Below are 71,532 nucleotides of genomic sequence, written 5' to 3' on the forward strand. Positions count from 1 at the left end.
AGTATAAAGTGGGGCTATAGGTGAGGCTTAGCAAAGTGTGAATGCTTTGCCAACCTTTCTAGCATCTCGTCGATGAATGGTAGTGGAAAATAATCTTTCCTCGTTGCCTTATTCAATTTTCTATAATCGATGCACATCCTCCATCCCGTGATGGTTCTTTGCGGTATCAATTGCTCCTTCTCATTTTTCACAACCGTGAGTCCTCCTTTCTTTGGAACGCAATGAACGGGGCTTACCCATTCACTATGTGGCCCGGGGTATATTATTCCGACATTCAACAATTTGATAACCTCCTTCTTCACCACATCACGCATATCATGGCTCAACCTTCTTTGATGCTCTATGACCGGCTTGTATTGCTCCTCGAGTTGTATACGATGTGTGCAAAAAGCGGGGCTAATACCTTTCAAGTCGTTAACCGAGTAGCCGATTACCTTTTTGTGCTTCTTTAATAAATTCAGCAACTTCTCCATCTCTTCCGGGCTCAATTCGTCGCTAACAATCACCGGAAAAGTCTTGCCATCTCCCAAAAATTCATATTTCAATCCCTTGGGTAGTGGCTTCATCTCAACATCTGGCGCACCATCCTCTTCTTGATCTAACTCTCCAATGTCTTCAAATTTTTCTTCCTCCAAATTCCCGTGTTGCGGCTTCAACTCTTCCATTGTTTCCACTAGTTCCACGTCTTGATCATCTTGAGCGTCTCCATTCTCCTCTAAAGGGGTTTGCCGCTGCCATCTTGATGATTTGAGGCTTGATCTCATACTCGGTGGCTCGCAACACCGAATCTGATTTTTGCATGTCGAAGTCCTCCGATCGCGGGCTTGCATAATCTCTTAGTGATTTTTCTCCTTCCTCCACGTGTTGAATGAGATGGGCCATCTAGACAATCAAAACAAAAACAAGAAAATAAAAATTTTCTAGAGAAAAAGGTTAGGTGTTAGTAATCAACAAAATTAATACAAAGTTAAACGTAGCAAAATCGCTTGTTCCCCGGCAACGGCGCCAGAAAAGCTTGTTGACGCCCCTTAGAGCGCCAATTTACGTACCGCAAGCGCACGGATCGTGTAGCTTTTCCCTTAGAGTATTCCCCAAGGTTTATCAATCCACGGAACAAGTGTATTACTATGCTTAAATAAGCACTAATGATGTTGGTAAAAGATCTATATTGAGTGATTGAGTGTGAAATAGATCTAATCTAACCAATGTAATCTAATCTAGACTAGTGAGCAATGATAGGTGTGTGCACAAGATATGAAGAGCATTTGTCCATAGGGTCTAGGATCATTAGAGATGTGTGTACAAGATATGAAGAGCAATGAAGAACGGATCTAATCTACCAAAGGTGTGTTCCAAGATAAAAACCTTTCCCTCCCGCATACTGTCACTACACGAGGATAATCGGTAACGAATCAACAAGAACACGATAGTTGATGTAATCTAAGTAAACCATGCAAGAGCAAAGCAAACCCAAAGCCAAGTCGCGAACTATTTGGCATCAAAGCATCATCAACAAGAATCGCGATAGATCAATCTCATAAAGGATTCGGCAATTACAACTCAAGATCTCCTTACAACCCCATGAACAAACGAGGACTTTACCCCATGAAGCTAAGCGAAGCGTAGTCGATCATGGTGACTGAAATCTCCGGCAAGGGATGGATCCCTTGCTATCCTCCAACTTGCAGCGACGCCGAGGGACGATGAGGCCTCCGGTGTCGCCTTTCTCTTGTGTCTAACTCGAATGGATCTCTGAAACTCGTCTATGGATGCTCTCTCTTTCCAATCTCTGCTCTTTGATCTCTGCTCTCTGCTCTCTCCCTTTGACGGCGGCTTCGGGGTATATATAGGCGGTTCTGGTCGGTGGTTTTGGTAAAACACAGATTAGGGTTGACACATACTTCGCGCTGAAGAAAATTGAGGCCGATTGGGCCCCGGAATGGGCTAGGCCGGCCGGCTCAGAGGGCCCAGGCCGGCCGGCCTGGTCCCTTTCTGGCCCTTTTCGGTCCCATCTTTCGCGTGCGCCCTCTTCTCCTTATTTCTTATCTTAGCCCAGTTGTGACCATGCGTCAAAACATCTCCGAAAATGCCCAATTTCCTGCCAAAACATAACATGCTCCAAAATCCAGGACAAAATCGAAAACGGTCAAGTTTGGGTGCCAAGTGGCGGGTTAGTACATGAATCATCCCGAAGAAATTACCAAAACCTCTCCTAATTGTATAATAAAATGGGTACTTAAGGAGTGCCAACACAGAGCGTGTTGATCTTGTTAGCGGTCGTATTCGTCGTTTGATTAAGAAAGCTTTTCATATATTCTCCCTTGGCAAAGAAAGTCGTAAATTTTATCGTGAATTTAACGTCGAGTTGCATGGTACTGATGATGATCGTGAGTTGATGGCTCGATATAATGCATGACGTGAAGAGTCGGGGCTGGCGGAATATGACCGTTCAATGTCAAGACTTTGCGAGACAGTTCACGAGGCATCGGTCAAAAGATCTCATGATGAGTAGTTTGTATTAGGTAGCTAGCATGTAGTGTAATCTATATTTATTAATTTGGAATTTTATTTATCATGTTGTTTAATTTAAGCATGTTATGTGATGGATATTCAGACCATTTGTATTTCAATGTTAAATTCGCGGAAATGGCAATTGTATTTCATTATGTTATGTGCCAAATGATATGAATACAAGTAAAATAATGTTGTTACTTAATACAAAATTGTAGATCGATGGACCGACAATGGATGTACGGCGACCGGTGCACCATGGCATGGATTAATGGTCTAAAGTCTTTTCTCGATGCGGCGGAGGCCCACAAGTCATCGAAAGGTTTCATGTGTTGTCCATGCCGTCTTTGCCAAAATAAAAAGAAATACTCTAAGAGAAGCACTCTACACACCCACATTTACGAAAAGGGTTTCATGGATAACTATACTCTTTGGACCAAGCACGGTGAACCTAGAGTTGTGATGCAAGATGGTGAAGGAGATGATGATGATAATATTGCAGACTGGGCTCACTTATATGAAGCGGGAGCCTTTGAAGATGAACCCATGGACGATACTGAAGAAATGGACGAGACTGGAGAAAATGCAGCAGAATACCAACCACCTGACGAATTAGGTCAGGTTCTAGTGGATTCACAAAGAGACAGTGAAATTTTGAAGGAGTCAAAGAAGTTTGAGAAGATGTTGGAGGATCACAAAAAATTGTTGTATCCATATTGCAAGCAAGGACTGAAAAAGTTGGGTACGACACTTGAAATGCTGCAGTGGAAGGTAGCTAATGGTGTCACCGATAAGGGATTTCAGGAGCTATTAGGAATCATAAAGAACATGTTTCCAGAGGGAAATGAACTGCCCTCTACAACATACGAAGCAAAGAAGGTTATTTGCCCGCTTGGATTGGAGGTTCAGAAAATTCACGCGTTTCCTAACGATTGTATTCTCTATCGTGATGAATATGAGAAACTGGATGCTTGTCCTGTCTGTGACGCGAAATGGTACAAGATAAGGCAAAATGATCCTGGTGATATCGACGGGGAGCCCATTAAAAAAAAGTTCCCGCAAAGGTGATGTGGTATATCCCAATAATACCACGTTTGAAGTGCCTTTTCAGGAACAAGGACCATGCTAAGTCGATGCGGTGGCACAAAGAAGAGCGTAAGTAAGATCAGATGCTGAGACACCCCACTGATGGGTCCCAGTGGAGAAATGTGGATAGAGAATTTCCAGATTTTGATATGGACCCATGGAACATAAGGTTTGGTTTAAGTACGGATGGAATGAATCCTTTCGGCAAGTGGGGCAGCAGTCATAGTACATGGCCTGTGACCCTATGTATGTTTAACCTTCCTTCTTGGCTATGCATAAAGCGGAAGTACATGATTATGCCGGTGCTTATTCAAGACCCGAAACAACTTGGCAATGACATTAACGTGTACCTAAGGCCGCTGGTTGATGAACTTTTATTGTTGTGGAAGAATGAAGGTGTACGTGTGTGGGATGAGTACAAACAGGAGAATTTTGACCTCCGAGCATTGCTTTTCGTAACCATCAATGATTGGCCTGCACTTAGTAATCTCTCCGGTCAGTCAAATAAGGGGTACCAGGCGTGCACCCATTGCCTTGATGAAACTGATAGCTTTTATTTGAAAAATTGTCGGAAGGTCGTATATATGGGTCATCGTCGATTCCTGCCCCTAAACCACCCCTTGAGAAAGAAAGGGAAGCATTTCAAAGGGAACCAGAAGCTTGTGCTGAGCCTATGTTCCATGACAGAAAACGTGTTTACTCGATGATAAAGGATGTTTGTGTAGTGTTTGGAAAGGGCCGTGGCAGCCAACAAATTCCGAATGATGAAAGCGGACGTGCTTCAATGTGGAAGAAGAAGTCAATATTGTGGGAGCTACCTTACTGGGAAGTCCTGGAGGTACGCAATACAATTGATGTGATGCACTTGACAAAAAATCTTTGCGTGAACCTGCTAGGTTTCCCGGGTACGTATGGGCAGACAAAAGATACCTTAGAAGCAAGATGTGATCTAAAAGAAATGAAACAACGAGAAGACTTGCATCCTAAAAAGAGAGAGAAAGGACAGCACTACTTGCGCCCTGCTAGTTACACTCTCAGCAAAGAGGAGAAGGAAAGTTTGTTTGATTGCTTGAACAGTATGAAGGTACCGTCTGGGTACTCCTCCAATATGCAAGGAAGAATAAATATGAAAGAGAAAAAGTTCACAAACTTAAGTTTGAGGCCTGGATTGCACGTCATCACATAGATAGCTTTGCTGTTTGGCTCAGACGAAAACTCATGGGTGATAGAACAATTGATGAACAACTTCAATAGCTGGCTAGGGGACCATCGATCACAGTAATGCAATACCAAGAGTACGAGATAAATGGATATACATTTTACACAAGAGGCCATGACAAAAAGAGCACGAACCAAAATAGCGGTGTGCGTAATGATGCAATTGGCAATGATGTGAATAAAGACAGCTACTTTGGTGTCATTGAGGAGATATGGGAGCTTGACTATGGGCCTTTGAAGATTCCATTGTTTCGGTGCCAATGGGTGAAACAAGCAGGAGGCGGCGTAACAACAGACCAGTACGGGATGATGATAGTGGACTTAAAAAAAGTTGGATATAAAGACGAACCATTCGTCCTCGCCAAGGATGTCGCGCATGTGTTCTATGTGAAGGACATGTCTAGCAAACCTAAGAAAAATCATGGCAAATCCGACGATGAGCCAAAATGCCACATAGTTTTTCCAGGAAAAAGAAAAATCATTGGAGTTGAAGACATTTCGGATAAGTCAGAAGACTTTGATCAGTTTGATGGTCGTCCTCCATTCTCTGTCGACATTGACACCATCATCCTGTTATCCAAAGAGGACGCTCCTTACTTACGTTGCGATCACGATCAAGGCACTTTTGTAAAAAGAAAGGTTATCAATATTCCATTAAATAATGATGTGTAATCATTATGTTGTACTTTGATGTTCATGTGATCAAATGATTTATGTAATATATTTGCAAGGGCAAACTCACAAATGTTAGTATTTTTAATGAATTCATTTTATTTACACTAGGTATATGTAATCATTTTCAACTAAAGATGACGAAATTAAGTACGTAAATGTATATTCAAATTAACAAAATGATACAAATTATAAAATTTTAATTAAATTATTTAAGTTACTACGTACGGAACACATTTCAAATTATTTTTTTGACTCAATACGATGATTTCGGAGCGTAAACCTATATTCAATTTGATGTAGTGATACAAAATACAAAACTATTAACCTTTTTATGGTCAAAACAATAAATATTTGTAATTTAATTTATGTATAAAATAATTAACACACAAAACAAATTTGAAATGCAAAAAAATAAAAATTGAAAATAGTAAGACAAATTGAGCACATTACATATACTAAAATTAAAAAGTGGCTACGAAACAATAATTTTGCATGGACAAAATAATGTATATATATAATTTTTAATAATTTATTTTAGTTACTAAATATTAATAGCATATAGGACATGAAAAGTAAAATATAAAAATTTTGCAGTTTTGTTCCGGTCCAAGTATATGCCCGGTACTAAACAGCCTCAAGGAAAATTTCCAGCCAGTTGAGGCTGTTTAGTACCGGTCGCAGCCATCGCCCGGTATTAAACTCGCCAGTTTAGTACCGGGTAATGGCTGCGACCAGTACTAAATGGCGCAGACGCTAGTTTAGTACCGGGCGCACCGCCTGGTACTAAACTGGCGAACCTATATAACCCCCAGAACTTAGCCCCAATCGATCTCCATCGATTCCTCATCGTTGTCGCCGTTGAAACTTGCTGCCTCCACGCCGTCGCCTCGCTGCCTCCGCGCCGTCGCATGGCCGTCCCTGCTGGGCCCCTCGCTGTTGCCTCCTCGTCTCGGCGGCATTCTCCCCGCACTGCGCCTGGCCCCTCCGCCGCCGCGACTCGCCACCGCCGAAACCGCGGCTCGTCTCGCCTCCATGTCGACCCCGGACGCCGGCCTCCGCGCGCCACTGCCGCCGCCGATTGAAGCTCCGGCCAGCCCCCTCGCCCTCATCGCCGCCGACTCCGTCCGCGCCGCCGCCCCGAGCCCGCCGCCTCTCCTCCGCGCCACCGAGCCTTGCTCCGCCTCCCCCGGGCCATCGCCGCCGCACCGGTACGCCGCGGCGGCCGCCTCCGCCACCCCGGCCGGCGGCGGCCCCCCCGCCCGGCCGACCGCGCGAAATTGGGCTGACGTCATTTTTTTTGTTTTTTTATTCTTTCTTATATTTTATTAGAAAAATGGTAGAATAAAATTGAAAAATGGTAGAATAAATACAAAAATTGACAGAATAATTTAGAAAAATAGTAAAAAATGGTAGAAATGATACAAATTAGAACATTTTGTAAGAAGTACTATAAATTGGTTAATAGTTGTTTAAATTGGTTATGTATTTAAAATAAATTAGAAAATTGTAGAAATGGTACATAAATTAGAAAAATGGTAGAAAAAAATATAAAAATGGAAGAAAATTGTAGAAATGCCAGAGTAAATTAGAAAAATGGTAAACTAAATTAAAAAGGTGGTAGAATAAATTAGAAAAATGGTAGAATATATTAGAAAAATTGGTAGAAAAATGGTACAATAATTTAGTTGTTTTATTGTAATAAATTATGTGTTGTTTTATTGTATTATTGGTTAATACTCTTTGTAAATTATTATATTATCGTCTTATTTTTTAATTCTTTTTTATATTATTAGATAGTTATATATAGGAGTTGTACAAAATTGTAGAAATGCTAGAGTAAATTTAGTTTTTTTATTGTAATAAAATTATGTGTTGTTTTATTGTATTATTGGTTAATACTCTTTGTAAAAATTATGTGTTGTTTTATTGTATTATCGACTTGTTTTTTAATTCTTTTTTATATTATTAGATAGTTATGTATAGGAGTTGTACAAAATTGTAGAAAAATTGTGGAAAAATGAAAGATATTGTAAACTTTATGCATGTATCATATGTATCTTGATATTTATTGTAAAAAATATGTGTTGTAGATCTACATTTATTTAACTTGTAATTTGTTATATACGATGTTAACTTGTATAAAATTGCATACCGAACAAATGTTATTTCACGTAGACATCAAAATGGAACCTTTTAGGCGTGAGGACGATGACTCATTCCTTGAAGACATAAATTGTCAAAATGGAGAAGATGCCGAGTATGATGGCAGCCAGTATTTGAACGATACTAGTGAAGGCGATGCTGACCAGTCAGAGCAAATGACTGCGCAAGACGATACAGCCGAAGTTAGTATTGAAATTCGTACATACATATATATGTTCAACTTCATGATGAATTCTGTTCCTAAAAAAAACTTCAACGTGTATGAAATATCTATTTCTCCAGTCATCCGGATCGAGGAAGCCGAAACGGAAACGAGGCTCAAAGAAAAGGATGGAGGGGCATACCACCATCACCTCATTGTACCTGGATGGTGAACCAAAGTCTCCCAAGGGTGCTAAGACAACAGTCGTCAATCAATGCGGGTATTATGTGCATGAGAATATCCCCATCAGCTTCAAGTTATGGAAGAAAAGCAAAGCCACCGACAATGACAATGACATCGTTCTAGACACAGAAAAGAAAATATTATGGGCAGATATGAAATGGCACTTTAGTGTTTCGGAGGAGCACAAACAACTATTTAAGGATTGTGTTATGAAGAAGATGGCTATTGCATTTTAGTCGTTCAAGAAAAACTTGAACAAAGACTACGTTAAAAAGGGCCTCACCCCAGACTTTGAGAAGGACTTCAAAAAACAACGTCCTTACTGGGATGCATTTGTGCAATACATATCGTTCGAGGACAGCGAACAGCGAACAGCACAAGCCAAAGAGAATGCGAGCAAGAAAAAACACTTCCATCATCTTGGCCAGGGAGGTTACAAGGCGGCTATTCCGAAGTGGCAGAAGATGGAAGAGGACCTCATTGCAAGAGGAATCCTACCGGCAACCTCCAACTGGCCGCTGCGAGCAAAGTATTACTTTTATCCTCACAAAGGCACATTGAATATGGAAGATGGCTCGTTTGTCACTAGCGACGCCATAAGAGAAGCGGCCAACAAGCTCGATGACACACTCAAGGCTGTGTCAGAAGGCAGCTTCAAACCTGATAGAGAGAAAGATGAGCTGACGTACGCTCTCGGGACACCCGAACACACGGGACGTGTCCGAGGCATGGGCGTAGTTCCATGAAAGCATGGGCGTAGTTCCATGAAAGCATGGCTTCAGTGGCGACATAGATACATATCGAAGCCGACAAAGAAAAAAAGCTGAAGCCGCAGAGAAGTTGCGTGTCCTAGAAGAACGGGTTGCTTCGATCGAAGGTACAATTGCAGCTAACTAGCAGCAACAACCAGAAGCCAAATCAATGGCTCAATTGAAGACTAGCCCCGTCGGCTCGCAGCGTCGTAGCAGTGTCACTTCAACGGAACACCCAACAGCAGATCGAGAGAAAACGGTTGCGGAACATTACCCCGTGGACGACATCGCCGTGAGGACCCCCTGTGAGCTTCTATATCAGCTCAGGAAAAAACTAAAAGTAGTCGCTCACGGGGTTGCTGAAGTCCCTGTTCAAGGTGTGACAATCCATGGCATGGCGATCCCAGAAGGATATGCTAGAGTCATGGTTGACCATGTCGAGAAAGGATGGGAAGACTGTTGGCGCCAATCTAGGGCCAACACACGAATGCGTTTGATCGCGCGGTGAGCAACGGCACAATTGCAGCGCCGATGCTCAGACTGGTCGGGGTAACCGGTCAGACTGGTTCGCCGGTGCAGAACGGCGAAATCCGACGAACGCTCGCCCGGGAGGGACCCCGTCAGGGCAAGTGCGCGTAGGGTTGTTCTAGGATCGGCAGGCCACCTAGAACGCCTTCAAACATCGCGGAGATGAAGCAAGAACAACAAGTATGGGGGTTGGAAGAGCTAGGGTTTGAGGAAGACAAAAATAATGCAAAATAACGAAAAGTAGTATATTGATATGTTTTTGATCGATTGGATGTGCTCAATCGGCCGTGACCCTTTATATTTATAAGGTGGGGTGGACTTATCCCGCAAGAAATTTTGTTTATAAATCTAAATCTATGAAAACCCTAGTTGTACTCGGACTCCTCTTGGACCGGTCAGACCCACCGGTCAGACCGGTCGGTCTCCTGCCGGGCAGGCTACAGTGCCCTACCGGTCAGTCCGCTCGGACAGACCGGTCAGACCGGCCGATGCCAATTTTGGCTATCAACATATGCCTCCCTGTTTTTGGTAAAACTTGCTTGCCAAAAAATATTCTTCTGAGCCAAAATTGTCTAAGGATGATGATTAACATCACATCGACCATTTTTTGTGCTAAGGGCGATAAACAATCATCGGCCATATCTTGCTTAAGTTGATGTTGAAGCAACTTGTTTCGGCCGCCATACCTTCTTCATGATTGTTGATGTCTTTGGCTCGACCTCTACTTGTTGCTCCATTGTCTCCTTCTTGCGCATACGCTGCAACTTTCTTTTCTGGGTACGAGACAAGCCTGAAGGACACCACTTCGGCTGTAAATATTTTGAGTCTCGCTTTGAGCCTTTCTCATCCACTTTGCTGCAATCAATATCCTGTTTGACCAGATCATTGCTAGAAACAACCGGTCTTTGTGGTGAAGCATAATTTGGATACATAGGATGATATTGAATATAATATGATTGCATATAAATCCTACTATAATCCATAGGCAAATAAGAGTATGGAAACCAGCCATACCACGGAGTAACCGGTTCATTGGATGGCGTATCAACTTGTCTTGGATAAGAATCCGATTGCTCCTGATGTTTCATTGAGGATTTCATATCTTTGACTTTACTTGATCGCCTCTTCTGAGCAGTTCCCTCCTTCTCATATTTGGCCAAGAGTTCCTTGAAACTCGGCCTTATCTTGCTTTTGGAGGAATTCCCAGACTTACTGGGCATATCGGTCAGACCGGTTCTAGAACCGGTCAGACCGGTCGGACTGGTCAGACCGCCTGTTGAACTGGTCAGACCGGTCGACTCGCTATCGGCCCCTTTTTCCTTGTCCAGCCCCCAGAGCGTTGAAGCCTCTGTTGCAACTCGAGGAGTCTTGCTCTGGAGAACCTTTTTCTCATGCCTTCTCTCACCAACCACCACATTTTTCCCTTTAGTCGATTCGGCTTGATGTGGCCGAATCAATACTTTTGGATTTGACAACTCAAGTGTATGAACGGGAAAAGGATTTTGATCAATTTGCATCGCAGGAACAACCAATCGTCCTTCATTTATAGCCAATTGTATTTGTCTACGAAGAACATTACAATCATTAGTGGCATGAGAAAAAGTATTGTGTAACTTACAATATGCACGCCGCTTCAATTCCTCCGTTGATGGAATAGTGTGAGAGAACTTAATCCTTCCGAGAGGGGCGCTCAGCACGCACGGACGGAGCCCCGGACCTCCCCCCTTGAGGAGCCCGGCACCGCCACGTGTCCCCCGGGCCTCCTAGTGTGCACGCTCGCACTCCGACCAGGGGGTCCGGGCCCGCCATGCGCCCTGCTACCGCTGGTGCATCCAGGACCCTAATCCGTAGGGCCCACCGAATGCCACCGCACCGTATACAGAGGACCATGCACCAACAACGACCACGCCGACTGCAGAAGCTGCCAGGACGACCGGCACGCTCTTCGCAGGACCAAGGACGATATCCAGGACAACTGTGACGCATGTCACCTTCCTACAGTGTACTTCCTACAGTGTCCGACCACTGTACCCCCGCGATTCAGGGGAAAGCGACAACTTCCATGCCCCCAATCATGTACGCCGCCCCTCCTTGTGACTATAAAAGGAGGAGGCGGGCTCCCTTATGAAACGGGGTCTCTCTGGCTTCTCTCTTCCAAGAGGACGTTCAGGGACTACTGAGCACTCATCTCAACTGACTCCACTCCTAGCAGAGACTTGGGAGCCTTCCTCCCTCTCTCGCCTCGCTTGTATCCCCTACTACAAGCGCTCCGGGTGCAAGATAATATAGTGCCCTCGCATACCCCGTTTGCTGGACGTACGGCCCCGCGGCCGGAACCAGAATAAACCGTGCGTTACTGTGTTGCCTCTTGCATCATCATCTGGGACGAGGAAACACGCAGCATTTACTCGTTGGGATCCGGGCCCCCGGGTCGGGATACCGACAGTTGGCGCGCCAGGTAGGGGAAGCTGCGTGACATTTTCTCTCTTTTTCCCATTTGATCTCCAGGGATGGCGAGTAGATCCAACCCGTACCCTATGGGTGTTTCGGATCCGCTCCCGGCAGGACATAGGATCCGGTTCGGGAGTATCGAGTTTAGGGCAACCGGCAACGATTTCCTCATGCAGCTCCTCTCGCCCGGACGCAACCCCATCACCCCGACTTCACCAGCCTGGCGCCACAGGCGCTCGGGCCAACGCTCGCGACAAGCACGCACGGAGTGACGTTGCACGGCACGCCACTGCTCCCCCATGTGGGTTGAGGCTAGCATGTCGCAACTCAGCATCACGGCCAACGGGGCCACCATTTCGTCATCACGTGCCTCGGCGTCATCTGCGCCGGCACCATCACCTGCAGCAGCACTAGCGCCTCCCAGGGGGGCTCGCCTTCGGCGTTGCCCTTCCCCTTCGGGATGCGCAACGCTGCCGCCCGCGCCTCGTCAACCAGCGCTAACTTCATCAAGCGTGAGGATCTGTCCGGTCATCATCTTCTGTCGACCTGCAGCCTCATCACGTCGTCTCCTGACGAATCCTACCCCGAGACAGCGAGCTCGATCGCTGACGACGTCAATTTCTTCATGAACAACTTCACGGACGAGGAGGCCGAGGACTACTCCGGGGTTCGCGACCCCGACACTCTTCGCTCGTTCCAGCTGGCGACGACTTACTACCTCACCTACTCCGAAGACTCCAGCGAGGGGGATTTCGATCCTTCCTGGGAGTGCTTCATGGCGGTCCTTGCGGATGAGCAAAACGACAACGCCCCGAGAAACGACGGGGACGGCGGGGCGGACGCGCAGGCAAAACAACCGGTGGTCCCGCCTGCAGCCCCTTCCTTGTCAAGCTCGGCGGCGTGACAAGCTCAGCTGGCGCAGCTCAATGAGCTTCAAGACAAGCTCGATGAGCAGCGTCAGCAAACCCAGGAGCTGCGCACCGCACTCGAGCAGCAGCGTACCGCGCGTGGTGCACATGCCCAGGCGGCGGGACGCGTCGCTCGGGAGCGGATCCTAGCTGATGGCAACGTCGACAAACCTCCGGAACTGCAAACGGCCGGCGAAAAACTCATCGCTGCGGCCAATCTACTTCAAGTTATGCCCGAGCCATCGACACCTTCGGGCCGCAACCTGCGCCGCGAGGCACAGGAGCTCATCGAGCAAGCTGCCGTGCAGCAGGCCGAGAGTTCTGCGTCTCGTATGCGCTCGAAAGCCCCGAAGCAGCCTGGTGGGACTGCGCACCAAGACCGCAAGGTTTCTGTGCACACACCACCAGTAGGGAAGGGCAAGGTAGCTGTAGCACCCGGTGCGAAGGCACCCTCGGTGCACTAGCGCATCGGGAGAGTTCCCGCAAGGGAGCGAATCCGTGACATGCGCGGGCATGCCGGCGACGGCGATGCCCCCTGCATCATCGATGGCAGGAGGTACACCCCTCGACGGGGTGGACGCTTCGACCCCGAGCACGATAGGGGTGAGTCACCGGAGCCTCCAGGCACCCGGGTGTTCAGCCGGGAGATCCGAACTGCATCTTTGCCCCCGCGCTTTCGACAACCCAACACCCTCGTCAAATACTCGGGCGAGACCGATCCTGCAGTCTGGCTCAACGACTACCGTATAGCGTGCCAGCTAGGCGGCGCGACGGAGGACGCGGTCATCATCCGCAACCTTCCTCTTCATCTTGCTGACGCCACACGAATGTGGCTCGATCACCTGCCTGCGGATCAGATCCACAACTGGGCCGACTTGGTCCATATCTTCGTGGGAAATTTCCAGGGCACGTACGTGCGCCCTGGGAACTCCTGGGACCTCAAAGGGTGTCGCCAGAAGCCCCGCGAGTCCCTGCGTGACTACGTGTGACGTTTCTCCAAGCAGTGCACCGAGCTCCCCAGCGTCACCCACGTCGAAGTCATCAACGCTTTTCTCAAGGGTACGACGTGCAGGAACCTGGTGCATGAGCTCGCGAGAAGGCAACCCGTCAACACCAATGAGTTGTTCAACGCTGCCACCAAATACGCTGCCGGCGAGGAGGCTGTTGGTGCCATCTTCGACGACAAATCGAGCAAGCGCAAGGATGATGCGCCCGCGGAGGGCAGCAACGTCAAGCCCAACGCCCCCGCCAAGAAACTGAAGCGGGGGAGGAAGGGAAAGAAACCGGTCCCACTGAACCAGCGCGGGTCGGGGCAGGCAGAGGACTCCGAGGAGGCCTTCGCTGCCGCCCCAGACCGCAAAGGACCTCGAGGCCCCCTCGAGACGGTGGTGGCCAATTCGACGACATGCTTAAAAAGCCGTGCCCATACCACAAGGGCCCGGTCAATCATACCCTCGAGCAGTGCGAAATGCTCAAGAAATACTACAACCGCATCACGCATCGTGACGAAGACAAGAAGAAGGATGCTGGTGACAAAGGTGGAGATGACGAGTTCCCCCCAGTGGAGAACGAATTCTTCATCTTTGGAGGAGCAACAACGAACATGACTTCTCGGCAGCTCAAGAGTGAGCGCTGGGAAGTTTTTTCCGTTGCCAAAGCCATGCCATCCTACCTCGATTGGTCGAAGGATACCATCACCTTTGGCCGCGAGGACCACCCTGACTACGTCCTGCATCCGGGACGGTATCCGCTCGTTGTCGACCCCATCATCGGCAACACTCGCTTCTCCAAGGTGCTCATGGATGGGGGCAGCAGCCTCAACATCATGTACGCCCACACCCTGGAGCTCATGGGGATCGGACTGGACAAGCTTCGCCCCAGCAAGTCGCCATTCCATGGCGTTGCGCCGGTGAAGCGAGTCCAACCCCTCGGCCAGATCGATCTGCCTGTCTGTTTTGGCACAACAGCTAACTTCCGCAAGGAGGTACTCACTTTCGAGGTGGTGGGGTTTCGAGGATCCCACCATGCCATCCTTGGACGTCCTTGCTACGCCAAGTTCATGGCCGTCCCCAACTACACCTACCTCAAGCTCAAAATGCCGGGTCCAAAGGGCATCATCACCATCGGCTCTTTGTTCGAGCACGACTACGAGTGCGACATCGAGTGCGTCGAGCACCCGGAGACTCAAGCGGAGGACGAGGCCCTCGCAGCCACCCTCGACAAAATGGCAAGCGAGGCCTTGGACTCCATGCACCGACACGCCGGGAGCTTCGAACCCACCGAGGGTATCAAGAAGGTGCCCCTCGACCCGAGCCACTCCGACGACAAGGCGTTGCAGATCAACGCCACCCTCGACGGCAAATAGGAAGTGGTGCTCGTCGATTTTCTCCGCGCCAACGCTGATATCTTCGCGTGGAGTCCCTCGGATATGCCTGGCATACCCAGGGAGGTCGCCGAGCACTCCCTTGATGTACGCCCCAACTCCAATCCAGTGAAGCAGCGCCTGCGACGCTTCGACGAACTCAAGCGCCGAGCGATCGGCGAGGAGTTGCAGAAACTTCTGGCGGCCAGATTCATCAAAGAGGTATTCCATCCCGAGTGGCTAGCTAATCCAGTATTAGTGAAGAAAAAGAGTGGAAACTGGAGGATGTGTATGGATTAGACTAGTTTAAATAAGACATGTCTGAAGGTTCCCTTTCCTTTGCCACGAATTGATCAGATTGTAGATTCTACTACGGGATGTGAGCTTTTATCCTTTCTTGATGCTTACTCCGGTTACCACCAAATCAAGATGAAAGAGTCCGACCAGCTCGCACTTCTTTTATCACACCTTTCGGCATGTACTGCTACGTTACGATGCCCTTCGGCCTCAGAAACGCTGGAGCTACCTATCAACGGTGTATGCTCCATGTTTTCGGAGACCATCTCGGGCGCAGCGTAGAGGCATATGTCGACGATATCGTTGTAAAATCCAGGAAGGTGGACGACCTAGTTGCTGATCTCAGGATCGCATTTGATTGCCTATGGGCCAAAGGGGTGAAACTCAACCCCGAGAAGTGCATGTTCGGGGTGCCTCGAGGCATGCTCTTGGGCTTCATTGTCTCCCAGCGGGGCATCGAACCCAACCCTGAAAAAGTCTCGGCCATCACTCGGATGGGACCGATCCGAGACCTAAAGGGGGTACAGAGGATTATGGGATGCCTAGCGTCCCTTAGCCGGTTCATCTCGCGCCTCGGCGAGAAAGGCTTACCCCTGTATCGACTCTTGAGGAAAACCGAACACTTCACATGGACCCCCGAAGCTCAAGAAGCCCTCGAAAGGCTGAAGGCGTCACTCACTCGCGCCCCCATTCTCACGCCACCCACGGACGGCGAGTCCCTCTATCTGTATGTAGCTGCAACGACCCAAGTGGTCAGCGCGGTGATCGTGGTCGAAAGACAAGCGGAGGGCCATGCTCTGCCCATCTAATGGCCGGTGTACTACATCAGTGAGGTGTTGTCTGAAACTAAGACATGCTATCCGCAGATTCAGAAGCTGCTCTACGTAGTGGTTCTGGCTCGGCGCAAGCTGCGCCACTACTTCGAGGCCCATCCCGTCACCGTGGTCGCGTCCTTTCCTTTGGGAGAGATAGCCTGCAACCGGGAAACCGAGGGTAGAATTGCCAAATGGTCTGTGGAGCTGATGGGAGAGACACTCACCTACGCCCCCCGCAAGGCAATCAAGTCCCAAATCTTGGCTGACTTCGTGGCTGAGTGGACGGACACTCAGCTACCCCCATCGCAAATCCAAGGCGAATGTTGGACTATGTACTTCGACGGGTCGGTGATGAAAACCGGCGCCGGTGCAGGCCTCCTCTTCATCTCACCCCTCGGAGAACACATGCGGTACGTGATACGCTTGCATTTCCCTGCTTCGAACAACATGGCAGAGTACGAGGCCCTCCTCGGTGGCCTCCGCATCGCCATCGAACTCGGCGTCAAGCGCCTCGACGTACGCGGGGAGTCTCAACTCATTGTCGATCAAGTCATGAAGGAGTCTAGCTGTCATGACCCAAAGATGGAGGCGTACTGCAATGCAGTGCGCCGCCTCGAAGACAAATTCGACGGCCTTGAGCTCAATCATGTCCCGCGCAAGTACAACGAGGACGCCGACGAACTGGCCAAGATAGCTTCGGGACGGACCACCGTCCCCCCGAACATCTTCACCCGCGACATCACCAGGCCCTCCGCCGAATTCAAGGATCCGACGGAGCCAGGCCTCTCGTCCACCGCGTCCCCCGGCGGGAACCCTCCGGCGGACGAGGTCGAGCCCATGGACATTGACTTCGGGACCACCTCCGCGGACGAGGCCGAAGCAATGGAAGTCGACAAGGCCCCCACTACGCATGATTGGCGCATCCGGTATTTCGACTGGATGATTCGAGGGATCCTACCCTCGAACCGCGCCCAGGCGCGGCGCCTCGCCATTAGGGCCAAGTCCTTCGTTCTAATCGACGACGTGCTATACAAGCGCAGTCCCTCGGGTGTCATGCAGCGATGCATCCCCGTCCCCGTGGGCAAGGAGCTGATCCGCGACATCCACGCCGGCATATGTGGCCATCACGCCGCGCCGCGCACCCTCGTGGGTAACGCGTTTCGGCAAGGTTTTTATTGGACCACCGCGGTCGCCGACGCCACCGATGTCGTGCGGACCTGCGAGGGTTGCCAGTACTACGCTCGAAAAACACACCTCCCGGCCCATGCTCTGCAGACCATCCTCATCACATGGCCGTTTGCCATGTGGGGACTGGACCTCGTCGGTCCACTGCAGAAGGCGCCCGGGGGCTTCACACACTTGCTGGTGGCGGTCGACAAATTCTCCAAGTGGATCGAGGCTCGACCCATCGGCAAGATCAAATCCGAGCAAGCGGTTCTATTCTTCAACGACAACGTCTTCCGCTTCGGGGTCCCGAACTCGATCATCACCGACAACGGCACCCAGTTCACAGGCAAGAAGTTCTTGGTGTTCTGCGACAGTTTCCACATACGTGTGGACTGGTCGGCTGTGGTACACCCACAGACGAACGGGCAAGTGGAGCGTGCCAATGGCATGATCCTCCAAGGACTGAAGCCAAGGATCTTCAACAAGTTGAACAAATTCGGCCGGAGGTGGCTCACGGAGCTACCCTCCGTCAACTGGAGCCTGAGGACGACCCCAAGCAGAGCCACAGGCTTTTCTTCGTTCTTCCTCGTTTGTGGCGCCGAGGCCATACTCCCCACTAACTTGGAGTACGTGATGAGGACATCACTCCTACGGATACAAACGACACTCCTCAAGATGATATACAAGGTCCTATTACTCGCGCACGTGCTCGACAATTGAACTTACAGGTGAGTTCGTTCCTAAGTAATGTTTATTGTGAATCTGAGAATAGATTGCTACCTAATGACTTAATTGTACTTAGGAACAAAGGAGAGGACCAGCAAGGGTGTGGAGAAGGCCTTGGAGGCGTGGAGGACCAGCAAGGACGTCCGGATCAAGATGGAGGCCCAAACAGATTCGACTTCGTTTCAGTTTCGGACTCCAGGAACAGGCCGCACTAAAACGGACGCCCAGGTTGCATATGGAGTCGGATTTGGGCGCACTTGATATGGATGGCTTTGGGCGCCCAAATCCGACTCCGTATGCAACCTGGGCGTCCGTTTTAGTGCGGCCTGTTCCTGGAGTCCGAAACTGAAACGAAGTCGAATCGGTTTGGGCCTCCATCTTGATCCGGACGTCCTTGCTGGTCCTCCACGCCTCCAAGGCCTTCTCCACACCCTTGCTGGTACTCTCCTTTGTTCCTAAGTACAATTAAGTCATTAGGTAGCAATCTATTCTCAGATTCACAATAAACATTACTTAGGAACGAACTCACCTGTAAGTTCAATTGTCGAGCACGTGCGCGAGTAATAGGACCTTGTATATCATCTTGAGGAGTATCGTTTGTATCCGTAGGAGTGATGTCCTCATCATCCTCCCCCTCTTGAATTGGAGTCGTCCTCGACTCAAGCTCATCTTCTTCTCCAAAATATGGCTTCAAATCTGAAATGTTAAAAGTGGGACTAACCCCAAACTCTGGGGGCAACTCAAGTTTATATGCGTTATCATTAATCTTTTCCAAAATTTTATATGGTCCAGCAGCACGTGGCATCAATTTAGACTTTCTCAAATCTGGAAATCTTTCTTTTCTCAAATGCAACCAAACTAAATCACCCGGTTCAAGTTTAACTTCCTTTCTACCTCGACTACCAGCAATTCTATATTTCTCAGTCATCTTTTCAATGTTCTCTTTGGTTGAAGCATGTAATTTTAAAATAAAATCAGCACGCTCTTTAGCATCACTATGTACACGCTCAGTAGTAGGTAGAGGCAAAAGATCAATGGGAGCACGAGGGTTAAAACCATACACTACCTGAAAAGGACTTACCTTGGTGGTGGAGTGTTCCGCCCGATTATATGCAAACTCCACATGTGGCAAACACTCTTCCCACATCTTCAAATTTTGCTTCAATATTGCTCGCAGCATCGTAGACAATGTTCTATTCACCACATCTATTTGTCCATCAGTTTGGGGATGACATGTTGTAGAAAACAGCAACTTTGTCCCCAATTTGTTCCATAGCGTGCGCCAAAAATGACTCAAGAATTTTGCATCACGATCTGAAACAATAGTAGAAGGCATACCGTGCAAGCGAACAATCTCTTTGAAAAAGAGGTTAGCAATATGAATGGCATCATCTGTTTTATGACAAGGTATAAAATGTGCCATCTTGGAAAAACGATCGACCACAACAAAAACGCTATCACTCCCCCTCTTCGTCCGAGGCAATCCCAAAACAAAGTCCATAGAAATATCCGCCCACGGAACCGAAGGAATAGGAAGAGGCATATACAAACCATGTGGGTTCAAGCGCGACTTAGCTTTTTGACATGTATTACAGCGAGCCACGAACCGCTCAACGTCTCTCCTCATCCTTGGCCAAAAGAAGTGTGTGGCCAGAACATCCTCTGTCTTCTTCGCACCAAAATGTCCCATCAAACCTCCACCATGCGCTTCCTGCATCAACAAAAGACGAATAGAACCAACTGGAATGCATATGCGGTTAGCTCTAAACACAAATCCATCATTTATCACAAACTTGTTCCATGTACGTCCCTCTTTACAATTCAGCAACACCTCATTAAAATCAGGGTCTAGCGCATATTGTTCTTTAATCGATTCAAGCCCAAAAATCCGACAATCAAGTTGGGACAGCATAGTATAACGTCTAGACAAAGCATCGGCAATCACATTATCCTTCCCTTTCTTGTGTTTGATAATATAAGGAAAAGATTCAATGAATTCAACCCACTTAGCATGTCTACGATTCAGATTATTTTGAGAACGAAGATACTTAAGCGATTCATGATCGGAGTGAATAACAAATTCCTTAGGCCATAAATAATGACGCCACGTCTCTAAAGAACGTACAAGTGCATACAATTCTTTATCATACGTAGAGTAATTCAAAATAGGGCCATGCAATTTCTCGCTAAAGTAAGCAATGGGTTTACCTTCTTGCATCAAGACACCTCCAATGCCAACTCCACTAGCATCGCATTCAAGCTCAAAAGTCTTACCGAAATTTGGAAGTTGCAGCAAAGGAGCATGTGTAAGCTTGTCCTTCAAAGTGCAAAAGGACTCCTCATGTGCCTTTCCCCAACGGAACACCACACCCTTCTTTGTCAACTCATGCAGTGGCGCAGCAATGGTGCTGAAATCTTTGACAAAGCGGCGATAAAATCCTGCAAGACCAAGAAAACTCCTCACCTGTGTGACGGTCTGGGGAACCGGCCAACTCTTTATGGCTTCAATTTTAGTCTCATCCACCTCAATTCCCTATGGAGTAACAACATAGCCAAGAAAAGAGACTCGATCCGTGCAAAAGGTGCACTTGTCAAGGTTACCAAATAAACGTGCATCACGTAAAGCATTAAAAACAGCACGTAAGTGATCCATATGTTCATCCAAAGACTTGCTGTAAATCAAGATATCATCAAAGTAAACCACCACAAATCGTCCAATAAAAGCTCTTAAAACTTCATTCATTAATCGCATGAAAGTACTTGGTGCATTAGTCAAACCAAAAGGCATTACTAACCACTCATACAAGCCAAATTTAGTCTTAAAAGCTGTTTTCCATTCATCTCCAAGTTTCATTCTAATTTGGTGGTAACCACTACGCAAGTCAATCTTTGTAAAAATTATAGCGCCACACAACTCATCAAGCATATCATCAAGTCTAGGAATAGGATGGCGATATCGAATGGTAATGTTATTTATGGCTCTACAATCAACACACATACGCCAAGTACCATCTTTCTTAGGAACCAAAAGCACAGGAACGGCACAAGGACTAAGGCTTTTACGTACATACCCGCGGTCCAAAAGCTCTTGGACTTGGCGCTGAATTTCCTTAGTCTCGTCGGGGTTGGTTCGATAAGCAGCTCGGTTAGGCAAAGTCGCTCCCGGAATCAAGTCGATCTGATGCTCAATTCCCCTCATAGGTGGCAGTCCGGGAGGTATGTCAGCTGGAAAAATGTCCTCAAACTCCTGCAAAAGGTTAGCGACAACTAGGAGGTATCGAGCTAACATCATTATCAAGGGAAAACAGTGTTTGTTTGCACACCAACGTGTAACAAACATCATCATCAGAGATTTCAGCAAGGTCGCATTTTCTAGCAAGTAAAACTCCACCCTTCAATTTAATCCCATCAGTCTTGGAAATAGGTGCAGACTTATCATTTTTAGGTGGGTAAACAGAATTAGCAACTTGCTGATTTTCAGATTTAGTTTCATGCAAAGTAGCAGCTCGTTCTTTTTCAGCATTGCTATCTGATTTTGAATTGTGTTCCACATACTTATACTTTTGAGCCTCCCATAGCTACACATATTATCTTCAGATCATTACACCCAGAGGATCTTGCAATCTTGGTACCACTTCCTCACAGGTATCACGAACCGGCCACCGGTTGTACCGTCCACTGCTCGTGTTGGTAAGAACCTTGTAAGGGCTTGGTAAGACGCTCTCTTTAGTAGTGACCTTGAGAGGCACCACCACCTGAGTAGTCAGATTATTAGGGATAACCTTCACTGTTTGTTCCTGTTTTTGTGTTTACCATGGCAGGTGATGTGGCACGTCTCCTACGAACAGCGAGACGCCGTCCGATCTCATCTACCTTGCCGATTCTTCTGGATCGAGATTGGGAGCGTGATCAGGATTGTTTCCTGGGTGCGCTGCTCCGGATTCTTTAGTGGATCCCCATCTTCTGATCGTGGTTCGTTGTGACTGCGGGTGGAAGAATTTATCTAGGGATTGGTTTGCATCATCTACTGTAAGCTGGCCAATTCCTTTATGCTATATTGCTACTGCTATTATCTGATTGGCCAAACGGATCTGTTTATTCCGTGTTGAGTTCCTGTTAAATTGTTGGAGTTGGAATATTCATATATTGCGTGCTACAACTGTTAGCGACTAATCAAGGAGTGAAATTACTTGGCTATTGAGTATTTTATTTGAGGTTACTATTTTGTCTCGTGACTCCCATCGAGTACTGCCTATTTAGTACGTGATAAACCAATCAGAGGCTCTACACTGAAAATTATTACATAATTGAGATCAGATAGGGAAATCCATTGTTGCGGCTGCCTGGTGTGTGATCTATCGGGCGATATATTCATCTCAGTATTGAACAGCTACTTATCTTTGGTGCAAACTAAAATAATTCAGCATCCTATAATTTTCTTGTGCCGTGAAAGATTGGGACATATTTCGGGCACCATCGGCGTGTCCTTATCAGTACGGATCGCCAAGGCTCAAGGCATACCAAGAGCAACAAAACCAACGGGCTCGCGAAGACTCGCTGGACCAAGTGGACGAGGCTCGAGACGTGGCGCTCCTCCACTCTGCGCGCTACCAGCAGTCCTTATTGATTTTTGGGAACCTTCCGGACCCTCGAGGGCTCGGATGCGCACGAACACTGAGGTACGCTTGGCTTTACCCTCGGCAAAGCCAAGCCTCCCTCGGGGGCTACTACGGGGGGAACCCCCGAGCGTCCCCAAAAATCACCAATGTTTTTTTCGAAATATTTCCGTCTCGACCCTAAGCTTCTCGTATCCTTGGAAAAAATAGACGCGAGGCGTAAGTAACTACGGTACGGGGCCGGCCGAGTCACGGGGCCGCCTACGCCTCCTGGATACGGCACCCCCCTCACCACCCCACGCCTACGTTGCTTATGAACGCAAAATCCCTCGCAGACGTTCGTCTAAGTCGCATACAAGAACATGGAAATAAAGTAAAAAAACATAGGCTCGAACGTACAAAGGCCTCGATGGGCCACACAGTCGATTCAACGAAAATAAATCTCTTATATTCATAAGGTACGATTACAAAGTGCGACTACAATAATCACTAACCTATTTACATGGGCTTCGAGGCCCAGTTTTCCTACAGGCTACCATCCCCCCTTGCGGGTCTTCCGTGGCGTCGAATTCAGCAATGGGAGGGATGTCTGCCTCAAGCTTCTCGGCGAGGATGGTGGTGAACTCCTCCGCGGCTGCGTCGGCTTCATCCATGATGGCCGACGCGGCGTCCGCATCAGCATCATCAGGAACGACGTACCCCGACGACACCCTCTGGAGATCCATGAGGTAATGCGTCGAGGCCACGGCGAGATCCCGCAGGACACCGAGGCGGAAGGTGCTCTTGGCGTGTTCGGCAATCCGACCGCCTAGCGCGCGCAGGCGGCTGATCACCGAACTACCCGAGACGGCACCCTCCCCCTCGAGCTCTTGACACATGCTCATGGCGGTTTGCTCCAGCTCAGCGAACTCCATCTGTGCCGCCGTGAGCGCGGTGTGCACCGCTTCCTTCGCCGCGGTCTCATCCGCCACCTTCTGCCTCAGCTCTGAGCAAAGGAAATCAACGTCAGCTACGAAAAGAAACAAATCAATGAAAACTCGAAGGTACTCACCCGTGATGTTCCTCTACGCCTCCTCCCTCTGGGCTCGAGCGGCCTCTTCGAGCGAGGACAATGAGGCTTCCTTCTCCTTAAGGGTAGCCCCCATGTTCTGGAGGGCCACCTCCTTCTCCTCGAAGGCCTCGCCCTATTCCCGAAGGGTTCCGGTTAGCGCAACCACGGCCACCTCCTTGTGGAGAAGCTCGGCCTTCTGCTGTTCGAGAGTGGTGCTGAGGCGCTGCAGCTCGGCGCTCTGCGCCTCAGCCTCCCGAGCTCTTTCCTCGAGCGCCGTCCGAAGGCGCTGCAGCTCGGCAGCTTGTGCCTCGGCCTCCCGGGCCTTCTGCTCCGCTGCCGCCCTCTGGACGTCCCGCTCATCGGTAACCCGCGCCAGCTCCTTCTCCAGCGCCTGCTGACGCGCTCCTAGATCCACCATTTTCGTGTTGGCGTCGATGTTCTTGAGCACCAGCTCGGCGTCGTGCTGCCCGAGCTGGCTCATCTGGGAGTACATCCGGGTCATCTCGGTGCTCTTTTCGCGCGAGATGTCCCTCCGCTGCTGCAAGAGGAAGGACGTGGGTAAAGACACGTTAAAGTTAAACCGAATCCGAGCAATTTGGGGGGGGGGGAATTTACCTGGCTGACCTGGTAATCCGCATTCTGGTGGAGCTGGAAGGTGCGGTCGAGGGCTTGCAAGATCTTGCGACCGACGCGCATCTGCGCGTTCCAGGCTTCCTCCTCCTCTTGCTCCTTGCGGAGGAACTCCGAGGGGACCCCGGACGGGACGATCGCCCCGAGATGGCCCCCTCGGACGTCCCCGCCTCGAGCATGCCCGCGCTGGCCAACGCGAACTCGGTGATGTGCGCGGCATCGCTTGCTACAGCAGCGGGGTCGATGTCCATTGAGTCCCCGTACTCCTTGCTGCTGTCCGGCAGCTCCACCACCGCCGCCACGCTCCCTTGCGCCGTTGGCACGGGCACTACCGCGACAATACCCTCGTCCCGGGCCTCGGCGGGCCCCGAGACGGGGGCTCCGTCCACCACTGGCGCCCCTTGCGCCTTCTCTTCCTCCGCGACGCCCTCGCCCTCGGCCCTCGGGGGCTCGGGGATGATGGTGTCCTCCTCTGCTTGGCCGGCAGGGCGCTCCTGCGCCCCCGCCAATTTCTCCTCCCGTATCCGGTCGGGCGGCGCTGGCCGCGTCACCCTGACCGGCCTCAACTTCTATAACTGCCTGGGCGGCGCCACCAGCACCGCCCCGGCCAGTCTCCTCGGCGTCGTCAGCCTGAGCGGCCGCTTCGGCACCGCTTTGGCTGGCGTCGCCCTCCTTCTGTGCCTGAGCTTGCTGCGCCGCCTGGGCCCCTCGAGCCATGGCCTCCCGTAGCCTCGCGGCCGCCGCCTCGAGATCAACAGCAGGCAGGAGCTGCGGCGCCGTGTGCGGCGTACTGCGTGCCCCAGTCTTGAGAGCCTTGGCCGGGGCAAGCTGCACCGTATCTTTGGGAACGACCCCGGGGCTGGAAATCAGGAGACACGAGTTGAGGACAACAGGATCGAGAAACCCACCAAACACGCAACAAAAACGAAATCCAAATTACTTACCCATATCGAGCACTCATGCTCCCCTTCCTCGTGGTGCTTCTTCGAGCCCGAGTCACCGAGCCACCCCTCGAAGACTGCCCCGAGGGCGCCCCCCTCGTGTCGGCCTGGTGACTCAAGGCTGGCAGCGCGGACAACTCCGCGCCAGCTGCAGCCTCGTCGCCACGGATCAGCACCTCGGGCGCGGGCGTCTCCTCACCAGCTGCCGAAGGCGACGACTCCCGCTCAGCCCCCTCGAGGGATGGGTGCGCCGAGGCCACGGCCCTTGTCTCTTCCGGCGCCGCCGGCTCCCCCTCGTCATTGTCCCACAGGTAGAACGGCGGGCGGCTCGCGTCCGCACCTTCCCCGTCGCCCCCTAGAGCATGGTCCTCGGCATCCGAGGCCTCCTCCTCGTCCTCCTCCGAGGACTCGGGTGTGGCGGGCTGCGGCTTCCCCTCCGCGCGAGCGAGCTTGCACGCCTTGTCGTGCCTCGCCTTCCTCTTCCTCTTCCTCTCGACCTTTGCCTCCGCCGCGTCCTTCTGCCTTTTCATCTTCTCCGTGTGGAGGCGATTGATCAGGCGTTGTTCCGGGACCGGGGGCTTCGAGATGCCGCTCCTCAACCCCTGCAAAGCACGCCCGAGACGGAGTCAGGAAAAGAGGGCTACACAACGCACGCCGGATTCGAAGTCAAAACTTACCAGAGAAATGTACCCCAGCTCGGGGCGCATCTTGATCCTCCAAACAGCCTCGGGATTTTGGGGGAACTCCGCCACCGCATACTTTGCCCTCCGGGCGGCGGTGGTGCGGGAGAGCAGCTTGTTCGACGTCCTCGAGCCCTCCACCTGGCTCCCAGGGGTGAGCTCGAAAATCGGCAGGGCCCTTTCCACGAGAGGAATAACCCTCTGCCAGTGGAAGTTCGCGATGACGGCCGCTGCCGTCATCCCCTTCTTCGCTAGACGCACTAGCGCGTCGGTGAGGCCCTCGAGCTTGGCTTGTTGTGATGGGGGCGACACCCCCCAGTCCCACTTCGGCGGTCGCTCCCGGAGAACTCTGTTAGTGAATGCCGGGAGCGCGCCCCTGTAGTTCTGAAGGCAGAACCACCCTCGACTCCACCCGGCATTGTTCGTCATCATCTTGCTCGAGATGTAAAGATTCCTCCGGGTCGGGTGGACGTGGAGCGTCAGGCCACCGGCGCGCGCGAACCGCCTCGGTTGGCTCCGAGCGTTCTCGACGAAGAGTTCGCCGCGGAACAGATGGATCCAAAGGTCCCAGTGGGCTTCGATGCCGAGATACCCCTCGCAGACGGCGACGAAGACCGCCGCCTGCGAGATGGAGTTGGGGCTGAAGTTGTGCAGCTCCACTCTGTAGTACTCGCACAAAGCCCTCATGAACCTGCTGACAGGGACGCCGAAGCCTCGTTCGTGGAGGCGCACAAAGCTCACGACGTAGCCTTGTGGGGGCTTCGGCTCGGTCTCGTCCGGACGCGGGGAAATCCACGCCGGCGCCCCCGAGTCGGTGATCCGCGGCAGCAGCCGGTCGGCGACCAACTGCTCCAGGACCGCCACAGTGGCGGAGGACTTCCCCCATGGCAAAGGCTCCTGGATGTCTGACATGTCTTCGATCCGAGGGGGAATGTGGGAGCGAAGGCTCTGGGATGGCTAAGGTGCTCTTTCTCCCTTTTTCTACCTCTCTCTCTCCTTTCTCTTCCTCCTTCCGCTCTTGGCTGCGGGCTCAGGATGCAGGGGAGGCGGAGAAGGCGAAGCAGGATGGAGGCAAATGGCCAGGTGAACCCAAAACACCCCTTTCTCTTCATTTTTATTCACCATGACGGGCGCAGCCGCAGCTACGGCCCAAATCTATAGCATTGAATGCGGTAGATTTTGCTATCACTAACGGATGGGCCCCACAACTGCGGAGTCTCTCACGCGCGCACGCAGCAATAAATGCGGCACGGTAACCGGCGGGCGCGGCATGACTGTTGCGCTATCCCATCCATCAGCCGCCGCCTACGCTACTTCGTTTGCCCGAGGCTGTCGCCTGAAAAGGCGCGCCCGCACCGCACCGCACAAATCGGGCCACGTCGCCCACCACCAGCGGAAGACCCGTGCGCGTGACTCATGACCTTGCGTCATTTTCGAATCAAGATGGAATATTCCTTCGGGGGTCTCTTTACCCTCGAAGGAATCGCATTCTGAGGCCTTACTGATCAAGGGTTTGAAGCCTGGCCCTTCAAGGGGTTCGACAGGCGCCCCAGATCGCCAGAGTTAGGGACTGCAGGGATGTGCCATACAAGCTACTCTCAAACGTGAAGTTCGAGACATCCTACACAGTGTTCAAGGCCGGTCGAGGGTGCCTAGAAGGGGGATCCTATCGAGGGAGAGCATCGCGCCCTCGAACCCTACCGAATGGGTCCGAGCCCCGCCTAGCGAACCCTCGCGAGCGCTTTATGAGACATGTCCATGGACCACGAGCCGACCCTTATCGAACGGGGTACGGACGTCCACTTGAACAACCCGCTAATAGCTCACTGAAGCAGCCATGGCTCGCGGCCCGGGCATGGGTAGCATGGTGCGCTTCACCCCTCCTCCCTGTGAAAGGGCGACGAGGGTCGTAATTGAAGTCGAGGGTTCCCCTGAACGCCTTCACACGGGCCTAGGCTCGGGGGCTCCTCGCACACCACGGTTCAAACCGCACCATCGAATAAGTCAACGACCTTCAATTGTTAAGCTCCACGTGTCAAAACAAACCCTCCGCTGTTGGCGTGCGCTCTCCTGATGGCTAAGCTGAACGCCAGGCCGCTGTACCAGCACTGAGAATGCCGAGGCCGGCTGAAAGAGTGCCGATGCCGGCTGAAAAAGACGCTGGACGGCCACCCCAGTAAAGCTACCCAGTGGGACAAACGTTTATAGCCCTTGGACGAGCACACACTCTCCTCCAAGGCCTCGGGGGCTACACCCGCGGGTGCGCTGACGCGCCCCCACGGAGAAGTCTTCACACATATTCGAGGGTCGTAACTCTTTGTACACCCCTATACCCTCGGTAATCCTCCCCGTAGAGGAGAAAGGGGACTTTATTGCTCAAATACAAATAAAGATTACAAAGGGTTACCGACGCAAAGCCGTCGAAAGATAAAAACACGTTGCCACCTACGTGGCAATTTTCCCTGTCTTGGGGAGGAGCGAGCGACGAAGAAAGGCACCAAGCCCCTAGCTGACACAATAGCGAGGCTGCTAGGGATGCGAGGAGAAGCCCCCAGGCTGCACGGGACCAGCGAGGGGCCCTCCTCGCAAGCCTTCTTCTAGCGTCTCCTCCACCGAAGACCACGCGGGGGGTCGAGCTGGCGGACAGCGCCCTCCGCACCGTCTCCCTGAGAGCAACCTTGTCACCGGGGGGGGATGATGCGAAAAACAGCCGCCAGACCTGGCGCCACCGCCACGGTCAGGCGTCTCCATCCCCCTTCAGGCTAGGGGACATCGCAGGAGCAGGACCCCATGGGCCCAATGCTCTTCTGCTGATCCCACTTAACCTGAGGGATGGAGCACGCGCCCACTCCGATCTTCCCCTACCTCTCGTAAGCATTCTTCTAGCGCCAAAAGCCTAAAAAAGCCAGGCCACCCCATATGGGGGCCGGTCACAAAAAAGGCAAAGGAAACATTACAAGAGTTGGGCAATGCTGGAAGAAAGAGCTGGGAGATTGGAGAGGAAAGGGAACCCCACGACCCCTATTTATAGCTGCGCCAGGCACCAAGCTTCAAGCCTGTCGAAAGGAGGAGGTTTGGATCGCCCATGACGGCGCGGCAATCCACAAGCAAAGGATGCCCTCGGTCACCGCGTCGAGACACGACTGAACGAAATAAAGCGGGGCTGAGCCCCTGGATGCTAAGCGGTACAGCATTGGCTCAGGCTGACCGCCCTCGAATGACGCGCCGCAAGGCAACTAGGGAAGGCAGGGCCAAGGCCCTGAGTACGGGACAGTGCGACGAAAGCGCCAGCTGCCGAGCAGCGGGCGCCGTCGTCACCCTGGCCCCCCCCTCAGCGCTCGGTCACGTCTTGTCCTTTAAACAAACAAACAAAGAGGTGCGCACCTCAAAGTACTCCTCCCGCGGGCGTACTACCCAGACCGGCGTGTTGTCACATCCGCCGGGCTGGCGCTCAGGCGCGTCTGGCGGGTGCGCGGCATCGATTGATCACGTCAAAAGGGGAAATCACCGAATCACCCTTTGGTCGAATCCCCTGACTCGACCAAAGCCTTGGGGGCTACTGTCGGGTACCACGACTAGGGACACCCTAATCGGGGTACTAAGATCGCTTTAAAAACGCAAACACCTGTTAAAGCAACTAGGCCCACAAAGGCCCACGGCCTGCTTCCCATTCGAAAGAAAGGAAAGGACTCAAAGAAGTCCAGCGTGCGGCCTGTTCGCATCCCCCTCGGCCCCGCTGGACAGTCTCCGCCTCGCTCGAGGGTAGCGGATCTACCCTCGAGCGGGTAACTCATCTCCGCCTCGCTCGAGGCCACCCCTCGGCACAAAGGACAAACGGCCCCGCCGCCCAACCGCTCGTCGTACGAAGGCATTAAAGGCCGGCCACTCCGCCACGACACCAAGGACAGGCGGCGTCAGGCCGCCACTCCCACAGTGGATGTGACCGGGGTCCCATCCATTGACTTCGGTCACCGCTCCGCCATCCCGGATGCTGTAGCAGCACTGTGGGACCTGCGACACGAACAAGACAGGCTCGGCACTACTCCCGTTACTTTTCTGCCAACACCGACCATCCGGATCCGCCTCCCACTGGGGAAGGGGTCTGGTGACGTCACGTGTCCTTCCGAGAGGGGCGCTCAGCACACACGGACGGAGCCCCGGACCTCCCCCCTTGAGGAGCCCGGCACCGCCACGTGTCCCCCGGACCTCCTAGTGTGCACGCTCGTACTCCGACTAGGGGGTCCGGGCCCGCCATGCGCCCCGCTACCGCTGGTGCGTCCAGGACCCTAATCCGTAGGGCCCACCGAATGCCACCGCACCGTATACAGAGGACCATGCACCAACAACGACCACGCCGACTGCAGAAGCTGCCAGGACGACCGGCACGATCTTCGCAGGACCAAAGACGATATCTAGGACGACTGTGACACACGCCGCCTTCCTACAGTGTACTTCCTATAGTGTCCGACCACTGTACCCCCGCGATTCAGGGGAAAGCGACGACTTCCATGCCCCCAATCATGTACGCCGCCCCTCCTTGTGACTATAAAAGGAGGAGGTGGGCTCCCTTAGGAAAGGGGGTCTCTCTGGCTTCTCTCTTCCAAGAGGACGTTCAGGGACTACTGAGCACTCATCTCAACTGACTCCACTCCTAGCAGAGACTTGGGAGCCTTCCTCCCTCTCTCGCCTCGCTTGTATCCCCTACTACAAGCGCTCCGGGTGCAAGATAATACAGTGCCCTCGCACACCCCCTTTGCTGGACGTACGGCCCCGCGGCCGGAACCAGGATAAACCGTGCGTTACTGTGTTGCCTCTTGCATCATCATCTGGGACGAGGAAACACGCAGCATTTACTCGTTGGGATCCGGACCCCCGGGTCGGGACACCGACACATTCTGCATGTAAGTGTTTCCTCTCTCATTTCTATACTCTCTAGCTATACTAAGTCTGTGGTTTCTCATCCCATCCTCGTATTTCTAATCGAGTAGGATGAATGTGCAAGAATGCAGAAAAAAGGGGATCTACAACATCGGCTTCATTGATCCACATGTTGTAAATGAAGAGTCGGTACGCAAATGGCCAAATCGCACCACGAATATTATATTCACGGCCATGGATAGGCAGCATGCTTGCACATTCATTCTATTGTTGTACAACTTCAAGTGAGTCCTTTTACTTTTTACATCATTTCAATTTATCGTAAAAATTTAAGTGAGTCCTTTAATTAACTTCTTTTCATCACTTCAATTTCAATAGCTTCCACTGGATCTTGCTCTCTATCAAGATCGATCGGTCCCGAGTTGTGGTGTTTGACTCCTTGCGGAAACCAAAAGAAGAGTATCAATCTCTGATAGACATCCTTCAAAGCGCATGGGCTCGGTTTATCCGTAATCACATAGGAGTCGCGACACCGCCTTCTGATCTTTATATCAAATCTGACTTTCTGGTACGGATACATATCGCGCATCTAATGTGATTTCATTAAATGTCATGAATATTTCATAACCCACATCTATATATAGTGTTTCAGACAGAAGCAAGAAACCAACATATGTGGTTACCATGTATGTGAGCACATACAGTCTTTTTGCTCCTCCACCAAGAGGATGACACAACAACAATTCGATGTACGTGTTATATTAATATATAACAATTTCTTTGATTTAATTCCATGCAAGTACTAATAGAAAATTTTGGTGTTTGCACTTGACAGATTTGGTGTATGAAGGAGGACCTCATCGAACTGGAAAGAATAAGGGCAATTCAAGAATCACTCTGTGGATTCCTGCAAGATGAGGTCATAAATCGAAAAGGAGAATTTTATTCAAATCAAAGGATAAGCGTGGGTCAACTTGATAGAAACAACCACAGGGGCGACGACGACGACGACTAGTATTATTCTCCTTTTTGGATACTTATCGGAAAAAACTAATCATTATGGCTACTTGTAAATATTTTTGTACTCCAAATTACTAGTATAAGTACTTGTAATTAATAAAGTGTATATCAATATAATATGTATATATAATTGCTTTTGTTTTGCACGAACAATATATATGAATGCTAGATACGAATGCAAATACGCAAATGGATACGAAATACGAATACTAATTAACTAAAACTAAAATGGTAACAGGAGAAACATAATTGATCCGGTACAAACCAGTGAGCTGCCTCGCCAGGAGCTGCGACGTGGGAGGCAGTTTAGTACCGGTGTTACCAACCGGTACTAAACTGCGTATTTTTGTACCGGTCAGCCCGGCCGGTACTAAACGCAGGTGCGTTTAGTACCGATGGGGCGGTATCGGTCGGGAAACCGGTACAAACCGGGGGTTCCCGACCGGTACTAAAGGCCTCTTTTCTTGCCGTGGATACTCTGATCACGAAGCAAATTAATCTTTTAAGTATTAAAAAACAGCTCAAAACATATTTTTTACACCACCAACTATTGGTAACTTGTATGATATGGTCCGCAGATGCAAGAGTAAATAGGCGATCAGCAGGGCGCTGGCCTTCTGATGATGCAGCGCGACCTCGAACGCGTCAGCAACATATTGAAACTAGCCGGTCCCGGTCCATCAGGGGTGGCTCAGCACTTGACCCCAAACCAACTCCGGCGGCACGAAGTTGTGGGTCCCTTCATCCTCAGGCTGGAAGGTGTAGTTGTAGCGTGCGGGCTCAACGTGATGCTCCTCTTCCTTCTCCAGTTCTCCTTGTTCTTCTCTTTCTCCTTGGCGGTGAGGCCGTGAGGGCTGGGGTGGAGGTGGAGATTGCTGCTTCTTAGGGCGTCTACTGTGAGGGCTCTTGAGGACTTTCTGCGTTTCCGGCAAGTCCACTAGGTATGCCCGGCGGTAGATTTCAGGTGGAGGATTTCGGAGCCAAGAGGTCGATGGTTACGTGGTGATGCAAGGATTAGACAGGTTCGGGCCACTAGAATAGCGTAATACCCTATGTCTTTTTGGTTGTTGTATTAGAGTTTGTGAGGTGCATGAATGAGGGTAATGTGATGTGTGTGTTTCCTATGGGTCCCCCAAGTTCCCTTAGTCTAGGAGTCGTGGGTTACAAAAGTAAGGGACGATCTACTTGGATTGTTTTACAAGAAAGCCAGTAAGTTAAGATTCCTAGATATATGGGCATCTATGTCGAGCCTTCATCCTGATCCGTAGAGGGCCATTCTGTCGTCCAGCCGAGTGCCTGTCCGTCGGGTACTTTGAGCAGGGTAGGCAGACTTCAGAGACGACCCTACTCGTCTGGGAGGGTGCGCTTCCATCGATGTCGTAGTTGGATGGTTCCTCCTGCGTCAGCACCGTCCGCTGACGCCAGTCCGGGGGGATGGCAGACGGCACCCGTCAGGCCACCGCAAAGGAGGTAGTCGCCAACACCGCCGATGGCGTCTCCTAGTCGGGAAGGCTATTGGGGTTGGCGACGCACAACAGCAGCCTATATCAAGGTGCCGGGAAAGGAGACGCCAGACAAATACACACGGAGGGGCGCGATCAGAGGCCTTGATCGATGAGGATACGGCATGATGCACTGGTAGAGGGTCCACCTGTCATTGATACATGACGGACCAAAAGTCAATATACCGCAGAAACGGTCCGCTCTTTATAAGTAGGTAAAGATTAATTTGTCAAGAATAGTTTCACCATCATCGCTTTATAAGACCCCATTTCATAAGCATAATCCGTTATCTACAACCTTTGTTGTGTTCTTTCTTGCTCTTGTTTGTGTTTTTCAATTTGAAGGCAACAATTAGTCATCCTGGTGAGATCGGGCAACGCATGGCTGATAACCAGAGGTGGTGTGATGCTTCGATTGCGGCCTTAAATCTTGTTGATCAGAAGTCGGATCGTGTCAAGTGGCCACTAAACGTTAGTTATCTTATCCCGACGGAAAATGGGACGGGGCACACCCCTTCCCATCAAGTGGCAATCAAAGACTTAGCTTTACAGTCAGGTTTGCACTTTTGCCATCCTTAATTTTTTTTTTGCCTTGGAGGGATTATCATTTCAAACAACGTATTATTGGTTGGCACTCGCACAAACAGGCTAATCAGTGGCTGTTCTAGATGAATTTCTTTGTCGGTTTAATGACGCTCACCAGCTGGTAGTACGAATCACCAAAAGTATGTGGGCTGAAGTGTGGCAGAACCGTCGAATTAAACTCAATTTAAGAGTAATGGCCATAATTTGAATGCATCACGTACAGGATCACTTAGCAACATACTCTCTTCGTCCTAAAATATAAGGCATTTTGTTTTATTTTGAATTAAAATAGTCTAAGTTTGATCAAATTTATGGAGAAAAGTATTAGCATCGACCACATCAAATAAGTAAATTATGAAAATATATTTCACAAGGATCTAATTATTCTCATTTGACATTTTAAAATATTATTATCACTTTGTAAATTATGAAAAATATTGCAAGAGACCGTGCCCGATGGATGGCACACGGCAAACTAGATCTTTGCCGTGTCAAAGACTGCTGTTGGGGGTTCGCCGTCGGCCACTGACGGCGACCCCTTCGCCGTGTATGTAGTTTGCTTCGCCCCGAAATCCGGTAGTGTGGGCCTATATATATATATAAGGGGCCGGGCACATTCATGCATACTAATTATAGTTCCTACTTGCTTGTAATAGTGAAGAAGAGATCATGCATGGTAAGCGGCGGCTTAATTTGGTCGATGCATGCCTTAGCTTGTTTCTCTTGGATTGCTTGTTCTCCATCGATCGATCGATCGACGTGGTGGTGCTTGCATTTTGTGCTCCTGTTCTTAATAATTAGCTTGCATGCATGCATATGGATCGTGAGAGTGTTTTACGGATCGGACCTGCTGCTGGCTCGATCGATCTGCTTTGATGATTAAATTGCTGTACGTACTACCGGGGATCGAGCGAGATATATAGATCATGGTGGGCTGCTTTGCGTGCTTCAAGCCTGCAGCAGCCGGTGAGGAGGAGGCGCCATCGCCGTCGTCGGCGTCGAGGAGGAGGCGCGGTGGTAGCCTGCGGTTGTCGTGCTCGTCCGGCCGCAACCAGCAAGCGGCAGCGGTGGTGAGCATCATCGCCGATCGGCGGAGCAGCAGCAGCAGCAGGGCGCGTGCCTTCACCTACGGCGAGCTCGCGGCGGCCACGGACAACTTCCGGGCCGAGTGCCTGCTGGGGGAGGGCGGGTTCGGGCGCGTGTACCGCGGCCGGCTGGAGAACGGGCAGGTGGTGGCGGTGAAGCAGCTGGACCGCGAGGGCGCGCAGGGCAACCGCGAGTTCGTGGTGGAGGTGCTGATGCTGAGCCTGCTGCACCACCCCAACCTGGTGAACCTGGTGGGCTACTGCGCCGACGGCGAGCAGCGGCTGCTGGTGTACGAGTACATGGCGCTGGGGTCGCTGGCGGACCACCTGCTGCTCCCCGCCGCCGGCGAGGGCGAGCCGGCGCAGCGGGCGCCGCTGAGCTGGGAGACGCGCATGCGCGTGGCGCTGGGCGCCGCCCGGGGCCTCGAGTACCTGCACGAGACGGCCAACCCGCCCGTGATCTACCGCGACCTCAAGTCCTCCAACGTTCTCCTCGACGACGCCCTCTGCCCCAAGCTCTCCGACTTCGGGCTCGCCAAGCTGGGCCCCGTCGGCGACCGCTCCCCGCGCGTGATGGGCACCTACGGCTACTGCGCGCCCGAGTACGTGCGCGCCGGCAACCTCACCGTCAAGACCGACGTGTACAGCTTCGGCGTGCTGCTGCTGGAGCTCGTCACCGGGCGGCGCGCCGTCGACTCCTCCAGGCCCCCCGCCGAGCAGCTGCTGGTGGCCTGGGCCCGGCCTATGGTCCGGGACGGCAAGAGGTACCGCGAGCTCGCCGACCCGCTCCTGCGATGCGAGGGGACTTCCCGGAGAGGGACCTCAAGCAGGCCGTGGCCGTGGCCGCCATGTGCCTGCAGGACGAAGCGTCCGCTCGCCCGCTCATGAGCGACGCGGCCGTCACGCTCGAGTACCTCGCCGAGGCGGCGGCGGCCTCGATCGTCTCATCATCGGCGGCACCAGCAGCAAGCAGCAGCGGATGATCCAGTATAGTAGATGATCGTATCGTATATAGTGGGTAGAGAGGTAGCAGTAGATTGGCAGCGGATGGGTGTTATATATATTGCTTAATTGGATTGGATCAGTACGCATGCATGCGCTCATCTGCTCCTGAATTCTGATGCAACAATATAATTTGCGATCGATGCGGTAGAAATGCTGACAATGTTCGTTCAAAAAAAAGAAAAAGAAAAATGCTGACCTTTAGCTTTGCTCAGCTGAAAAAGCTTCTCCATCCCAAAAGAAAAAGCAATGAAAAAGAAGCCTCTGCCGGGGGCCCATTGCCTCTTTCTTAACCCAGATCCTGATCCCATCCAGTTGCATTCCTTAATGATTAAGAATCAATTAGTTAATTAAAGGATTGCATGTGTGTTTTCAGAATCATGCATGCATGCAAAACTACTAATTAAAGTGAGATTTTGGCTGGCTGGGAAAAGCTGTCTTGCTAGATCGATTTCCAGCTCATATGCACACACAGCACTATAGATAGCAGAGAAGCCCGGGGTTCACGCCAGCGGAAAAGAACTAAGGCCCGTTTCCAAAAAAAATCTAATTTTTTAGACATATGCATGGAGCACTAAATTTAGTTGAAAAAAATAACTAGTGACATAATCTAACCGATTAGTACGAGACGAATCTTTTAAATCTAATTAGTCTATAATTAGATATTAATTATCAAATAACAATGAAAGTGCTACAGTATCAAAACCTAATTTTTTTCACAAACTAAACAAGGCCTAAAGCATATGATCCAGGCCAGCAACAGCTAGCTAGCTAGCTCCATAGGATCAATTAGCACGATATTTATATAAGAAGCAGCAAGTACTCCACTCTCTAGTTAGTTAGCAGCAGCAGCAGCAGCAGGTGATGACAATAATGCACTCGCACTCGCACTCGCACCCATACCCATACCGCCTGATGAGCAACACAGTCATCGGGTACCTCAACCTGGTGACGCTCCTTGCCTCCATCCCCATCATCGGCGCAGGGCTGTGGCTGGCGCACGGCTCGGCGGCGACGTGCGAATCCGCGCTGCAGGCGCCGCTCCTGGCCATCGGATTCATCGTCCTCCTCGTCTCCCTAGCCGGCTTCATCGGCGCCTGCTACCATGTGACATGGGCGCTGTGGCTGTACCTCCTGGCCATGCTGCTGCTCGTCGTCGCCCTGCTGGGGATCACCGTCTTCGGCATGGCCGTCACGGCGGGCGGCGGCGGCAGGCAAGTGCCTGGCAGGCCCTACCAGGAGTTCCGGATCAGAGATTACTCGGCCTGGCTGCAGAAGCGCGTCCAGGTCGACCGCTACTGGCGGCCGGCGCTGGCATGCGTGGTCGGGTCCGGGGCGTGCCCCAGGATCGCGGCTTGGACGCCCATGGATTACCGGCAGCATAGCCTGACGCCAATACAGTCGGGGTGCTGCAAGCCACCGACGTCTTGCACGTACGACCAAGGCGGCGTGCCCGTGGAGGCGCAGGCGCAGGACGAGGAGGACTGCTACCGGTGGAACAACGCCCCCGGCATCCTGTGCTACCAGTGCGACTCGTGCAAGGCCGGAGTGCTGGAGCAGGTGCGGCGAGGCTGGCACAACATCACCATCCTCAACGCCATCGTCCTCGTTGTGCTCATCACCGTCTACTCCTGTGGCTGCTGTGCTTTCCGCAATGCCCGCCGTGCCGAGTACCCCACCAACCGCATGTCAAATATGAATCCACGATGGGATTACTTCTGGTACGCTAGTACTACCTTGCATTGCTTAATTACAACATGCCTGCATGAACGAATGAGCATTTAATTTTGCTTTTGTCATCTTGTTGCCGCAGGTCACGGTGGTGGAATGGCCAAAGAGAGCAGCTGTATTAGTTAGGGAGGGCATCATATCTAATGATAGTAGGAGTATATTAATATATATAGTTGAGGTTTCAGCAGCAAGCCCTTTTTTTTTCTCAATGCACGCATTCCTATATACACTAGTAGAGTGTACGTGCGCCGCACGTGTTAAAAAAAACCGTCACCATGGCACCAATACCATATTCTTGTTATAGTCCTACACACATATGGAGAGAAATGCATAAGGAACATACCGAACCTCTCCAAACACCTTTGACCATTAGGTACAAATCAATTTAACTAATCAGATCAGAAGTTTTTCCAGCTACCGCACATGTATCAATCAATATATATATATATATATATATATATATATATATATATATATATATATATATAAATATAAAAGGATCCAAAAAACTTACCCTCACTCTCTCATAAAAGGCCCACTAATCAGAAATTTTTTGGTTGAACCCGTCTCGACGAAAACTTGCAACGGCAAAAACAGAGAATCGGCGATGTTTCTGCCGTTTGGGGCGATTTTTTTGCACCGGCCAAAACATACCCGCCCACCCTGCAATCACGGAAGGCAGCCCGGGCGGCCGTCGGCGCCGCTGCTGACCTGTGCGAGGAGGAGGACGATGACTCCCGGTTTCTCGTGCGAGGAGTGCGGCAATCACGGACCCTCTCTTCCCACCCTTCCTTCTCCGCGCCCGCCTCCTCTACCGACGAAATCCCGCACGGCCACACCTTCCATCCCCCCAGCGCCCCATGGTGATTCCCCCTCGCACGGCCTCTCGGTGGCCGCAACCTTGGCGCGGCGGCGCCTCCGATCGAGCCTTGCACGGCCTCTCGGCGGCAGCGGACCCTCCCTCGCGTGGCACGCAGGGAGCGCCGGTAGCGGGCCGTCCGCCCTCCCTCCTGTGGCGCGCAGGAAGCGCCGCCGCCGAGACGTGCGCCCCTCACTCGCGTGCCGGGAGCTGCGGCTGCTCCTGCTCCGGATGGCTGCCGCGAGGTGCCCCTGTTTGCCGTCGCACCGACCCCACACTGGCCCCAGAGCTTCAAACCATTGCAGCGCTGGTGCTCGGTCTCTTGCCCCTGTGAGTAGCATAACGAGGCACACAATCAGTTCGCCGTTTGCTTTATTTTGAAGATGCTTTCTGGTTCACATTATGGATTATGGACAAACTGTAAATGGAGGGCAGAAATTATTCATGTATCATGACAGTCATTATTGGTACATATTGGATTATTTATCTGTGTACCTGAGGGATGTGGAAGGGAATAACTTGTTTGGTTTATGAGTTTCTTTTGGATATCATTAACTTTCAAATTCGATTCCTACTTAATAAGTGACTTGTTTCAGTTACCTGATGAACCAACGAGGCAGCAAAAACAAGATGCAATGGAGCTGGTAAGGACGAGATCCAATCCTTCTAATTTGATTTAAAGTTGGAGTACTCAGGAAACCTCTGCCATTCTTTTGGAAGAGAGGTGTGATATAACAAGTAATTTACTCTCACGATCGAGCAATAGATGAGATTTTTTGAGTTATAGCCTGAAAAATCTAGAGGATAAGTTACATGATGATTTGTGTACATTTACAAAATCCTCCAGGCTCTAAATTTCCATCAGGAACAGTAAATTGAAAACATTCTTTTTTAGGAGGGGCAAAGATGACCTTGCAAAGAATTTCTAAATGCAAAATGTTCTTCTTGCAAGATTTTCTTATAAATCTGTAAGCCATGTTAACCACCTCCACTTTTGATACCAAAATGTACTTAGAATTTATTTAAAATATTAAATTATCTAATACTCCACGCTCATATTTATGCTGACTAATTGGTTTCCCTGTTTAGATGTTGAACTACTGAATGCTATTACCAATAATTCTCCTCATGTCATCAGACAGTCATGACACTCTGCAATATAGTAATTCCTATAAAAAGGTTAGATCTTCATCCATCTGACAGTTTCACCCCACTTGTGTTCATTCTTATCATCATTTATTCTTGTCCTTTGTGCTACTTCTTCCAGTCCTAGGGGACCAGTTTTGTATAAAGCCCAGTCCCAGGATGAGGATGCTCTTGTTAATGCGGCAGCAACTTTACATATGGTTCTTGTCAGCAATAACAGAAATTGTCGTGGTGTGGAAAACCACAGCCGGGTGGCGGAATGCACCCGCCTAATCCTAAGTATAGGATGTGCTTGGGGGCAGTCAATGAATGCTCGATCTAGAGGCGTAAGAACACGGAAGCACATAAGGATTTAGAGTGGTTCGGGCCGCCGGAGCGTAATACCCTACATCCACTGTGTGATGTATTGCCTGAGCTTGTGTGCAAGCTGGGGGATGAGCTATGCCTATCTCTGCATGTGTGAAAACTTGTGGAACCTTCTTTTCTACCGTGCGTGCTCTCCCTTTTATAAGCCCAAGGGGAGCAGTACACTGAGCGGGACCCCGACAGGTGGGCCCGGCAATGTATTATAAACTACACTTTGGCCTTCAATGCCTCAGATCCGGAGATCTTGTCGTCAGCTTCCGTGCGTAGCTTCTGACCAGGGATGGTCTTGAGCTGTCCTGTCGGAGTAGAGTGTAGCCTCTGGAGCCGTGCGTCGAGGTCATGATGAAGCGCCGAACTACTGACTCAGTCCGCTGTAGCAGCGTGCACTGTTGCTCCAGTTAGTAGCTGGTCATCATGACTCGTCGCCCACGCGCGCGGCGCTGAGACACTGCTGCGTGCCTCGGTAACAGACGAGCCGCCTTGGAAACAGGCGGGCTTACCGTGTTGTCATGTCACGCCTGTCCAACCCGTGAGTGGGTATCCGATGCCCTGCTCTGGCAGCGCACGCCCCAACCACCAGCATTTAATGCGGCAGGAGGGCTGGCTTCAGGCAGAAGACTCGTGCCTGTGGGACACGTGGTGGCACCGGACCCGGGGGTCGGCGGCCGCGCCCACAGGGGTACGTGGCGGTTCCGGACCCCTGCCCAAGCGGGGAGCGGAGGTCCGGAGGTCGGCCCTGTGGGACACGTGGCGGCGCCGGACCCTGGGGTCGGCGGCTGCGCCCACATGGGCTTGCGAGGGCTCCGGACTCCTACCCAAATAGGGTGCTGGGTCCGGGTCCCTTGGCTGGCTCGATGACTCAGGCTTCCTGGAGGTTCGGTTTCCACTTGTAGAGGCCCAGGTCCGGCCCGCGGAGGTTCGGGACCTGTCCGCGGGGTCCGGACCCGTGGTTGCCGTTTCTGAGCGCCTTCGTCCTTGTCTTGTAGGAGAGGGTACTCCTGTCTGAGTGTACCGACAGAAATAACACAGGTAGGTTTATGACTCAAAATTTTGGTCATTTCGTTTTGCATGGTTGTATTTGCTAAATAATTAGATATCTACTTAAGCAGAAATTCACTTCAACCGGCGAGTGATGCGATATGAGATACTTGACATTCTTGAGTTCAAAACTGATTGGAAAAGAATGTCTATTGTCATTTTGGATTGTCAGAGTGGCAGTTTATTCTCTTGTCCAAAGACGCTGATGAGTCTTTGTTTCCTTGTGCCTATTCCGGTAATCGTCTCAATTATTGATTATAGAATTTTCTCATATCATTTATTTTAAAATTTGGCATTTATGTACTTTCTTCGTATTTTGTGGCATAAATTTGATTAATTCTTTACTTAAGTTTTTTGTTCTGTTTGAGACTTTGGCTGTGGGTGTTCACAAAGTAGAAAATAGAAACTTTATTGATGCAACTAAATTAGAATTGTGTTTGACCTGAGGATCTTATGATAATTAATTTTGGGACAATAAACAAAGACATTTGTTGATGAGGTTGACAAATATGCTTAGTTGGGGTTACACACATTCTGCTTGGGATGGCGTGAGCTGGAATCAGAGGAATACACTGAATGTTCTTAATCATTTAAGGAGCATAATAGTGCATTGATTGACAGGGAGGTAATTATTATATTTTCTTAATCATTCCACAAAAATTGCGCAAAATATAATTCCTGGATATTTGCTTTGCTCAGTGGAGAGTTGCTGAGGTTTGCCAAAAAAATAGAACATACCCTGGAGATTCTAGCGCAATAGAAGATCGCCTCCGGATTCTACTTTTTTTCTTTGCTTATCCTATCAATAGGCGACAATGATGGCTGATCATGGTTACTTAGAGGTTGAGAGAACATCCAAGTGGGGGGGGGGGGGGGGGATAGTTACTTGCTCATCTTGTTTTCTGTTTTCTCTATTTTTTATTTAAAGAAAATAGTTACTTGCTCATCTTGTTTTTCTGTTTTCTAGATTCATTATGCTTAGCTGAGTGACCTAATATGGCATGCTAACAATTTATCTTGATGTGTCTTCTATCAGAATTCGAGATAAAGGACAAATGACTAGGGTTAGATAAAAAAATTACAATCTAAAGCTGCCATGTGTCCTTCCATTATCGAGTTCAGCCGGCACACCTGCATATAACATGGGGACAGACTTGTTAGCACGTGGATGCATAATTCATGGCTGCTAGCTGTATCATAGTGATGCATAATTCATGGATGCAAAATTTTAATTGTGTAAATAGTATCAAAGAATGAGCCTCTATGTTTTGCATAACCAATGCTATACTGCAAGGCTGAAGCATTCAATCATTTTAATAGACACGTTGGAAGCATGGTGCTGTCGGTAATGAGGAACCAAACAAACACACCTGCTACTGCTAGGGAGGACAATTTAGTACCTGCAAGATTAAATAAAGGTTTATTTCCTTTTACAGAGTAGCATGGGAAGGGGCTACGACCATGGTTTATGAGACTGACTTCGACTTGATTGCATGGTATGAGTGTGCACACCTTGATTTCTGTTGGAATTGAGTCACCCTTTTTTCACACTAAATAGACGCACTGCTTTCATTTCACTATTTTGTTACGAATTTCAATAACATATTTGGAATTGCTATGCTCTTACGTGCATCCTAAATTTCTCTTGCCACACTATACACATTTGTATTCTCAAATTCTCAGTTTTTAGTTGCTTCTGAAGCAGTGCTATCCAGGGGCAGTGCTATCGGTAGAGCTTCCTTATGCCCAGCATGGTCCATGGCCCCAATGGCTATTTGTCATGTCTATTAAGGCCACTCCCAATGGAAGTTTCATAGGGGTTTCATGTACATTAATTAGCATGTTATGTAGGATTATATGATGACATGACATAGAATTTAAGAAGAAAGAGAAGAAACATAGACCCTAGAAAACCACAACATAGACCCTAGAAAATGCAACATGAAATTATGCATTGGGAGAGGTAATTTCAACCATGGTTTCATAGTCTTTTTGCTTATGTGGCTATCTTGGAAACATCAATATGAAACCCTCCACTGGGATTGGCCAAATAGGATTACTTGCTTATCTATATTATAAAAGTTGAAACAATTGAAAACATTTCTCACCAAGATTAGGCCCACCATACCCCTCACGGAGGTCCCACTTGTCAGGTCCAGAGGTTTGACGAAAGTGGATGGAGTCCCATTTTTCGATAGAAGGAAAATATTTTCACCCAAAAGCTATATTTTTTTCACCAAAAATTTTACCCACCTCTTCTACGCTCATGCATGGCATGGCAAAAATTTCAGCCGAACCACCCTGCGTGGCCGACCAATCAATTCCCATAAATTCACATAAATGTGAGGAAGGAAAAAGTAAGTTTGGAAGGAAAATATTCCTTTGTTTCTTTTCTTTTCTTATTTCATTATTTCCTTATGCACACGCACAAGATTTGTGTTTGGAAGGAAAAAATATTCTTTTCTTTCTTTTGTTATGCCCACACACACGATTCTTTTCTTTCCTTATTATACACATCCATAGGGTTTCTTTGCAGCGCAGCTTTTTTTTTGGAACGACACACACACACACATCTTTTACCTCCATTGTCCATGGCATCAGCGTCCTTTGTCCCTGCCACCAGCGTTTAGGCCTCTCCACCGGCACCCTAGGACACCGGCGCCCCTATCCACCGCCGGCGCGAACGTCTCCCTGTCTCTGTTGTCCCTGGTACTTGCGTCCAGGCCTCTCCACCGGCGTCCGTACGTTTTTGTTCTAGCCACCAATGCCCTTATCCACCGGCGCCCGTCGATCTGCTGACCACCGACGTCCCATATCATTTTGTCGTTGATGAAGGTAACGTTCTTCATTCCATTTGAATGTTGTGTTTCCCTTGTCGTGGTCGCCAGCATCCCCACGTGTTCTCCCCGCCCGTCCTAACATCGCACATTTCATGGTCGTCGTCATCGGTCAGGGCCCTTTCTGTCCGTGGCCTAGGTCACCTTGTGCGCCCCTGATGTGCTTCTCGCTACCGTATCGATGAAAGGCTGAGCTCTTTGCTGAGACTGCTAGATGTAAGATATTGTTCTCATCAACTTTTGATACATTTTTTGTTTGAATATGATGGTTATAGGGAACCATGTATTTTAAATGTCTGTGTTAAAGATCCATGATCAGTTGAATATTTATCTTAGCAATGGATGGCCGCCGACCATTTGGAGATATTACAAACACGTTGAATCATCGTAAAAGACAATTATGTGATGAGCCAGTTACCCACGATGTGGCCGTAGGTGTTTTTTTCATATCTTGTTAGCAATTTATAAACTTTGTGCTTCATGGTTATTTCATGATTCTTTTACAATTACATGTGTTTCCACTAATCAAAGGGAGGCTAACTCAGCGGCAAAGGGAAAGAGAGATGTACGCAAGCATGCGGGAAATTTACCAGCAGAAAAAGGCTGAGAAAGGAGCGGCTCGGAATAATACAGAGAACATCGGCTGAGAAAGGAGCTGCTCAGAATAATACAGAGAACATCAGTATAATCTTTCTCCAAAACTGACCCATGTGTGAGTCTGCTAACTCACAATGCATTGTCTATACGTAGGTGTTGCGTCTGTCATTAATGAAGCAAATATGTTCAATGACGTTGTTCAGCAGCCAACTTCTGAGTTAAACGGGAAACCACAGATAATGATTCATGGTTGCATCGTAATAATTCTTTTCAAAGAATTCCATTGAAAGATACGACATACATACGAGTACATTTACGAGCCTATGATATTTCGTGTTAGAGGTTTGTTTCTTATTCGAGAAATTACTGGGCTACTATTATTATTTAATATCTAAAGAATACTGTATATAGAGATGTCTTGGACTCATGAGATGTGTTTGTGCTACAGTTTTCTATAATGGTGACGTGTAAGAACATGCATTTATATCGAGATATTTTTAGATGTTAGAGCATCTCCAAAAATTTGCTATATTCTACTTGGCAAATCTTGTAATTTGTCAACTCCCAAAACTATTTGCCAAGTAAAAAAACAGTTCCTCTCCAATAGTTTGCTATTTCGGACTTGGCAAAATGAAAAAAAAGGCAATAGGCAGCATGCAAGCAGTGAGAAGTCTTTATTTTCGTGGTAAGTACGCAGCATGCAAGCAATTGCCAAGCCCTTTGCCAAGTTGCCAAATATGCACGGTGAGGGAGGGTTTTTGCCAAGTTGCCATATTTTGTCAAATCATTTGCCCAATTATTGGTGGGGTGTTTTAAGCATTTTTGCCAAAAATCAAGAATGCCAACTCCATTTGCCAAACTTTTGGAGATGCTCTTAGAATTCATAATGATTGGATATATGTATAGTGTACACGTTTAAACATACTTGGTGCCCTTTAGATTAAATAGTTTACTGTAGTGGTATGTTACTGGATTTCTGAATTACCAGAATTTCCAGTTTCATGTGAGTCTTTGGATTAGTTTATATTAGATGAGATTCGATTGCTATGAGATATTAATAAATAAATTTAAATTTTAATAATCATTTGATGCAATCTCCATTATTATTATTTTTTAATAGTTCTTTAAATATTGGATCATTTGATGAATATAATTATTTTTAAATATTGTTCTTTAAACATGTGCCACCACTATTAATAAATAAATTTAAATTTAATAATCATTTGATGCAATCTAATTATTTTTAATTTAAACACGTGCATGTGGCACGTGCATCTCCACTAGTGCTTGAAAGGAGCCAACTAAGTCTAGCAAAATGCACTAAATCTTGAAAGTAGCTAGGCCCTAGGCATTGTTGTGTGTAAGCGTGGGAACGGTATTAATGTGCTGTAGTGTTATAATGAATGTTAAGCTTCTCGAATACAAGCTGGAATTCACCATAAATCAACCTATAGCTGTATAGCAGGTTGTTTTTTAACAGATTATCCTAAACGCCTTCTGTGAACATCTCCTAATGTTTTGTTGCCAATTACTTTCACATATAGAAGTGGAAGTGTGGAACTGTACTTTGGCTTGTGGAATTGAGTGAGTTTTTCTTTAAAAAAATTTAGCTGAACCCTTTGATTTTTAGAATTTTGTTGCAACCAGTGGAAAGTAGTGAAAGGCTTGTTGGTTTGTTCTCTGATATGCGCTGCCAAGTTTTTACCAGAGAAGCCTTTTAAATAACATTTTTGGGTTTGTATGATTCTGATTGTAGAACTGACATGGCTTTAGGTTTGGGATCATTATCCTGTAGTATCTTTCATGAAACATAGTGCTGAGTTCGAGTCATGACTGTTTCTCTATTTGTGGTTTATAGAACACATGTTGCCACACCTGACTTAGTAAATTTGACCTTCGCTGTAGTATTTCTGTTGCCACACCTGTGGAGCAATATAGTCTTAACTCGTTGTTCTAACAGTCAGCATGCCTACCTGGTTGCCCTATAATTGGCTTCTGAAGTTCTGAAGCTTTATTATGATCTAAATGGTGGGAATCTATAAACTTGATAAAATATGGCTTAGAAGACTTCAGATTCACTTGATCATACCAGGAGCATCCCTCTCCCCTTGTCCCACCTCCCCGGTACCCTGCAGGGAAAGAACACCAGGACACATAATTGCCTTTGCCTTTCCTTTCACTTCATAATTAATCCCTTGTATTTTTATTTTTGGCTGACATACTATGTAGTTTTGTTAAGGTCTGCTCTTTCTTCAAGCATAATGCAAACCTGGGTACTTTTAAGCTAAGTGATTGGGTATGTCTCCACAAATTGCCTGCAAGAGCAAATCAGCATCATTTTAAAATAACTTGAATCATATTTAATAAATTTTGAAATGTGAAGAGGCTCGTAGGTATTTGACATTAGTTCCTATGAGGTAATCCCGCACACAGGACACCAATAAGGTTATAATTTTGCTGCTTCAGTCACGTTAGTTTGTACCCATTGTTTCTCATGCTAATTTAGTGTGCATTGGGTTATTCAGAATTCAGATGTATAATGGATCGGGTTATGTTATATGCTCATGCTATTCAAATTTGTTCTTTGCTTAACATTCAGATGGAGTACATATCCCTTGAGAGAAATCTGGAGGGGACTTGTGGAGATCCTGGGCCATTATTTGGAGACCAAGATAGTAGCTTGTTGGACCATCTGGATTATCAGGGAGGAGGGATTCCACAGCAGGAGTCTCCAACACTGGATGGACTTTTTGTTGATCGAGCTGATGCAATGCCACATTTATTATTTCACATGTTGTACCTTTTCTAGGAAGAGGAGCATTATGCTTTCTGTGAGGTGAATTTGCTCGCTATACATGAGGATGAATTACCCTTTGACTGGTCTGCATGTGGTGTCGGCAATGTCTTTATTTCTCCCTGTGTTAGCATTGCAAGGCAGCACCAGGACATCATGGAATGCGTAGGGGCGGCATTCTGCTTGCCGTAATGTTTTTTTCTTCAATTTTTTGTTTTGATGCATTCAAATCGTTTCTACGCCTGTTAAATGCGTGGGCGAAAGAGCGTTTGACGCACTACATTGAGATATACCGCGGAAAGATGATCTCAATCAAGTAATCTTTGATTATTTGAACTGAGAGCTTAGAAGTATTGATAAGATTATACACTTGAAGTGTTAGTGTTGGTATTTTTGGTGTGCAAAATTCACTTGAGCTGCCTCGATGTGCACTTTTAAAGTCATGTTTATTTCCATATATTTGTTTTCAGATTTTTTCCCCATATGTTAGTTTTCAGATAGGTTTAATTATACTTTTCAAATCATGGAAACATATGGTATTGAGAAGTCAATCTTATAAAGTTCTTTTACCCCTTTATTTATATGCATGTAGGTATATACATTGCAAAAATCATAAACAAATTATTGAAATATTTATGATTGTAACTTGTAAGTAGGTGAAGATATTTGAATTAATGAATTCATTAAAAAGCAACACATAATTCGAGGAATTAACTAGCGTATTTCTTGTTTTAACCATGGTGAATTTATTTATGATAGTTTTTAGTAGTTATTTGATGTAATCCAATCTATTTTTAAATAATTTGACTTTAAACACATGTATGTGGCATGTGCATCTCCACTATCCATGATTGTTTCACTTACTATAAAAAATATTAAAGTACACTAAATATAAGATTCTAAATTACTATATTGATTTCTACCATTCTATATATAGTTTAACAAAAATGATTGTTGCAACTAAAATTTAGTGTGGTTATTTTTTTCGCAACATTGTTCTTAAAACACGTGCGGCACCCTACTAGTGTATTTTAAATATAGAAAATTTGTTTGATAATAAAAATGTAACACCAGGCACAACTATTAAGGCCTCGTTTGGTACCGCTCCTTCCGCTCCACTCCACAAGATAATCCGAGAAGCGCTACTAAACATCTGCGGCTTTTTCCGTGGCCTGAATCTCATTTTGGAGGAATTAAAATCTACTTAATAAACAAGGCTATTTGGCTTAGAATTTGACATTACGCCACTTTCCAAGCACTTTCCACAGTTTAGATATAAGCCTATCCTAAATTCATAGGGTGGTGGGAGATGAAAGTTGATTCTATACACCACTAAGCTATATATGTTTCTATTCCGTAACTTATAGTGCGGTCTTTGACTTACTCTTCTATATTAGAAATATAGCACTAAGTATCTCTCTCATATGAGCAATAATAATATACAAATATATTCTGTATAGCTTAATAGATTTGTGTTTAAATTATGAATCCCATTATGTTTGCAGCTTATTATACAAAAAATACCCTGGTACACGGAGAAATCCCGCAATATTTATTTTAAAGCTACCATTCCAACATATATTATAGCAAAAAGGAGATAAGAGTATGTTAGAGGAGTCAAGGGCCTATTGGGCCTTAGCCCATTAGGGTTACTTAGTCGCTTGCTTAGGGGTCAAGTAAACCTCTCTATATAAGGAGAGGAGATATATCAATCTAATCAAGCAAGAGATTAGAATGAAATCCCTTCCCTCTTGCCGGCCGTGGGCGAAGCCTCGCGGCCGGCGTTCCCATCGCCCCAACCCTAGCCGCCGCTCTCTTGCCCTCGCAACCGCCATCCCGTGAACAGTAACCCATGGTACTGTAGCACCTCGGGTACTGTAGTGCGCCAGCAGCCACCGCCCTCTCCCTCTCTCAGATCTCAATCCCAACAACAGCCATAACAATCTGGTATCAGATTTAGGTCTGATCCCTTGCATCGCCCACCATGGACGGCGTGATCATCGGTCATCTCACCGGGATGGTGGAGGCCATGACTCACAAGGCTGCAGCCCTTGAGGAACGCCTCATAGCTCTGGAGGAGAGGTTGCCTCCTCCTCCACTTCCATGGTCGCCACCCACGCCGATGTGGCCGCCGACGGCGCCCCTGGCACCGGTCGCGTGGCCGCTCTCGACACCCGTATGGTCGCTGCCCGTCTGGTCACCGCCGCCACCGCCCGTGTGCCCGCCACCATCCACACCCGGGTGGCCGCCGACGGTGGCCCTTGCTCCGGGTGAGTGCCTGCCGCCTTCCCCCATCGCGGCGACTTCGCATGAGTTGCCGGCCACACCGCCGTCGTCTCCTTGTGGCGGCCCGATCCAGCCACTTCTCGAAGGGGGGAGCAAGCCGTCGATACAGATCGGGCATGTAGCAGCTTCCGCGGCTGAATCCACTGCGTCCAAGCCGGAGGACGCCGCACAGATCGGGGCTGGTGGGGAAGACCTCAGCCTCCAGCTCCCACATCTCCTGGGCGGCAGCACGACCCCCCTCCATGACGGCGTTGGCCTGATATTCCTTCTCCTCGGGGGCAGGGGCAGCGAGCCAGAAGTGGGAGAGAAGGGCTACGGAGCCATAACGCCCTGGTGCCCAACGTTTGGACTCGAGCACTGCTCACGTGATTGCTGTGGTGGGTGCAGCTCCTGAGATGGCCACTCTCCTTCCCCTTGCTGCATGTGGATGGGCCCTCCAAGTGGTGACCAAGCTTCCAAATGGGTGCAGTTTCAGCCGCCTAGTGCTCCTCCAGTCCACGCACTGTCTAGCGCCACCGCTTTTCGCTACCGGTCACCGCGAGGACATCTCCGCTGGACGCGGTTCCAATTAATTCCAGGTGGCTGTACCCGTGCTCCTCTCTCGTTCCGATGGTCTCCATGGGATCCAGGCGGCGACATACGTATAGATCCAGCACGCGGACGGTGTTCGCCGTATCTTCAGGAGTCGTCAAAAAAAATAAAGAGTCACAGTCTATTTAAAATAAGTCGAGATGTAAAAGGCTTGTTTTTAGCAGTTCGGTTTGCGTCTAGTGGAGTCATTGTTAGCGTCATCGTTAGATTGCAGCTTGAGGACAAGCTGCATGTCCAGGTGGGGTGTAGTGTTAGAGGAGTTAAGGGCCTATTGGGCCTTAGCCCATTAGGGTTACTTAGTCGCTTGCTTAGGGGTCAAGTAAACCTCTCTATATAAGGAGAGGAGATGTATCAATCTAATCAAGCAAGAGATTAAAAGGAAATCCCTTCCCTCTTGCCGGCCGTGGGCGAAGCCCCGCGGCCGGCGTTCCCAGCGCCCCAACCCTAGCCGCCACTCTCTTGCCCTCGCAGCCGCCATCTCGTGAACAGTACCCATGGTATTGTAGCACCACGGGTACTGTAGCGCGACAGCAGCCACCGCCCTCTCCCTCTCTCACGATCTCAATCCCAACAACAGCTATAACAGAGTATTTTTTTTCCTAACATATAGTCTGAACTTTGTTTGACACAAGATTCACAATGAATTGAATAAATGTTAGAGGATGAAATTAAGCAACGCCCTGCAGCTTTGTAAGTAACATCATGTAAACAAATGAAATACAGCAGTCGTATCTTCCTCCCTTTCTCCTTTTGCTCTCTGATTGATGCAGGCAAGCAGAAGCAGTAACATCTCACGCCATCTATGTCTTCACAGCATCCTGCAGATTGCTCTTATTTCCTCCTCCAATCAGCAGCATCGAATCCAAACACCACACAAGCTACTCCCTCTCCAAGAATCCCAAGAATCAGAACGGCCTCTTCTGCTCCCCTACGATGCGGAGGAACACAAGGAGGAGCCGCATGCCGGCAGGAAGCAAACAAGAGCAGCGGCAGTTGAGCCATGGGAGATGATGCATCAACTACAGAGCGAACTCGTGGCCACAACTGTGTGACAACGGAACCGCAGCAGGCCCGGTGTTGGGTGCCTCGCCGCACGGTTCAGGAGCATTCAAAAGTTTAGCTACAGTTCAGGATAACATGGAGCAACCAATTGAACCACAGATGCTAAAAAGTTGGTTATCAAGATAGATAACTTCTCATTAAAATAATGCTATGAACATGCACATGCTGAAAAAAAAAAGAAAAGGTGGAGGCTGCTACATTACTGCTCCTATCACTACTACAAAAACGTTGATTTGTCCCGGTTGGGAAACCGCTGTTGTCCCGGTTTCCCAACCGGGAACGCCAGTCCGGGACAAAAGGGGTGCCCTTTTGTCCCGGGTCTGGCAACCGGGACAAAAGATGACATTTTGTCCCGGTTGGTAACACCAACCGGGACAAAAGGTCTCTTTTTTTCATGTTTTTCTTTTCTCAATTTTTTTTCTATTTCAATTATACTTTTGCATTTCAATTAAACTTATGTATTGGAATTCAGTGTGTATGATCTCCACTAATATATACATATATATATAGTTACTTATATAATATTTGTCCTAGATAGTTTTCATATATAAATTAATTCACATATATATATGTATACACATATCTATACATGTGAATTCCTTTACATATGAAATGTCTAGGACCAATATTATATAAATATATATATACACACATATATATATTATTGGAGTGCTTATATATATAATACATACATACTCCATCATATTTGCATAGGTATATTCGTTCTTAATTACATAGTAGAATTCGCCTTTTGGAAATTTAATACATACATACATACTCATAAATAGAAATTTAATACATAGACACACATATATATTTACATAGGTATATTCGTTCTTAATTACATGTATACGCGTATATTGTCATATTTGCAGTGATTGTCAATATTAGATATTCCATCATAGTAGAATTCGCCTTTTGGATCGAGGATTTGCTCAACAATAAATGCGGAGAATTGTTCTTGAATCGCCATAATCTTTTCCTCCGGTATGAGTTTATCGCGCATCTCCCCGACCTATGGAAAAAGGGGATAATTAATTTCGACTAATTAAAATACGAGTTCAAATATTAACAAGTTTTTTACTTACTTCCTCCTCCCAATCTGTCCAGCCCTTTGGAGGACCTACCAGACCATGGATGTTCTCGCATACATAGTATGCGCACAATACAGTGCCTGGTTTCTGCCTCATACACTTTAAGAGAGAAGAAATTATCAGGTATTTACATAAATATATAATAAAACTAATGAATCGTGCAACGAATCATCCAAGTGCGTACCGGAAAATCTGTCTTGATCTTCAATTTCTTGTCAAATTTGCCTAGATGATTTTTAGCGAATTCTTTCCAAACCATGTGCATGATTAGAACAATTATAGTCAAGTAACAAAGTGATTCAAATTATCGGTCATCGACGGAGTAGTGGTAGAATTACTTTTTCATCATGTTAAGAAGATTTTCGTGTTGTTCTGGAGGTCTCCTCAATGAGTCCATAACCACGAGTAGGCTCTTCTCGGGAATTATGACAATTAGGACAAAGTGTTCACTGCAAGATTATACGGAGGCAGTTCTTGGTAGTTAAGGTTTAAACAATTCGATTACAGAATAGAAAGAGTTAGACGGAAGGAATCACTCACGCAAAGTTGTAAGGAAACAATATCATTTGCTTGTTGTGATGAACGCTTATGTACTTGAACAAGTTTTGGAATATCTCATCGGAATTGTCACGTAGAAGCCTCCAATTACTAGTAATTGGGTCGATGAAGCCGAGGTGAGAGTATCCCTTTCTTCTGCAAGTTTGTATCTCCATTCTACATGATACCGAATAAATCAAGAGATCAGTATGTTGAGATCATGCAAAACAATACGTAAGGAGAGTAAAATACTTACAGAACCCACAAGCTGACGATAGAGATGTCGAGGGCCTCCTGATGGAATAGTTGGTAAATTTCTTCCCAGTTTATCCATATAATGGCCTCCCCCCGTAAGAAATCGTCATCTTTAATCTTTGCGCCCTGCATGAAGATGCAATCGGCCATCGCACGCATGTAGTGCTGGTGCAGCTTATACATTTGCGTTGGAAGCACAAACACTACTTCGGGGGGTACAAGAGTTTTGCCGATCTCAAACGTCCATTTGACGACCACATCGTCCTTTGGAATATCTTCTCCCCCTGCAATCTGAGCCGCCGTCAGGTTTGATTCTTTCAAAAATGTAACAAAGTCTTGTTCTTGCGTCGTCTGTCCCACTACGAGAGGCTCTATTGATTGTTTCTTTTGGGCTCCGAGCTGTGGAACGTCGGATGACGATGACTTTGATTGTCTCTTCTTTTTCTCAGTAGTTTTGATAATTGTGCGTTCGTAGTCTGAAGGGGGTCTCTCGGAATGAATTTTCTCTTATTTGCTTCGCATATTCCCTTAAAAAAATTCAAATCTATCGGATTTATCACTTTCTCGGGCTCCGGCTTCGGCTTCGGCTTGAAGTGCTCTTTAACTCTTTCTTGAGTTATCCGATCGCATTCTTCGAGGCTCATGTCCCAGGGTTTAATAGGAGCCTCCTTGGTTTTCTTCTCCTTTTCCTTCTTCTTTGGAGGCTCCTTAGCTGGTGCAGCTACCTTCTTTGCCGGCGGCCGTTTCTGCTTCTTTGCCGGCGGCGGAGGGGGTGACCATGGAGGTGACGGTGATGCTTGAGTGTTCATCGGTGCATGAGATGATGGTGATGGAGAATGTGCCGGTGATCCTTGCCGAGACAGTGCTGCCCTTGGGGAGTTTTGCGGAGATGCCGGTCTTGGAGACGCATGCTGAGATGCCGGTCTTGGTGTTTGATCATCCGACTTTAGGACAATGTAGCGCTTATCCCATTGGATGTAGCCATGAATGGCTTCTGCTAGTGTCCTCTCCCCATCGCCTCCATGAATATCAAGCTCGAGCGTCTCCCAACCCTGGCACACCTGCTCCACCCCAACTCTTGTGTATCTAGGCGGAATTTGCTGCCCGTGGTACACGTCGCCTGGTTGGGTTGGCATGGCGGTACCGTACGCAACAGTGAACATTAAGTTCTTAACGGCAGTCTGCAGGTCACAAGGTGTCTGCTGGGTCATCTCATCCACTGGAAATCGCTGTGGGGCCGACGCTTCAACTGCGGCCTGGATCCCCGTTGGCTCGGCGACGGCGACGTCTGTGTAAGCCCAGCTGCTTTTTCGCTGAGACTGGTGATCAGCTGCGACATTAGGCTCTGGAGGCACCGTTTGGGCTTGCTGTTGCTGGCTCATTGCTATGGCCACTTGGCTTTGAACCTCTTCCTCCAGTCTTTGATCGTGTGACATGAGCCGTTCCTCTAGCCTTCGCATGTGCTCCCGCTCATCATTCTTTCTTCTTTGCCGGCTTCTATATGATTCAATGTAATCCCTGAACCCATACTTCCACGGAACCACGCCTTTGCCTCTTGTGCGGCCCGGATGCTCTGGATTCCCAAGGGCGTAAGTCAGCTCGTCCCTCTCTCTATCCGGCTTGAATGTTCCCTCAGCCGCTGCTTGTATGGCCTCCTGTAGTCTCTGGGCTGCTTGCTGGATGTTTGGCCCAAAGATGCAGTCACCAGTCAATGGGTCCAAGCTTCCCCCGTGACCATAAAACCAGGTCCTTGACCTTTCAGGCCAGTTCATGGTCGCAGGTTGGATGCCTCTGTCAAGCAGATCCTGCTCCATCTTCTCTCATTTGGGTACTGCAAGCTTGTAGCCTCCTTGGCCTAGAGTGTGATGGTACACTTTCTTCGAGGCGTTGTCTTTGGCCTTCTGTACCTTCTCAAGCCCAAGCTCTGAAGACTTGTATTCCACAAATGCATCCCAGTGACCCCTGAGCTTTTCGAGCTCGCCGGTAAATACGGGTGTGGTCTCGGTCTTGATATATTTCTTCGTCAAAATTTTCTTGAATGATCGCAGCTGTTCGGCCATCTTACTCAGGGTCTAGCGCTTGCATATCTCTTCGGATTCAGCTGGAACCGTGAAGTTTTTCTTAAGCTCCCGCCAGCACCATTCTTTTTCTCTTTCGGGTACCGCATCCCGTTCCTCGCTTGGATTGGAAGCTTTCCAGAGCCTGAAGCTGATCGGGATGTGGTCCCTGACAATACATCTGGATTGTCTTATGAATTTTTTGGCGGCAGCTTCTGGAGCGATCGGTTCGCCATCTGGACCAACTTCCGTTATAATGAACTGCCCTTCCAGTTTTTTTGTTGGGCCTCGCTTCGTCTTTTTCTGCTGCGACGATGATCCAGACGGCTATAAAAAAACATTCATAGTATTCATACAGATTCAGATGAAAATATGATTGTCACTACAAATAAGTATAGTTGTGATATGTACATTAGCACTTTGTTCAGCAGCAGCGTCATCCTGAATAGATGGTGCCTCAATTCCATCACCAGACATATTCAAATATATGTCGGTATTGCTGCCATCATCAGCTTGTTCAGGGACATCTCCTTGACCTTCGCCAATCTTATTCAACAGGAACTGTTCGTCTTCCGCGTCTGTGTGTCGCGGGTCCATCGTAACTAAAATATGAATACAAATAAAACCCTTAAAAATTCTCTAAATAATCCACATATTTGCGAGCATTTAACTAAGTACCAATTGATGGACGAGGTCGAGTAATATTCTCTAAGTAATTCAAGAAATAAACTTGAAATCATCTATATATGAAATATTCTAGACGGTTTTTTCACTAAGTAATTCAAGAAATATATATGAAATATTTAAAAGAAATTTAAACTCACTTTACACATACATACATACATACATTCATACATTTAAAAATTTGTACATATACGTTTATTTACACAACAAATTATGATTTCACTATTAACAACTAATTATGATTTCACTCTAAATAACATGAACTCTAAATTATGATTTCAAATTATGAGCATGTCCCAAAGTTACATGAGTGTAGCTTCCTAGCTACTAAAAATGAGCCATAATTGGTCGACGATGTCGATCTCAGAGCTGCCAGTTGCAATGCTAACTGTGGAAATGATAAGGCAGCACGGCTTATATAGTAAAATCCATCAATATTGCATATAGAAGGAGCAGATGTCTTCATCCAGGCCCCGCAGTGTCAATGGTAGAAAAGGTCATCTAACGATCGCAAAGATATATAGCATCCATCTTGGGCCTTCTTTGTGCTCGCCGATTGACTTGCTGCCGGTCCCTCCGGCTGGCTCCACAAACTTTGCACTTGAGGTTGCAGAACCTTGAGCCATGGATATCGTTGAACCTTCACTGGGCTAAGGCAGTAGCGAACATGCATGTTTTCACCAAATATGGGGATCACTAACAGCAGTCCTGAAGGTGGTCAGTGCTTAACCCAGACGAAAACATCAGTATAGCCATGTCTTATATATATAATTTTGGATTTGCAGGGCTACAGGCACGAACCAAGGTATCTTGCAGTAACAAAGCAGTTGCCATTTCATAGTGATTAAGCAGTAGCTTCCTAAGCTTCCCAATAAATAAGTAAACACTCGACACACTCTGAAAACTAAAAAGAACATTGGGGGGAACTACAGAGGCAGGAGCTTCCCAACGTAGTGAGAGGTTCTGGGCTTCAATGGAATGGAGAAGGTGTCGAGGGGACTCAGGAGATCGAGCTCTACCTTTGGGTAGTCGCGGCGTGGGCTGGGATGGCCTGTAGCGGCGGGTCGACGGCGAGCAGGGGATGGCGGCGCCGGCGAGGGCGTTACGGCGGCGGTGGTGTTCCGGCGAGTCTCCGGTGGGTTGGTCGGGGCTCTGGGCGGCGGCGACGTCGATGGCGGCGGCGGTGCTCGGCTCGCGCGGTGGGGGGAGCAGGGGACGGCGGCGGCACCAGGCGCAGATGAGAAACCAAGTGTTAGGGGAAGGGCGAATGAGGAAGTTATATGGGGGGGCCTTTTGTCCCGGGTGAAGCCACCACCCGGGACAAAAACACCTTTTGTCCCGGGTGCTGGCTTCACCCGGGACAAAAGGTGTTTTTGGGCGGGCCGGGAAAATTCCCAGCCCGCGGCCCACCTTTAGTCCCGGGTGGATCGACCACCCGGGACAAAAGGGGCCTGTTTTCCCTCGTTCCCGCCTAATCTTATGTTTGTTTTTGTTTCTTTTTACTTCTCTTTTAAAATTGGCTTTCATTTGTTAATTCAGTTAATAAAATTATGATTCCAAAAATTATTGAACAAAATTTCTTATCTCTATATAAACTTGATACACGCAACAAAAATAATAAATTTTCATTCAAGTGATTGGGGCAATGAAATATCTAACTTTTTTGAAATCATATTTGTTATTTTGACCATGCAAAAATATATTAGGTGAATTTTTTTTCAAACTGTTGCTTTTCGACAGAAAGTCGATTCTATCACGATATTAACGTTTAAAAAGTGAATTTTAGATAAAATTAACCAATTTCATGATATTAATGAGTAGTGTGTGAGTTTGAGAGATAGTGTGTGTTAGTGAGATTGTGTGTGTTAGTGAGAGAGTATAGTGTGTTAATGTGAATGTAATTTCATGAAATAAATAAAATTAGTTGAGTAATCCATTATTGAATGAAAATTATAATTGAGTCTAGTAATTAAGTGAAAAATATATAAAATAATATATATAACACATAAAGTATAATTGTACAGTACATATATAATAAAAGTATTCGAATTGCGATTATGTTTTTATACAATAATATAAAATGATTCAAGTACATGAAGGATTAGTGGTAACAGATTTTCTCTTCATAAATGTCCCTTGATTATGACAACAAAATTATTATATTCTTCTGACAAGTCTGTCTTGTCCTCCACTCCAACGATGTTTCTCTTTCCTGATAGAACTATGTGTTGCTTAGGCTCATCCTTTTGCTTATTTATCCCCTTCTTTGGCTTGCTGGACATGTCCTTAATGTAGAAAACCTAAGCGACATCCTGGGCTAGGACAAATGGCTCATCTCTATACCCAAGATTGTTGAGATCAACTATTATCATCCCATACTCATGTTTTGTTACCCCTCCTCCAGATAGATTAACCCATTGGCAACGAAATAGAGGCACCTTGAAATTGGGACCGTAATCCAGCTCCCATATCTCTTCAATGTAGCCGTAATATGTGTCTTTTTTTCCATTATTGTCTGTGGCATCCATACGAACACTGCTGTTTTGGTTGGTACTCTTGTTATCTTGGGTTATCGTATAAAATGTGTTTCCATTTATCTCGTACCCTTGGTATGTTAAGATATTCTAAGATGGTCCCCTAGCCAATAAGAACAGTTGTTCACTTATATCCATGTTATGCATTAGATGCTTCCGCAACCAGCTGCAGAAGGTGTTCATGTGCTCACGTGTAATCCATGCCTCAGACTTTTCCGGGAAATTGGAGAACAGAATTTTCTTGTGTTCCTCGATATATGGGTCAACCAAGGATGATTGTTGAAGAACCGTATAATGTGCTTTCTTGAATGAGATCACCTGTGCAGACATAAGATTTTTTTCCTAATGTACCCTTTCCAGTTAGTCTCCCCTCATATCGCGATTCAGGGACTCCAATCGGTTTAAGGTCATCAATAAAGTCAACACAAAAGTCAATGACCTCCTCAGTTCCGTAGGCACTGGCGATGCTTCCTTCTGGATGAGCTCTATTACGAACACATTTCTTGAGTACCCCCATGAACCTTTCGAATGGGAACATGTTGTGTAGAAATATTGGTCTGAGGATATCAATCTCTTTCACAAGGTGCACTAGAAGATGTGTCATGATGTTGAAGAAAGATGGTGGAAATATCAGCTCAAAGCCAACAAGGCATTGCACCACATCGTTTTGCAGCTTTATCAAATTCTCCGGGTCAATTATCTTCTGAGAAACTGCGTTGAGGAATGCACATATCTTCACGATGGTTAACCGGACATTATCAGGCAGAATCCCCCGCAGCACAACCGGAAGTAGTTCGGTCATAAGCACATGGCAGTCATGGGACTTGAGATTTGTAAATTTCTTCTCTGCCAAATTTAAGATTCCTTTTATATTAGATGAGTAACCAGATGGAACCTTTATACTGCTCAAGCAGTCAAACATGGTTTCTTTCTCTTCCTTGCTAAGAGTATAGCTGGCAGGACTTAAGTATTGTCGTCCATTATCTCGCTGTTGTGGATGTAAGGCATCTCGTTCTTCCATACGTTGCAATTCTTGACGTGCTTCTACTGTATCTTTTGTCTTTCCGTACACTCCCAAGAATGCTATCAGGTTGACGCAAAAATTCTTCGTGAGGTGCATCACATCAATTGCATGACGAACATCTAAGACTTCCCAATATGGTAGCTCCCAAAATATAGATTTCTTCTTCCACATGGGCGCCATTCCGTTTTCGTTCGGAACAGGTTGGCTACCAGATCCCTTTCCAAAAATAACTTCTAGATCTTTTACCATGTTGAAGACGTCTTTACCACTACGGTGCATCGGTTTTGTTCGGTGGTCCGCTTGGCCTTTGAAATGCTTGCCCTTCTTTCGTACCGCATGCCTGATGGGAAGAAACCGACGATGACCCATGTATACAACTTTCTTACAGTGAGTCAACCATATATTATCGGTATCATCTAAACAGTGTGTGCATGCTTTGTATCCCTTGTTCGAATGTCCTGACAAGTTACTAAGAGCAGGCTAGTCATTGATTGTTACGAACAGCAATGCTCGTAGGTTGAAGTTTTCCTGTTTGTATTCATCCCACATCCATACACCTTCATCGCCCCAGAGAAATAAGAGTTCTTCGACCAATGGTTTTAGGTACACATCAATGTCATTTTCGGGCTGCTTTGGACCCTGGATAAGCACTGGCATCATGATGAACTTTCGTTTCATGCAGAGCTATGGTGGAAGATTGTACAGACAAAGAGTCACAGGCCAAGTGCTATGACCACTGCTCATCTCACCAAAAGGATTCATGCCATCCGTACTCAAACCAAACCTTATGTTTCTCGCATCCAAATCAAATTCAGGGTACGTTCTATCTATTTTTCTCCACTGCGACCCATCAGCGGGGTGTCTCAACATTGAGTCTTTCTTGCGTTCCTCTTTGTGCCATCGCATCAACTTAGCATTATCTTTATTTCTAAACAGACGCTTCAAACGTGGTATTATAGGCGAATACCACATGACCTTTGCAGGAACTCTCTTCCGGGGAGGCTCCCCCTCGACATCTCCAGGATCATCTTTTCTAATCTTGTAACGCAATGCACTGCATACGGGACATGCATCCAAATTCTCGTACTCGCCTCGGTAGAGGATGCAGTCGTTGGGGCATGCATGTATCTTTTGAACTTCCAGTCCTAATGGGCAAACAAGTTTTTTGGCTTCATACGTTGTGGCAGGCAATTCGTTGTCCTTAGTAAGTATTTTTTTAACAAGTTTGAGTAATTCACCAAATCCCTTGTCGGATACACCATTTGTCGCCTTCCATTGCAGCAACTCCAAGATGGTGTCAAGTTTCTTCAATCCATTTTGACAATATGGGTACAACAACTTATGGTGGTCCTCTAACAACTTCTGGAACTTCAACCTCTCCGTTTCACTCTCACAGTCTGCCTGCACATTGTGCAATGCCTGCCCCAGATCGTCGCTGGGATCATTTTCTGCTACATCTACTCCGGGCTCTTCCACGGGAATATCGTCCTCGAATGCACCGATTCCAGCATTCCCGGGAAAGTGGTCGTCAAAATCTTCTTCTTCATTGTCTTCCATGGTAACCCCCTGTTCTCCATGCTTCATCCAACAAACATAATTCTCCATGAAACCGTTTGCGAAAATGTGGCTGTGTAGGATTCTTGAAGATGAGTAATCCTTGTTATTGTTGCAATGAACACACGGGCAGCACATAAAACCATTCTGCTTGTTTGCCTCAGCCACAGACAAAAAAAATAATGCAGGCCATCAATGAATTCTTTCGAACGTCGGTCAGCATTGTACATCCATTGCCGGTCCATCTGCATTTTAAAAAAATCGATTTGAATTCTTTACACGTATCGAATAAATAAAATATATCAAACCTAAATTAAACTAAATGTAACATAACATGAATAATTAAAAGATATGCAATATCCATCATACATCTTGATTAATTAAAAGGAGTACTTAATCCATTACAGAACTTAACAAAGGAGTACTATACATGAAACTTAAAAATTCGGTCAACAACACATAGGTTTTCAACCGTCCTTGCGTTGGAACGCAGAATGCTCTAACAGATTTCTTGCTGGCGCAGAAGAAGATGGCGGAGCTGAAACCTCCGAGTTTGGTGGTGACGAACCGTAACGCCGCAATAAATCCTCAAGATCAAACGGAGGTTCCTCGCCCCTTGCCATGCATTCTCTATATTCTTTTTCCAAATAATGGAGCGCTGCCCTATGAAAAGCACTAGGTTTTTTGGACCGACGACCTACTCGAGTTGTGCCCTTCTCTACAGAAGGACAACGATCACCCCCACCAGCGCCACTCCCACCAGCTGCTGAAGCCATATTTTACTGAAAAATACCTTTATTTCCCACAAAATTATAAATTCTTACCATTACAATGCAAAAATTATTTACTATTACAATTACAATGATCAGATTAATAACTCTTGCAAATAACAATGAAATCATATAAAAAAGACGAGCTATACACAATGAAATCATGAATAAAAAAATCATCTATCCACAATATGGTCATATATACAAGTACATCACATGAAGTGTCTACACTCATTCTAAAAATTTCTACTATCCACATACTCATCTAAATCTAAAAGAAAATCACACCTACATATGCAATCTAGCTAGCTAAATGTCCAAGAAATGAGCTAGCTACACATTTTCTCTATTTCTAAAGCATGAAATGAGCTATACAAGCCAAGAAGAGAAAAACAAGCCCCAAACCTTTAGCGCTGATGGATGGACGGGGAATCAAAGATCTTCACAAATGTGGTGAAGAAATGAGCAAGAACTCCTCTATCCCGAGCCAAGAACAGCAAGAAAACAAAGTGAGCTGAATGGCTCGGGCGGGGGGAGAGGGAAGGGGATAAGGGGCCCAAGGCCTTTTGTCCCGGTTGGAGGCACCAACCGGGACAAAATGGGGGCCTTTTGTCCCGGTTGGTGTCTCCAACTGGGACAAAATGCCCCTGTCCCCCGCTGGCCCGGCTAGCCGTTGGACCCGGGACAAAAGCCACATATTGTCCCGGGCCCAAAGGCTGCCGGGACAAATGGCCTGGAACAAAGGCCTGTTTTGTAGTAGTGTATAGTGCTTTCCATAGGACTGATCATATATCAGGAACTTGAAGGATGCATCTATTGATTTCACTATACAAGTTGTGGATTAGTATTTGGTGTCCTAGAATTATAATTTATTCAGAAATCCTTATATCAAACAACTTGGATTGCAAAACTGGGATGACACATATGTCATGTAGAGCACCACATAAAAAAAAATTAAGTTAAGCATTCAAAATAATTGAACAAAAATAAGGAATAACTACAAGATCTTGAATGATTAGGATATGCAGCAACTCATACTTGAATGATTAGGCTATGCAACATTTGTCTAATTATAAGAAGAATAAAACATACATCTCCTAAGAGATTTCGACAAACAGTAGAAGGGAATTTCAGCCAACAATGTTTATGAAGATTGCAACCTGATAGCTGACAAGCCTCACATGGTTAGTAGTAACCAGCAGTGCTTTGTACCACCTACTAACCTGCAACTGCAAAGCACCTGCAACTCTGCAAGGGTGTTAGTATACCTCAATAAAGAAAAAACAAACAAACTTCTATTCTGCAAGTAAAATATGAAAGAAGTACAACTTCTTTTACTCATCCTGTCTCACCACCGAGACCTCATCCTTGCCATCTCCAATGACGTCCTCCATCCTACCCTCTCTTCCTCAATGGCCTGAGACGCCTGCCACCTCTCAACGGTTAAATACACATTAATATTGATACTGACATATGAGGGTCTAACATGAAAAGAAATTACAGGCCAATCAGAATATAAAAGAAATTATGCATACAAGATATTTTGAGTTGTCAATATAAATCAAAGAAAATGAACTTAAATACTTGGACAACAACAGGTTCTCGACATACATTAGGTTGTTAACCAGACACACAATGTCGTCATCAGATCGTAGAAGTGAGGTTTCAAATTAATGTTAGGAGCACAGGTGGAAAGTTCAGAATTACCATATGCTTCTCCTTCACTTTTGATGACTGCAGCAAGTCTGCAACGCCAAGTTGAAACAACTCCAAGTTGCACAGGTGTTGTGTAGTTCATTAGGATGTGAACAATGACCTTCAAATAGTTGGCATGTTCTGCAAATATGATTTTTCAAATAATAGTTTGCACTAAATTGATCAAGTGTGGGTGAAAATCTTCTCTTGCACGAGCTTCTTGATGAATGGAATGTAGATCAGCAGCTGCTCAGTTCCAAATGTGTGAACCATTATGCAAGTGTTTATGGCATAAAAATCTACCAAAGCTTGGAAACGATGCATAATGAAGCTAGGAATTCGGTCATAACTAATTTTCTAGAAATCAAAAGATATTGATGCAAAAAAAAAGCCTATATGTAATGGTAGCTTACTGATTGTTAACGCTTTACACATTCCAAAGAAATATATATTGCCAACGTAGTAATAGCTAAATCCCAAATGTTAGGCAAGAAAATTTATTAACTTACAGGCAGAAAGCTACATAGAGCTTTCTTTAGGCAGCACATCATATATTCAGAGAAAGAAAAATATATACAACGAGCAGCTAAGCTCTCAAATAACCTGGTTATTGCTAAAGCCTCCTCTCACCATCGTATTTTAAACACAAAGAGAATGATTTAGAGTTCCCACTTCTACAGACAAAGAAAAATTATGATAGACCGGCACAGGGAGATATTGGAAAAAGAAGACAAATTATGAGGGACCAATACATGCTGCCCATTTGAAAAGATCTATATTTAGTACAAAAGCAGAACAATGAAACTGAAATAGTGCTACGAGGGGCTTCGCCATGTTTGCTTCGCCTCCCCCGCCCCCTCCCCGACGTCCCAAACCCATCCACCATCCGCCCGCCGCCGCTCACTCCAAGCCCGGCGGCCACCTTCCCGTCCTCCCCACCCCTCCCGGCGACCGGTTGTGGCAAGTCCCAGTGTTGGTGCCGCGACACCCCGCCGTCCGGGAAGACTGGCGGCGACGCTCCCAGCCCCTCCTTAAAGGAAGTCTTGCTGGCCGCCATTGAGTCGACGGCGCCGCCGGCAGTCCCTCCTCCTGCTCCTGCAACCCATCGTGACTGCGTCTCCCCTCAAGTTGTGGAGCATCCGCGCGACCCCACTCCCCTGCTTCCTCCCTGGGCACTGCAGTCGATGGTTGGGTGATCGTGGTGAGCCGGCGTACACGCAAGAATCTCTGTCGCCAGGAACAGCCCCCCCGCCGTCCCGTGCCGGTTGATCTCAGGGGAAAGTGTTCCAACTGCTTTTCCCCTGGTCACCGTGCGGTGGCCTGCAAGATTGGCACGTGCTGCTTCTGTTGCCGGGCAGTGGGTCATCGCTCCTACACTTGCCCAAACCGTCGCCCATTGCCTGCCGCTGCATCCCACAGGTTGGTGTGGCAGCCTATCTCGGACCCGACGGTGATGGCTGCTCGGCCTGCCAACGCTCCGGCATCGTCCGAGAAGGGTGATCCTGGTGTGGGCGACACCCCTGCCCGGCGGCGAAAGCGGGTGCGGAAGTGAAGACGTAACCCCGCCCTCCAAGCCTCTGCCCCTGAGGAATCCGGCGACTCTCCCTCTCGCATCGGGGGAGGAAGACGGTGCGGCTGTCACTGCCGGACTTTCTCGGCGACCGCGCCGGGTGATTCAGCGCTCGGCGATCATGGACCAAAGGGAAGAAGCTCTTAGTGGCAAGGCCCTCGTCGCGTCAGTGATCGCAGACAATCCTGAAGCCCTTGCTGATTCCATCTTGCCGGCGATCGCCTCACGGTTTGAGATTGAGAGCTCACTGGCCATCCACCATTTGGGGCCGGCGAGTTTCCTTTTGATTTCACCGGATGAGGCCACGGCAACAATTATTCTCGGTGATAGCAGGCCGATCCACCTACCCTTTGGCTGCCTGCATGTCATGCGATGGTCACGCTTCCTGTCTTTGTCGTCGGCGAGTGTTCTTCCGTTTAACATGGAGGTAGAGCTCAGAGGAATTCCGGCGCATGCCTGGGAGCTAGACACAGCGGCGCAACTTCTCAACAATTGCTGCCTTCCCTGTGGGATTCATCCTGTGTCTGATCCTCAGCGGGAAGTCTTTCGTTTGGCTGCGTGGTGCTCTAACCCAGGCGACATTCCTCCAACAATTGATCTTGAGATTCCTGAGCCGAAGGTTGTCAGGGAGGATGCAAGGAGGCGACGGTGCCTGGTCTACCCCATCTTGATCGCAGCGAAGCTCCTGGATCACCAGTCGTAGCATGATGGCCCTCCTCCCTCTCCACCTCCTGAGGATGGGGGTGGGGACGACGTTCACATACGGCGACGACGGCGGCGCCAGTTACCTCCGACGGTCTCTTCCCCGACTCCGGCATGCCATGGTCCCGCTCCGGCTGGGCCCCAGCGTGGCCCGGTTCATTCAAGGCTGGGCCCAAGCCCAATCGGGTGCAGGGGAATCGCCCGAGGAGACGTCCTGGGCACTCGGTCGACGAGGCTGTCGCTGGAATCCCCAAAGAAGCCGCGACACCCGAACTTTCCATTAATGAGGCAGCGGCGGCGGATTTCAGTTTCTCGGCCCCGCCCCCTCCTTCAGTTCCTGCACCGGTGGCTCCTACCGCCCCTGTGGGACCAGCAGACGTTGCAACCCCCACCCCAGCCCCTGCTTCACGTGTGTGCCAGCCCGCCGTGTTCGCGACTCCGGCCCCCGCATCCCCGCGGATGTGGCTGTTGATGTCAAGACACGTGCGCAGGCCACCGTGTCAGGCTTCACCAATGTCCCTGCTATTCCAGCAGGCTCTGTTCTCCCTGTGGACAGAGCTAACGACGATACGGCGCTCTCCTTGGCGCTGGCAAGGATGTTGTTGGTTGCTGAGGATGCGTCTCCGATGCCTCCAACCACCGTTGAGGGCGCTCCTCCGGCGATCATCACTACTACAACCGACGATGGCACTCTTCCGGTGGATGTACCCACCATGGAAGGTGATTCAATGCCTCAGGCGGCATGGACAGCAGAGCAGGTGGTTGAGATTGACCTGTCTCCGGTGGGCACCCCTCCGGTCCTCGTGACCACCGTGGCGCCCGTAGCGTGCCCGGCGGGGGTCGCTGAGGAGGATCCCAGACACTCTATCGAGGTAGTGATGCATAAAGTGAGCATAGGCACTACCTATGGCGCCCGGCCATCACCGTTGGTGCCAAGCTTTCCCCTGTGTGGCAAAGGGATCAAGTAGTCTCAATATCCGCGAGAAACAGACGATTCGAATCGGATTTCCAACCTTGCAAGGTAAACCTAACACACACGTTTGGAACACCGTCGGGTCATTCCCAAACAACCGTTGACCTTTCATTCCGGCTTGTGGATAGGGTCACTCTTCCCGACTACAGGGCACCAACTTCCTCCCTGCACCCGTAGTGTTGCATAACATAAATATAAATAAAAACCTACTTCTAAGAGAGAGTGAAAGGTATATCCACTTACCGGTCCGATCAGCTACTAGGCTTATCACGTACCATATTTACGGCATGTGGCTAGTACGTTCAAACATTTAACCACCGCTACCACACACCGCGGCCTTATCAAGTTCATCAACACAGACGAACTTCAACAAATCTGTCCATGATCCTTATAATGATTACATAAAGTAAACAAGCAACTCCTATAGAGCTCACGAGTGACAGGCAATCACTCGACTTTTACCGGTCCTATTAGCATAGCAATTACTCGAACTCAAGTCTAGTGTTCAGTACATAGGTTTCTAGGATCATGCATATAGGGTTTCAATTCAAATCCTAAGAACTCTAAATGCACAAGTAAGTAGTATATAAAGTGCATAATTTGAAATACTGGGTTTATGTCCGGGGCTTGCCTTCACGGTAGTCACTAGCTTAATCAGCCTTGGGCTTTTCCGGACTTTGGTCCGGGTCTTCAGTCAGTGTAGTGGCATTCACCTGGGCTTTTTGATCACCTCCTTCGGATTATGGAATCAGCTCGTACGTCCCGTCCGCTAGAACAGTTGTATCAATATGTGATGCAAGAAACGGTATTACAATCATACACACTTTGCGATAAAGTTGCAATCTAACAACTAGCAAACATAACTTAGCATATGGGCAATTGTTTATAGAGTAGTTCTAATCTTAACTTTACTTCATAAAATGAACTGGGTGGCACTTTTTTTTAAAAGCGAAATAAAATGCATGAAGTAATTTGACTATTTTAATTCATAAGTTAAGAACAGATTCTGCTACTACAAAATTTATACAAGATAGTACATCTAATCAGCAACTTGTAATAAAAATTTTACCTAAAAATAGTAAGGCATGAATACATGAAAAAATACTCAAAACAGATTATATTTAAACAAAGATGAATTTCTACAGAACAAACTACAACACTTATGAAGCTCAAAATTTCTCAGAACAGGACTCATATGCTTATGAACGTCTTATAATTTTTTTAGAATTTATCTAGGTATAAAACAAAAGTAATAATTTTGACAAAATTAAACCACATATGGTAAAACTAATTAGTACAGAAAGTTCTATAATGTTTCTGGATCCCAAATTTTACAGACATGAACATTTGACCAAAATAGAGTTGCAAAAATATTCTCAGATTTTTCTAAGCAAGGAAACTATTTATTATAAATAAAGCCTACTTAACAAGTATTAAAGCAAAGATATAGTTAAACAGATCTAAAATTTCTCAAACTTGTGCAACAACAAGGTTTTAGTGACATTCATGCATGAAAAAAGTTTCACACCCATAACTTTAATATTTCTACCAACATAAATACATTAGCAAAACTAGTAGATCTAGGAATCTTGAAACTTTGACCTAGTTAATAGTGTCAAAAAGGGTTCAAATTTTTACCAGGTACTAGTAATACTGCAAGGCATATTCTAGCTAAAAATCTCATGAAGTTACAAAGTTGATCTCCTAGAACATTTAAAGCCTATTTATTCTATTCTGTTTCTTGGATTAAAATGCAAACCAAAACTGAAGATGTGTATGTAACAAAACTTGTAGGTCTTGTAATAAGGATTTCAAAACATTTGGATTTGTATTTTTTTGATTTGAATTCTAGAGTTCATGTCGTTTTTACACTTGAGCCCCTGGAATCAAGTTTCTAAATTAGGAATAGGTCCTTCACCGAGAAACAAGAACAGAGCCGCCGTTTCGGCTCAGATTCCGGTGAAGTTCGGCACCGGTGGTGAGGGGAAGGTGGGGGAAAACAATGAGGAGCTCGAGCCGCACCTTTTTGGTGGCCCTGGCTCGGTGGGAGATGGTCGGAAGGGGGCTCGTTGATGGCGAGCAGCGGCGGTCGGCGTAGGGGAACGGCGGCGAGGATGCTCCGGCGGTCGAGGTTGGGAGAGGAGTGGCCGGGAAGCTGTGCGAGAGCTAGGTGGAGCTGGGGGTGGAGTCTGCGTGGGCGGAGCGGCCGTGGAGGAGCGAGGCGAAGGTGAGCTCAAGCTCGCCGGCGTTCGGGCGGGTGGTGGCGGCGTTCTGGAGGTTTGGGGCGGGGAGCTGGCGAGGGAACGGGGAAACTGGGATGCGGGGGTTTCCCTGGTGCTGAAGCGCGCGAGAGAAAGGGAGCCGGGGCTTTTCCCCGAGCTTGCCACGACGGCGGCGATGTGGCGGCCGCGGAGCACGACCGGGGTAGCATGGCGAGGGAAAAGGGGCTTCAGCACGGGTGGAGTGGGGCCAGGGGTTGCGGGAGTGCCGCGTGTGGCGGTGGGTAGCAGGAGGTGGCCTCCCGGCCTTCCTGAGCGGCGGCGACGCCGCTCTGTGCCGGCGGCAGAGGAAGCAGAGAGAGAGAGAGGAGGAAGATGACAGCTGGACCTGTTTGCAATTTCAAAAAAATTTAGGGGTCCTACTGTAAAACAAAAATAACTACTAAACTAGGGCTCAAATGAAAAAGTGCCGAACATGAAAGTTGTTTAACTTTTCAAGATCTACAACTTTGATGTTGTGCAAAATTTTATTTGACCAAAGGTTGAAAGGTTATTTTGAAAACATATAAAGGATTTTGAATTTAATGGACTTTCATCTTTTCCAAAGCAAATTCACCTTAATTTCAGACTGAAAAGTAAAATTTCCGATGTTCAAATTCTCCTTTTGCGACCGGGCCTCACACACCCTTGCCCTCGAGCACTTCAGGCAAATCCCCATGGGCAACCCAGTTTCCTCGCCAAGAAGCTCTACCATCTGCCTCCTTCCAGATGAGGAATCTACAATACGCGACATCCTTTTGCGATAGCGGCAATTGCGGGTGGTAAGCAGGGGTAGATTCTGGCGGCAATGGCCGGCGGCAAGAAGAGTAGTGGCGGGGAGGTGCGTTTGGCTCGGGTTCGGGCTCTCGGGTTGTTCTAAAGGATAATGCAGGGACAAAAGGGTCCTTTGTCGTGGGATGTGGCCAGACGCGTCAACAACCTAGTCTTGAACACATGGTCACGCCTAATCTGAATGGATGGAAATTACTTACATGCCCCTAAGCATCTCCCCCTTCTTCCCCTTTTCCCCTACCCCCCTGAATGGATCTGTATCCAGCACAAGCGCCAGCACTAGCCCGACGAGCGGTGTGGTTCTCATCGAGGTACACAATGACTCCGGCTCCGATTCCAGCATGGATTTCCCCGTGCCGGCGGCCGATTTGACGCCGGCCTTGTAACTGTCGGAGCCGACGAAGCGGACGTCGATGGACATCTCTATGGCCTCGCTGGCGGCCAAGCGCCCCCGGGGTCGCCCGCGGAAGGCTATGTCGCCATCCTCGGCCTTGCCGGTGGTCAAGCGCCCCCATGGCACCCACGAAAGGCTGTGTCACCCTCCTCGGCCTCGCCGGCGGACAAGCGCCCCCTGTGGGCGCACGCGGAAGGATGCGGCGACCTCCTCGGCCTTGGCGCCTTGCAAGGCCTTATCGCCAGAAAAGCGACCCAATGTAGCTCCGTCGAGGGCATCACCGCCAGCTAAACGGCCTCATAAAACACTTCCCAATCATTGGGCTGCTACTTTTCCAAGAAAGAGAGAATCAATGGACCCCAGACGAAATAGTCCCAAATAGCATCTTTTGAGGATATTTTTTTTTGAAAAAAGTGTATTTTTCATCCCTAAAGTATTGTCAAAGTGTGACTTTCATGCCTTATGTTTCAATTGGTGCAAACCAACCCCTTAATAAATAATTAAACCGATTCGCTAATCATCCCATCTCGGTTTAAGAACGGTTTAGGCCACGTAAACCCTAGCGCTAGTGCTCGTAAACGGCGGCAGCGACAATTTTTCTGTGAGCGCTCCTAGACGGCAGCAGTGGCAGCGGCAGCGGCAATTTTTTCTAGAGGAGACTGATTCATTAAGGTGGAGGTGTGGACCAAGACTAGTTCACGTAACCTACAATTCGATCTTGAGGTAAACTCTCCTCGGCATCTCTTTTTTATTTGTCTTGTAATATGTATATTCTAGTGTTACTGTACTAAACCATTTAAACCGTTTAAACCGGAGTTAAACGGTCTAAATGGTAAACGAAGAATGACCGATTGTTTACCGACGGCTCTGTTCCGCGCCGCTCGTGAACCAAACAGGACCCCATCGGGGGCTCCTATACATCTTGTGGAAGATAGATAAGCTATTCATCTTTAAAGCCCATTTGGCCCAATTATCTACTACAAATATGTTCAATATTTTGATAGTGTTAACTCAACATTTTTCTTAAATAGATTCAACATTTTACGATCAAAATGTTGAAAACTGTACAAACGAATGTTGAAATTGGAAGTACAAAATGTTGAAAGTACTAAGTCGAAATGTTGAAGGCGCTTCTTCTCCGGCGAGCTCGGCACGAGGCGGCGGCGGTGCGCGCTCGCGCGGAGGAGCGGCGGTGTGCGTGGGGCGGCGGCGGCCGGCGAGCGTGCCGCGCACCCGCGCAGAGCAGCGGCGGAGCATCGGCGGCGGGCGGCGGCGCGCTCCCTCGCGGAGCAGCAGCG

At 48.1% G+C, this 71,532-nt stretch overlaps 3 protein-coding genes and 1 pseudogene across 5 annotated transcripts; all 4 read left to right on the forward strand.

Moving 5' to 3' along the window:
- Positions 1-34,572: 34,572 nt before the first annotated feature.
- Positions 34,573-36,182, forward strand: LOC120709397 (annotated as a pseudogene).
- Positions 36,183-36,859: 677 nt separating this feature from the next.
- LOC120709398 (tetraspanin-6-like) lies at positions 36,860-38,048 on the forward strand. The gene is made up of 2 exons (XM_039995035.1): positions 36,860-37,755; positions 37,848-38,048. Exons 1-2 carry the CDS (start codon positions 36,899-36,901, stop codon positions 37,885-37,887), a joined length of 897 nt encoding a protein of 298 aa, XP_039850969.1. The 5' UTR covers positions 36,860-36,898; the 3' UTR covers positions 37,888-38,048.
- A 265-nt stretch (positions 38,049-38,313) lies between these two features.
- Positions 38,314-47,792, forward strand: LOC120709399. 3 transcript variants are annotated; one of them, XR_005689660.1, is made up of 5 exons: positions 38,314-38,954; positions 39,221-39,268; positions 39,714-39,803; positions 42,611-42,670; positions 47,208-47,792. XR_005689660.1 is itself a non-coding variant. In XM_039995036.1 (3 exons), exons 1-3 carry the CDS (start codon positions 38,373-38,375, stop codon positions 47,415-47,417), a joined length of 840 nt encoding a protein of 279 aa, XP_039850970.1. In that variant the 5' UTR covers positions 38,327-38,372; the 3' UTR covers positions 47,418-47,517. The 3 variants fall into 3 exon arrangements, 1 of the variants encoding a protein (XP_039850970.1); XR_005689659.1 differs by lacking the exon at positions 42,611-42,670 and having other exon boundaries at positions 38,315-38,954; positions 47,208-47,517; XM_039995036.1 differs by lacking the exons at positions 39,714-39,803; positions 42,611-42,670 and having other exon boundaries at positions 38,327-38,954; positions 47,208-47,517.
- A 1,594-nt stretch (positions 47,793-49,386) lies between these two features.
- On the forward strand, positions 49,387-50,082 carry LOC120710344 (merozoite surface protein CMZ-8-like). The gene has a single exon (XM_039995970.1). It carries the CDS (start codon positions 49,387-49,389, stop codon positions 50,080-50,082), a length of 696 nt encoding a protein of 231 aa, XP_039851904.1.
- The last annotated feature ends 21,450 nt before the right edge of the window (positions 50,083-71,532 follow it).

This window comes from Panicum virgatum, chromosome 5K, assembly GCF_016808335.1.
Source record: "Panicum virgatum strain AP13 chromosome 5K, P.virgatum_v5, whole genome shotgun sequence".
Lineage (NCBI taxonomy): Eukaryota > Viridiplantae > Streptophyta > Magnoliopsida > Poales > Poaceae > Panicum > Panicum virgatum.

Coding starts and splice junctions, on each gene's coding strand:
- LOC120709398 (XM_039995035.1), top strand. CDS start 36,899: ATGACAATAATGCACTCGCACTCGCACTCGCACCCATACCCATACCGC. Junction 37,756..37,847: donor CCACGATGGGATTACTTCTG/GTACGCTAGTAC, acceptor TTGTTGCCGCAG/GTCACGGTGGTGGAATGGCC.
- LOC120709399 (XM_039995036.1), top strand. CDS start 38,373: ATGTTTCTGCCGTTTGGGGCGATTTTTTTGCACCGGCCAAAACATACC. Junction 38,955..39,220: donor GTGCTCGGTCTCTTGCCCCT/GTGAGTAGCATA, acceptor GACTTGTTTCAG/TTACCTGATGAACCAACGAG. Junction 39,269..47,207: donor AACAAGATGCAATGGAGCTG/GTAAGGACGAGA, acceptor CTTAACATTCAG/ATGGAGTACATATCCCTTGA.
- LOC120710344 (XM_039995970.1), top strand. CDS start 49,387: ATGGACGGCGTGATCATCGGTCATCTCACCGGGATGGTGGAGGCCATG.